Here is a 72,089-nt window from a genome sequence, read left to right as displayed (position 1 = left end):
AAGAACCCCCCAAATCCTATAAATACCTCCCTCTCCCACACCTTTTCACATTCATGAGCCCCACCTTTACTCTCTCTCTCTCTCTCTCTCTCATGGTGGTTCACGAAGGTGAACTTGATGCCCACACCTGACTGGTTTTGGGATGGCAACAACGGCCGTTGGCCACCACCACCACTCTTCTCCTTCTCATTTCTATGACAAACGCCCCAGTCGAACAACCACCAGCGCCAACACCATAATCGGTGCCACCATCAGCAGCCAAACCAAGGCTGCCACCATCTTCATCTTCCTATTTTCTTCCTGTTTTCTGGCAACCCCATAGCACCACCACCCACACTCCTCTCCTCTTCAGCTTTCTTGGCATCCTGCAACAGCCACTGAGGCCGCCCCATTCTCCATTGATTCTGCTTTTTGCAACAAGCTCTAGTTCAACTGGTGATCCACCTAGCTCCTTCTTGACTGCTACCGGTGGTCACCAGCAGCCCTCATCTCCTCATATTCTAGGTAGCAGCGGAAACCACCAGTTGCCACCTTTCTTCCTTGACCCTCTAATTTTCAGCGACCCGAGCCTTGAGGCCTGAGCCCCCTCCTCCTCTTCGATTGTTGCCCTTTTGGTGACACGACAACAACATTGTCGTCGCCTCTCTCCCTTGTTTATGCTTAGCTGACAGAGCCCCCTTGTCACCCTGCCATCGACAATGCCAGCACCTATTGCCCTCTCTCAGTTTCGCTACCACTGAGAAGAAAGTTCGTCGTTCTGGCAACCTTTTTCTTTCTTTTTTTTGGCTTGTTGAACTAGGCTCAGACCGAGCCAAGTGCCCCAGCTTGACATGAAACACGAGGCACTCGCTAGGCCTTGCCCGCTTCCATATCAACGACAACAAGCGTGATCCACATCACATAGTTTGGTAGGAAAATCTTTAGGGGTATTTTTGAGATTTTTCACTTCTTGTAAAAGCTGCATAGATTATGAGGTAAGAAATTTCTACACCTCTATGTAAGAATTTTAATATTAAAATATTCATGTATATTTTTTATGTTAAAAGTATGTATATACCTATTATTATGCATTTATAATGTTAAAAGTACTTATTTATCGAAGGATGTGAAATAAAGCTTGTTTGCATGCTTTTCCAATAAAATTTTAAATCGTATAATTCGCATGCATGCTGTTTTTTGTGTATAATAGTCCTTATGCATACTTATCAATGTTATTTTATGTATAAAAGATCACACACATGCTTTTCAAGGAGAATTTATGTATGACCGTTTGTATACATGAGTGTCCATAATATTTTCGTATAAAATAGTTCGCATGCATGCTTATCCGTGATATTTTTATGTAAAAAAGTTTTCATGCATACTCATCAATCATATTTGACATAAGATAGCTTGTATGCATACCTTTCAATAAAGTTTGCGTAAGATAGTTTACATGCATGATAGTTCGAGGAACTTTACTTGGCAAATGTACCAACATGATCATAAACGTATGTTTACTTGTAGATTTTACATGTATGAAATAATGAATGATGCTACTTTCTGAAAGGATAGATAACATGCGTGAAATGTCTAAGGTCGTGTTAGAGCCTATGATTAAAAGAACCAATTACAAATTATTTATTGAGATATGTGTGATTCGGTGTTGTAAGGCATGCACTGGCATGCATGTATGGGTATCACTCATGAGGAGCAAGGGGCTACTGTTAACTGAGTTGGAGGCGTAAGGCACTCTCATTTATGTAATAAAAATATATACACACAATTAATATTGAGATCGTCTTCACAGACAAGATGCTCGTTCGATTTAAATACCCGAACATAAAGAGCGAGTTATAAAAGTTTTAAGACTTGTTTGTACCCTAGAGAGGTACTTGGGCTAATGGGCCCTAGGATGCCATGGTTTGACATGCATCGATATATGAATGTATAAGCCTTAATTTATCAAAACAAAATAACATATTCAGTGTTGACTTGCCTTGGAGAGGGTAAAGGGTACAACTTCAAGTAACCTGCGTAATTCTTTTCAAGATCAATGGCATCCCTTGGTCTCCAATTACTCACAGGTTAGGAGATTGGAGCCATCAAAAGTGTCATAGGTGATAGATACCCAATTACTACAGCTAGTCCTAGATGCATCATATACTTTACTATACGTCTTAGTAGAGTTTATCTCTCGGTCACTGACTACTCACTTTGGATCTATTTCTTTCAGGCAATAAGATAATATACAACTCATGAGAATAATATAACTCCAAGATGTCACGGTTGTTTATGGAGATCGTTCCCCACATGCCTGGGGTGAATGGTAATAAGTGAAACAAAGACCTCTTTACTCTCACAATTTTGGCACTAAAGATATGCCTTGTTAATTCAACATAATTAATGAGCATGATTTAAATGTTACTTCTAAATATCCATATGTTGCATGAATTGTATAGCATGTTTTACTACTTTCAAATATCTGTATGTTATCATGATAGTTTTAATGTTACTATTTTCGTAAAGTGGTATGTACCTAAAGTCTGACCCTTAAAAGGGATTTTAGGAAACTGTAGACACTGGATGACAAGATGCAGTGACAACATCGGGGACCAGCACTTTTGAGGATCCAGGGTCAGACTTAGGATTTTGTATAGTTTGATCTTAAGCGTTTGTTAAACTTTTTATATGTTATTTTATAAGTAATATGAATAGTTTTTGAGTTTTGTAAATGGATACTCTGATCTTATGTTGATTCATACTTGTAACCCACTCCAAAGTTGTTTAAACTCTCAAATGAAAGATATTGTTTTTCGTTGATTAAAGTTTAAAAGAAATTTTTTAAATTTTGCTAAATTTTTTTGTTTAGATTTTGGGGCGTTACACCTCGACCCTCTCTCTCTCTCTCTATTCTATGTGCCCCTCCCCAGCTCCCCTCAACCCTCTCGACATTCTATATGTCCCTCCTTGACTCTCCTCGATCTTCTTGACTTTCTATGTGCCCCTCCTCGACTCTCCCATCTTGACTTTCTGTGTGCCACAACCCGACTCCCCTCAACCCCACAATCACAAGTTATAGATGACAGACCCAATGGCCATATGCCACCTCACTCAAACTTTTAAAGGGCTTCGCCATTGACCCTAGTATAGAGTCATCCTTCGGTGCACTATGTATGCCGCTGCCACAATGCGATAGGACCGAGTCCTCTCTCTGTCTCTTGTTGATGTTCAAGCCGATGCCCTAGCCCAACCATCTGCCATTCGGTTTCCTCTTTTTTTTTATGCTCTTTTTCAGGATTAGGGGTTTTGATGATTTTTTTAATTAGTATTTAATTAGCTTATGAAATTAAAAATGGTGTTTGCTAAGACTAGGATTTAGGTTTTCTATTTGCTTTCTCTTAAATAATTGCTTTTCAATAACCAGGGTTTAAGGCCTTTATGTTTTTTTTCTCAATTAGCATTTAAGTTTTTAATGAAATAAATATTAATTAGTTATTTTGGTACTTTTTTTAATCAATATTAAACATAATCTACATGCTTGATTTTAGTTAAAAATTTAGAGGTTTTGTTAATTTTTTGTTTCAATTAGCTTATGTATAAAAACTATGACTAATGTTGGCTAGGATTGAGGTTTTCATTTGTTTTTTAAATTACATGAATATTTAATTAGGTTTTATAGTTTTTTGTGTTTTTTGAATAATATATATATTTATATTTTGTTTTTAAATAAGATAAATATTTAATTTAGGTATTTTTGTATTTTTAAACATTAAACATGATTCTATATACTTGATTATCATAAATGCATAATTGATTATATAATAATTAAGGTTTTGATTTGTATTTGTTTAAATGACATGAATTTTAGATTTTGTTTTCAGGGTGTTATGTATTTTTTCTTTTTAATTAACATTAAATATAGAGAATAAATACTTGACTTTGATTAGAACTTAGAATTTTTGGGTTTTTTGTTTCAATTAGCATATATGAGAATTTTAGTTTTTTTTAATTAGCAAGTATTTTTTTAAATATCAATAATCATGATTCCATCTTTAATTTTTGTTATGATTTAATGGTTTTTGTGGGTTTTTTTCTAATTTATTTTAGTATTTGATATATGTATTTCTTTTAGTATTCGATATATGTATATTGTCATAAAAAATATTTTTCTTTTTATTGTGCATTTGTGCCCATATTAGTTTAAATTTCTGGCTCCGGCCCTACCGATGCGCAAGGGGAACTCAAGGGTTTTACCAAATGAAGGCCAACCAATGTACCAAGGGTTGGGGGTTGGTTGCCCTTGAATTATCCAAAAAAATAAAGAACACTTAACACATTGATGGTTGCAAAAATAGTATCTTAAACCCAATCCACATGTTACTTAGCTCAACCAAAATAACATTTGGGTAAGCATTTTTATACTTATACCTGGATATTTGGGTTTGGAAGTACTCAAGGCAAAACCAACCCATTGACAATCCTAGGCACCAAGGTTATCCACTTGGGCCTAGGGATGGGAGTGGATCAAGGGAAGACGGGGCTCCGAAACGAGGAATGGACTGAGGATGAAGGTTAAAATCAAAATCCGTGTAGGGATGGAGGCCAGGATGGACTTACTCTTACCCCTACCCCACTACACCCCTCCCCACCCCATCTTTGATCATCATTACAAAAATTACTATTATACCCTTATACACATTATAAAATCCTCACTCTGTCTTTATATATATATATATATACATTCTTAATCCTAACATAAAATCATTTCTCGAATTTATCTTCTTTTCTTCATCTAACGAGCCGTGCAAGCTCTCATTTCTCTCTTCTCCTTTCTCTAACGAGGAAAGGTAGCAGTGGCGGAAGGACTGGGAAAACGGGGCCTCACCCCGTCTTGCCCCATTTGGATCAGGGGTGAAGGACATAAAACTGAAAATGGACCGAGGATGAAGGTTAAAATCAAAACCTGTGTGAGGATGAAGGCGGGGATACAATGCAAAATTTTGAGACATGATGGGGTGGAGACCTTGTCCCCCACTCCCGCCCCGATCCACTCCCATCCCTACTTGGGCCTAGCTGGAGAACATGACAAGTCCTCCGCTAAGAACAACACTAGTTGAAAATCTAATATCATATTTCATTTAACATATTGACCATTTGGTAGGTTTTCATATATATATATATATATATATATATATATACTCAGGTCAATAAGGATCTATCTGGATCCAATTCATAGTTTGAGTTTTTATCATTTGGATCATTTTACATTTTGATTCATTTGTAATAGATATTGAATTTATGTATTAGATTCAATATCCGGGTTTCATTAGATTATGATATGATTATATTTTAAGAGTGCTTTGTTGAATTATAATTAGTTAAAATCTTTTTTATTTATAGATGAGGGAGCACATTAGATGGATGATTGATTATTATTATGTTGTTATTTTTTTAAAATTTATATAATTTTCATTATCTCCTTGCCTTTTTTTGGTTTTTGAGCGTTGGAGTAGCTTAAAGTAATGTTTTTTGTGAATCGAGGATTTAATTTGCATATACGACCCTCCTTTATATATACACACACGAGCTCACTGAAGCCGAGCTAAGCCGAATACCCTATGTTCGAAGTTGACTGATCTTAACTAAACGAGTTCATCGTGGCTTGGCTTTCCAGTTATATGAAACCAATAATGAATGAGTTGAAAAATAGCCAAGTCGAGTGCAGAGCTAGGGATGGCAGTGGACCGGGGGACAACGGGGCTCCGCCCTGCCTCGCCCCGTTTGGACCGGGGATGAAGGGAATGAAATGGGGATGGAGGCGGGGATGAAGGTTAAAATTCATCCCCCTGCAGGGATGGACTTACACTTTCCCCCACCCCGCCCCATCCTCGCCCCACCCCATCCCCGTCCCATTAATAATATTACTAAAATACCCTAAGTTAAGTAATAAAATTACAAAACAACCATGTTTATATGTACTACTAACTTACTAACCCTAACCCTAAATCTTATTAGACAAAATACTGTATCATCCCTACTCACGGTCGCCGCCCAAAGGAGAGAGAGAAGGTTAATTTTCGTTTTCTTCTTTTATACCATCTTTGAGAAGCTGCATCCAGAAGCCCTTTTTGTTATGTAGAAGTAGAAAATCTAGCCCTGAGTTTTGTACATTTGAAAGGATTACCGTATCTCACTCTTTTTTTGTTTCGCCATTTTCTATTTCTTTGTGCGAGTTTCTTCATTTCGTATGTTAAATCTTTTTTCAATTTGGGGTATTGAATTGGGGAGACGTGATGATGGTTAAACCCAATCAAATTTGTAATAGAGTGATGAATCTATAACATGTACTACCATCTCTCTCTCTCTCTCTCTACGTTAATTTATTTTTGTTGCTTATGTGGGATTTTGAAGGGTCTATCTGGGTGTGCCCATTTTCTTTAAAATTGCATTGGATTAAGATTTCTATTTGTTGGTACGATAAATGTGTGCAATCAATTTTAACCTAAAGTTTTCTTGTCTGATTTTTTATGTTGGTGTAATCAATGATGATATTGAATTTTGTTATTGAGCATGACAATGATTATTCATTAACCATTCACCATCTTTTGGTTGAGGTTGCACATAAAAAATCTTTTTTTTTTGGATCTGATTTTTATCTGTTCTAGGTTCGGATTATGGTGGAACTACTACTGTTTTGCTTTTCCCGTTAATTGCTTCAACCAAATCTGCATAGTTTGTTAGATCATCTTTTTCTTGATATAATTATACAAATTTTCAAGTAATGAAATTCTGGTATTTTGTGGGTTGTTTTCCAGTGAAAATCTTAAAAAGCTTTCATAAAGTCATGATCACATTATTTAAAATTTGTTTTCTACTCTCACTTAGCAAATATTGTAGCATTTGATTAAAAATAAACTCAAATTGTTTGAAAAAATTATATGAGAAAGTTGTGCAGAGTACCGGTGGGCTACCATTAACACTTGAAGTATTAGGCTCATTGTTTTTTGATAAGAACAATATAGAGGAATGTGAAAGCATCTTAAAGACCTTAAAGAATCAACATAAAGATATTCATTAGAGTTTAAAAATAAGTTATGATGGACTTGATCAAACAGATAAGCAAATATTTTTGGACATTGCATATTTTTTTATTAAAAATGACAAGGAAAATGCAATATTCACAGGACGGGGCGGGGATGGGGATTATTATTTTGAGATGGGGCAGGGGTGGAGGTCCAAAGTCTCCCCCGCCACGAGGATGGACCGGGGATGAAGGTTAAATTTTTGAAACAGGGGGTGGAGACCTTGTCCCCCACTCTCCCCGGTCCATTGCCATCCCTATGGAGAGCTGCTTGGTTCATTTAGTAGCCCCGAGTCAGACCGCACTAGCGGAAAGAGGGAGAGTATATATATATATATAAACTCGCCTGCACCAATTACCGAACGATAGGGGAAGGAAACTCTCCCTGATCTGGCCACGTGTCAGATCACCGCCCGGGCGAAAACCTATTTATATTCCCCTCTTTTAAGCCTCTTCTTCCTGTCCTCTCTCTCTCACTCTCTCTGCCATCGCCATGGAACCCTAGAAGAGCAATCTGAGCCTCTTTCGAAACCCTAATTCAGGTCCTTGGATCTGAAAGATTCGGATTCTCTGTCTGATTCTCGCCGAAATTCCTTCGAGCTTTGATCGAGGAGGGGATTCCCATCGGGCTGCAGCAGGAGATCAGCGAGAATGTCGTCGTCGGCGTCTACCGCTTCGGTCTACCTCCACGTCGTGGAGGACGTCGTGAGCAAGATGCGGGATGAGTTCCTCAGTTCTGCCGCTGGCGAGGGCGCCCTCAGCGAATTGCAGGCGGTAATGGGCTCTTCTTTGCATTCTCCTCCATTTTTCGAAGTGTAGATTTTAAGGTTTGTTTTGTTTGCTCAATTTGTTGAGATTGCGTGGTTTATGATGCAATTGGAATGAAGGCCTTGATGCAATTGGCGGGTTTTTCGGTTCACCTAGGGTTTCTCCTTCTTGGATTAAATTTTATTTTCGGAATCACTTGTCAATGATTACGTATTACTGATTTTTTTCTTTGTTTGATTTGTATGTGGATTGAAATTTTGCTTTTCCTTTATTATTAAATTTCTGGAGTTAAAGTGTAAGATCTTGAATCCGTTCTTTTTTTAGTCTTCATTCTAGTGCAACTCACTGTCGTTTTTAGTTTTCTCTTGGTTGTAATTGGATTAGATTTGATTACGAAGAAATGGATGGTGCTAGTTGAGATTGTCATTTAGGTTTTGATTTTTTCTTCCTATTGTTGCAGAATTTGGAGAATTGTATGTGGGAGCTAATATGTATTTCCTGTCCATGTGGATTTGTTTGTCTTGCTTTTGTATGTGCGGGTTGTGATCTTCTTTGGTTTCTCTCTATATAAATACAATTGCTGTTAATGAGCTACTTTTCTTCATTCATTTTGGCTTTTGTGACACTTGGGGATTTTGGTTCTTATTTGTTTTGCTAATTCGTGTGAATGGCCATTGCAACTGTATCATCGTCCGCTGTTTTAAAGAGAATGCTGATATCGTGATTTTAGAATTTCAGTACCGTGTGTTTATGAATACACGATATTACAGCCAATTGTCTTTGGTAAATTATAAATGGTTCAACTCAAGCTGGACTGTCGCAGTTGTATATATTCAGGAAATTTGATTGTCTTGACTGATGTTCTGATAAAAAATTTCAGCTTTGGGAGTTGAAAATGATGCAATGTGAGGTTATGCCTGCTGCGGCAGATAGAACAGCATCTGTTAGAGCGACTGGTCCTATAACTCCTGTTCGTGATCTTAATGTGCCGTATGAAGCAAACGAAGAGTATGAAACCCCGACTGCAGAGATGCTTTTTCCACCAGTAAGTCATTGTCTTTATTATATTAACTAAATTTCATCATGTCTGCATTGATTGAGGCATTTGCATATGTAGGGAGAAATGCTTATGTTTGGATGCACATGCATGCAAAGAGTAGTGTGCTTGCAATTTGGCAACTCCCTTCACTGTCATCTGTAATCAGGATTATGAAGTCTCATAAAATCTCACTTTTCTGTCTGTCCTATTCTCTATTTTCTAAACAACAAATTTTGATTTTTCATCTAATTGAATACTCTCTTTTTTTTTATGTACTATTGTATTTATAGATGCACGCTCTTCATGCTGCCTGGAAAGGGCTGGGTCTATACTTTTTTTGGGAGAAGATTTTTGGATTGTCAATTTTTTATTGGATTGCACCTCAAGTTTCGTTTTCTTTTTCTTTTTTCTCTTTTATCAATAACTTCCATGCGATCTAGTTGAGATAATTAGCAATTGCGGACCGATTCTAATGCCTAAATGGTTCCTTTTCATCTTAAATTGAATTATTAGAAAGTATCCATTTTGTTAATAAGTCATGGTTCTTTCGTCTGCCTATGTTAGTTAGGCATATTGTGGCATAATTGGATGTGCTTTTGCATTCCTTATGCTTTTTTGCCAACCAATCTTATATTTTAACATGTGTTCATCTTTAGTTGCCTTGGTGTAGTCCATAGGACAAGTGAACTTTCCATCTTAAAGCTCATTAGATTTTATTTATTTTCCATCTTATTGTAAGAACTTTAGTTCTTTGCATGTAAATTTGGAGTCCATGTAGTTCGGTAGAATCTTTTTGCTATTGCTTCTTTGGAAATATTTCTCCTGATAATAAAAAATTCTTTTGCTAGTGTTCTCAATAAAAAAGGGAAAAATCTTATGCATTGAGATGCTTAATTTGGTTTACAATATCTTTAATATTTGGTTGCATAATGGTTCGTTTTTGTTCTTTTACCCCTTCCAGACTCCTTTACAGACTCCAATGAGGACTCCACTACCTGGAAATATCGAGCCAACAATGTACCAATATTTTCCTGCAAGCCCTAGTGATTTTGGTCCTGTTCATGAATCTGGGAGCAATGCTGATGCAAATAATGGGAAGCCTAGCCAATATTTGGTATTCTAATAAACTCTGAGATTTTATCATGCTATTTATGAGGACATGATTTTTTTCCTTTTTGATGTGTTTGAGCAACTGGACCTTGCACATAGAGAATAAATAAAGCATAAGATTTTTCCAAGTCTGGTATATGGTTATTGAACTTGGACATAAATGAGCTAGGCACTGGATTGTTGAGGGTATATAAAGAGCTTTCTGAAGTGTTCTTTTGATTTTAAACTGAATAGCTGCATAAGGATTTTACTTTTGTAGCCAAATGTGCTGAATAGGTGTAATTTTTTCACATCTAGCATAAAAAATCATGTGTATTTGATTTTGTGTTAAACATTTTCAGAAGATAAGGGGGATTTCATGTTTTGGCAACTGGAAATAGCCCTGATGCATGAGCAATGTTGCGTTAGATTTTACAACACGATTTGAAGGCTCACCATCGAAGTTGTCTTGAAGACCTTAGTTGGTTTCGGGTTATTTAACTTTGGCTTTTATTGTATTATAAGTTTTCCCCTTCACCTTTCTCCTTGCAGCGGCCACCTTCTCCATGGATGAATCAACGGACTCCCAGTGTAGATGTTAATGTTGGTAAGTCTTGACATTTTACTGAAGTTTGATTTTTTATACCTAGTAATATGTAATTTTATAGTGTAGATTAAGAATATTTGACTGTTAGCATTTGCTAAGTATTTGATTATTAAATGTGTCCATAGCTTATGTTGAAGTGCGGGAGGAGGAGCATGGGATCTCCCATTCGACCATGACAAAGGTTGTTATTTGCTATTTCTTTGATATGATGTTTTTGTTTATATATGCCAATATCATTGCTGCTTTAGGTATGAACCACTAGAGTGGCCATATTCATGCAAGGATAATGCTATACTTGTCACAATATCTCATGTCTCTTTTTTATTTTTATTTACAACCTCAATATTTCATGCTTTTGATATGTGAAACCAATTAATGCATGCTCTTGTAGTGTTTGAGGAGCATTTTAAATGATTGTAATAGAGCAAGAAAAAAATTCAATTTTTTCAATATTGTTTAGTTTCCATGCTTATCAGCCCATTTTCTCAAAAAAGTCCTTGGACTTGTGCTTGTCTTCTGCAGCCTGTGGCTTTGAATGTACAGTGGTACAAGGAAGCATAATGTATATCCACTGTCTTAGAAGGGTTGACTTATCGTTCAAATGAGTTCACCCGAGTCATGCGAAACAGGCTCAAGAATGGTTTAGTTATTATTGGAGCTTATGGGAGGTGTCAGGTGCTTGAATTTGTGAAAGTTTATGTTGTAACAAGTGTGACTAGGCCTCCTCTAGCTGATGTTAGCAGCCTAGGTGATGCTCATTCAGTCATTACAAATTAGATGAGGGCCTTGGTGTCATTGCAAGCTATGCAAGGGCTTAATTGATCTTTTTTTTTCTTTTTTATGTTTATATGCATTGTGATTCTAGGTGATGGGTAAGTGAGCTGGATGTTTAGCCTAGGCAGTCTACGTGTTTCTGAGTGCTTTTGTCTGAATAGGTGGAAACTGGTATTGTCGTCCAAACAGTTAAAGACCAATTATAGCATTAGACAAAAGAGGTGAACAACCACAACTATGGAAACTGTGAATCTCTTAGCCTTGTTTGCGAAGCTTCGCTGCTCCGCACCTATATTTATTTATCTATTTTTTTCAGCAACATATTTGCTGTTTGTCATCTAATCTGATTATATTGAGAAAGTGATGGTGATTTTCTTGCATGTTTTGAGTAGTTTAGAAATGAAATGTTTTCTTTGTTCTAAAAGAAATGCTGATGATGGTTAGACCTTGATTTGTGTGCTTTTATTTGTAGAACTTCTTCATGATGAATGGTGGCAAGCGAAAACGAGAAGATTATGCTCCACAATTTCATCCTGGTGGATATATTCCTCAACAAGATGGAGCTGGTGATGTTGGACCTGATTCCTTTCTTCTGAATGTGCGCCCCCAACCCCTCTTTGTTTCATGATGAACTAATTACCACAGCAGAAATCAGAATGATTTCAAATTGCTGGACATGAGTTGCTGGTTGTGTTGGCCATTTATTTAAACTGATGTGCGACTTTTTATGTTTTAAGTATATGTTGCATTTGGATTTGCATGATGTCCATTTTGGTTTTGATCAGTAATATTAGCTGAATCCTATTGAACTTTTTCTCACCTGCAAAAATGCTGGCAGAGGCTGGATTTTGTCATCTAAAATCTTCATTTGATTTTATGTTTATTCTAGGGTGTAGAGTATATAATTTTGACTATATGATTTTGTGAATGATTTTTTTTTTCATAATTTTTTGTGTTTCTGAAATGTATTGTGGATGATGATGAATCCTTATCCTGGCTGCATGGGGCCAGCAATTTTGAGGCTTCTCCATTTGACTATAGTTCATCCTTACCTAACTCTGTTAGCTAGGTGGTAAATGAATGTCTACAGAATTTGTCATTACTTCAAATGCTCATTGGCTGAAGATGATGCGTTTCATTTCCATTCATGATTGCAAAGTACTTTTCACCATTTAGGTGCGTGATGATCTTAGCTTGTCCTGTCTAAATCTTGGATTTATGTCCTCCAATCAGTTTTTGGTTTCTCTGATTAACCACATCTTTTATTGGCCATGGTAACACCTTTGGTTTGAATCTGTCATGGTGAGTCCATAATTTACTGTCTATGGACTTTGAATGACTTTGGAATTTACACACTTTTGAGTAGCATACACTTTAAGACAATTGTCTATAGAAATGTTAGTTCTGCTTGCCTTTTCTTGGTTAATATGTTTGGTTTCCATCCAAAACGTGAATTATTTCTCACTTCTCAGATGCTGGGCTTTTCAGGCCAGTCAAGGTGCAGCTTCAGTGGCTGATATGCACGAAGGAGTTGCAGAAGCAAGGATTCTACTAATTCAAGATGGGAGGAACGGTATCACTATTCCGCAGCAAGATGGATTGCATGATGGTTATGAAGATGTAAGCACTAACCTAAAGACTGTGCTAGTTGATTTTGGTTATTCTTGCTTGCACCTTGTTAAGCTGTTCTGTTTGCCTTCTGGTGAAGGGCTTTGTCAATGAAGACTACAATACTCCAACAGACCACGGTAAATTCCAAACTAGACTTATAGGTACTTTAAATACATGACTAGTACCTTTGCAAACTCATCTTGCAAATTTTCTTCATGCAGATTTGCATGCTATCCATGGTACCCCCATACCAGGTCCAAGCGGAACTGATGTTGTTGATGATGATGATGATGATGAACCACCTTTAAATGAGGATGATGATGATGACATTGATGAATTTGATCAGGGAGCGGAGAATCCTGACACACATCATTTAGTTCTCTCACAGTTTGAAAAGGTATTTATAGAAGATTCCAAATATCAGATGGGTGACTTGACTCGGTTGCTCAGGACTTCATGCATTCATGTCATGAATGCATTCGGGACTTCATGCATTCATGACATTCACAATTAGTAATGAATGCTGGGGAATATTACCATTCGCTTGGACTTGATCTGAGTTGCTTTGAGTTTTGGATATGAGCTCAGTTGCAATGTCCTCAAAATTGGCAAAATTTCCATCTTCCATTTGTCTGAACTTGAACGACCTGCATGGCTTGGTGTTTGGGCTCTGAGGATGATTTACTTTGCTTGTAGGTGACCCGAACCAAAAACAGATGGAAGTGCATGCTTAAGTGTGGTATAATGCATCTCAACAACAAGGACATCCTTTTCAGCAAGGTTAGTTTTCCTAATTTTTTGAAAACTAGCTATCTGATTGTTGCTTGAAGATATTTTCTGGCAAGGTATTCTATAATAAAGCAAGTTTTGTTTATTTTCACTAAATTTTTATGTGCCATTGCACATAAAATTAGTGTTTGGGCAATCAACTAGCAGTAACTCTTTCCCCTAAAAACCAGGGAAAACATGGATCTCCGCATTGTAGTGTGAGCAACGTTAACATAGTCCCGATGCTTCTTTGTTTTGTTTGCCGGTTTGTTTGTTTGTGGCCTCGCTATTCTTCTTCATCCTCTTTAATGGAACTTTTGTGTAGGCAAGTGGAGAATTTGAGTTCTGAGTTCTAAACAGAGTACATCAGCTGGTTTATTCTTCCATGCTTGCTTGAAGAAATGACTCCGAGGCATGATTTTAAACTAGCAAACTGAACAATTGCCTGCAACCATCCACGTGCACTTCTCCCCATCCCCATCCCCTTTTCCTTTTTCATATACAAATTGATGTTTACAACTTTTCATTACTGTAAATTATTCTCGCTATCAAGAATATAAGAAGCTATTCACAGGAGAGAGAGAGAGAGATTAGTAATCCAGATGCTGGAAATCAAGAGAATGTTGCACTGTTTCCTGGATAGATGGTGCAGAGACTAAACATTCTTTACACCTTTTTAATTTTATAAGAATTGTTTAATTTGACGTAGAGTAGAGCAGTTCCTGTTATAAGAATTGCGGTTCTCTTGATTCTCAAGGTTGTGTATCTCAGACGAGAGCAGATCAGGTGACTTGTCAAATCACTTTGGGAAAATGGTCAGATATCGTGACGATGATCGAGTCACCGATATAACTGTTAATGATGATGTTATCAAATACTTTTTGGTGGGCCCTACAACCTGCACAATAGACCGTGGGATTGCAAAAATGAACGGTGGAAATGTCAGATCACTTTTCACCTGATCTGCCCTCATTACTTGGTCCGTCCTAGTTGAGTTGGTGAAATCATTGTGAAAGAATGCTGTTTGGATGGGATCGACAGGGCCACCTGCAGTTAGGGATGTAAACGGTTGACTAATGGGATGTTAGCTAAACAGATTTAAATTCGGAGAATCGGAGTTGGTGCAAGTAGCGGTGGCAATGGGGTGGGGTTGGCGGGTCAGCATACCTCAACCCGAATCCGACCTGTTTATTAAACGGATAACCCGACCCGCCAACCCGCTTAATAAACTGGTTGGGTTGGGTAAACGGGTTGGCAGGTTGGCGGGTGGGTCGGCGGACGGGTTGGCGGGTTGGCCGGTTGACCCGCCCGCCTAACCCGTTTATTAAACGGGTCAGCCGGGTTGGCATACCCCTAACACGAACCAGACCTGTTTAATAAATGAGTTAGGTGGGTCGACCCGTTTATTAAATGGGTTCATTTTTGCCCAACCCGAACCCGCCTAAGAGGCGGGTTGGTGGGTCGGGTTGGCGGGTCGTGTCAGGTTTTGCCACCCCTAGGTGCAAGATCCTTTTTTTTTTACATATTAACGGATTCAGATATCAGTCAAATTTTGATATTTGGTAGCAAAAACTCAAAACCATATCTACATCCAATTATAATCGGATATGGTTTTCACCTACCAAATGTAACTAAATGGAATTGAATTTGGTTAGATAGTGGATAACATCCCATTCATTGACTTCCCTACCTTATATCGAAAAAGTGGTAGTTGCGCAACCCTTAGGTGCGCAGTTACCAGTGGGATTCTGCTGGCTGTCCACGTGGGCCTTGATGGATGGCCAGTGCCAAAACATGCATGTTTTGGGTGTTCAGAAATCTATCTCTAAAGGCTTCAGCAAAAACTGGGGCTTTTAGTGACAGGTTTTTGACCATCGCTAAAGCCAAAAAATAGAAAACCGTATGCAGGTAGCTGCATACCTGAGGGTTGCACAGCTGCCACATACTTCCTTTATATCTTGCTAAATAAGTCTAGTACTTAATTTTGATGCTGTTCCCAAACACTAACCATAAATTATATTAGACTTACCAGCCAGGGTTCTGCTTGTCTGGCAAGAGCAGTTAGTGCAAGTCACCTTGTATTGGGACGTTGCAAGTTTGAACCCCAAATGGTATGGCTGTATAACTGGTAGGGGTCTGCCTAACCTCAGCTTTCTTTGTTGAAAAAAGAAAAAATTATATTCGCAAATTTTCAATGTAAAATTGATAAAACATATCATTTTACCAGGTAAGTCCAGGTCCGATTCATGTAGTTCTTATCAGACTTATAGTAGACCCGATTAGTCTGAATCCAATACCATACCCGAAAATCTGATTCAAGTCTGGTTCCACTTAGATCCTAACCAAACCCGACCGTTGACAACCCTAGGGCCAGGGGCCTTCTATGTACGCCTTACAGTTTAGTTGTTGATGCTTACAATGATTAGTATCTAGTAGTCACAGCATTACCGTGTTATCATGTCCTTTATTTACTATTTTTAAGATCTTTGTACTTGAATCTCATGTTCAAAAAACATTTGTCAAACATCTCGTGATCTGGGATTTCTCTCGGTGAGAATCTTGGAAATATCGGGATATATAAAATTTGTAAATTTTAGGAAATGCACAGAATTTAAAGTTATAAAAGCTACAAAATTGTGATATGTATGGACAAAAATGAATCCAGACGAAAAGACAAAATAATTTGGTTTGGTAAGTACTGCTAAAACCATGGTTTCCACGAAAGGAAATGAACATGAGAAGCGAAATGTGAAGCGGAAGCAGAGGAGCGAGTGTTAAAAAAGTGGTATAAAGCAGGAAAACTGAATGCAATATGAAAAATGAAATACATAGTCAGCACCCAGGCTGAAGCAAATAAGAAATGCCATGAACACAGTATAAAACCATATAAGACCAACACGTAATCATGTTATAAACAATGTTTTTTATATAAAAAATATAAGAACTGATGAGGAAGCGAGTGGGAAGTGAGAGGAAAACTTACGCAAAAAGGAACTGATTTCGGAAACGCTAAAGAAGCGGGCTTCTTATTAGAGAGAATCACGTTTTTCATATATCAGAAGTGGGTTTCTCAAAGTTTTCCCTTCTTTCAAGGAAGCCTGGAGTTTTTAGCTTCCGAAGCAAGGTTATGCTTATGCTTGTAGCAAGAAGCTTCCGGTAACTATGGTTAAAACTATTTATATAACTTGATACCGAGATTGGTTTTGGGCCAACATTTCCTAAAGCTGGTCAATGAGTCAGGATCAGATGATTGGCTCAAGTTAGAATGAGATTAGTTTCTGTTTTTTTTTTTGCCAATAAGAAAAGATGATCGGCTCAAAGTTAGGCACTATAGCTCATCAAACTCACTGGGGATTTTGCTTAAAGGGGGGCAAACAATTTTTATAATAAAAGAAAATATAAAACTAAAATATAAAAGGGGGCAATATAAATTTTTATATTTTGCTTAAAGAGCGGTAAGAAGGTAGGCGTTGCATCTATTGAAAATAAGATGAGAGAAAATCGTTTACGGTGGTTTGGACATATTCGGCTAAGGCCTAATGATGCTCTAGTTAGAAGGATGGACAAATGGAAAAATATATTAGTCAAAAGAGATCGAGGTAGGCCTAAGAAGACTTGGATGGAGATGATAAGAAAATATATGAATGCTCAGAGGACATGGCATTGGATAGAAATGATTGGAGGAGAAGATTCATGTGGAGGACCCAGAATGACTTTTTTTTTGTTCATATCGCCGACCCCAATTGTTTTGGGATGAAGGCGTAGTTGTTGTTGTTAAAGAGCGGTAAACAATTTTTGTAATAAAATAAAATATAAAACTAAAATATAAAGGGAGGCAATATAATTTTTTATATTTTGCTTAAAGGAGGGTAAACTTTTTTATAAAAAAATAAAAAATAAAACTAAAATATAAACAAGAGGCAATATAAATTTTTATATTTTGCTTAAAGGAGGATAAATTTTTTTTACAATAAAATAAAACGTAAAATTAAAATATAAAAAGGGGCAATATAAATTTTTATATTTTGCTTAAAAAGGGGCAAATTTGTTTATAATATATAGGCTTAAAGGTAGGCTTAATAAAACTAATAATAGATTTTGCTTACATGTAGGCTTAATAAAACTAATATTGCTTACATGTAGGCTTAAATATTTTCAAAACTTTAAGAGGGTCTCAACCCCTCCTCGACCCCGTATCTGCCCCTGTTACAGGCGGCATCATGTGATTTCCTAGAGCACTTAGCCTATCATTTGCGTTACCTCGGCCCCACTTAATGTGATGACCGTTGGCTTATGTCACAAGCAATGAATGCATCGTCAGAAATTCAACACGCTTGAATCGGCTATCTTTTAATAATTAAAAAAATATTAAAATTATTTTTTAATAATATTTTAAATTTATTTTAATGGTTTTAAAACATGTCACACATTATAATATATTTTTAATTCAGTTGAGTATCAGTATAGCTGGATGGGTGGCCTATCGATTCAGCCGATACCGATACTGACAACATTGACAAGGACAGGGACAACTACTCTAAAATAGCAGCATATTAAGTAAAATTTTATTTTGGTTGGTGGATTTAAGCTTCAATTAAAACTGGCAGAGTACTTTTTTTAATGCAAACAGTCTGAGTAAGAAGAGAATGCTCTCCGTTATGACATAACAAAGCCTTTCCTTGAGACGAGTATTCATTGGCATGCAATACTGTCACGGGCTTATTTTTTTAATCGGCCAACTCGTTTGTCAGTCGAAAGCTTGTAATTAAAGTGCAATAGAGGATAGAGGAAGAAGAATTGCAATCACAAGAAGCAATCATGAGGACTCAATGCATTTAGTTCATTCACAATTTCGCTCGAGGGCTATTACAGTTCAAACATACGGTCTGTCCTTTCAGGGTATTGATTCACCTGAACCGAAGCAGCTTACATCAGACTCAACAAAAGCAAAACAGACTCTAAACACAACTTTACAATGTAAGTCACAAGAGAACAAATACAATGATGCTGATATATTTCCTTGAAAAGAAAAAAGCAAGAGCTAGTTTTGACAACATGCCCTAGTTAAGATGAGCATGAATTTCCCCTCACAATAGAAAAACTTTTGCTGTAAAAGAACTCCAACCGAATTGCATCACGTTTTGTACCAGCAGGGCTAGTCATGAATTGCTTCACATTCAACACCCTCCCACTCGAGGAATGATGGCCTCTTCATCCTTTCTCTACCTTCCTTCTCATACGTTGTTGCATTACCTCTTCCTTTTGGTACTCTTGCATTAGTTACCAAGATGAGAAATGGACATGAAAAATGATGCATGAAGTGAAAACAGAGAAACAAGTGTTAAAAGTAGTATGAAACGCGAGGCTTCATTAGTTTTCTTTTTTGAAAGGCAGCTGGGGTTAGGTGGACCCCTATCAGAAAACAGCCGCCCCATGTGGCAAAGGGATTCAATCCTGAGCCTTCAGCTTGACACAGGACTCCGCTTACCACATGGGATACCACCTCGTTGAGGCTTCGTTAGTTTTGGAAGCCTGTGAAAAGTGAAAAGAAAACGAGGAGAAAGTGATTGGAAAACAAAAGTGAATGAGAAAGTGAAAAATATAATATTAACATGAAAAAAAATGAGAGAAGCTAGATAGAAGCAATAAGAATTGAGTGGACTGCAAAAGGAAAGCAAATTGAGAAGCGAGTAGGAACCGTGTTTCTTAAAATATAAGAAATGCACCTTCATCCAATGGAAAGCGAGTTTTCCCATGCTTAGGTATCTGTTCAGTCTTACATCATGCCTACTTTTAAATAATAACTTCAAAAATTCACTAGGCTCTTCGTATCTTCTTTATCTCGATTGAATCATTTGGTAAGGGGAATCATTTAACAATATGGTAATGGGCCAACTTTATTTGGTGACTATTAAGGCTTCATATCCATGTAAGGTCCATATTCAGTTCTACCTAAGGTAGAATCTCTAGAAATATCTCAAGGTAACGTCCTAGCCACCACAATGGAGAAAGATGAAGATAGTAAGAGAATAAGGAAAGATAAGGTCGTTCGGTCTCTGAAAATATCTCAAGGTAATGTCTCAGCCACCACAATGACGAAAGATGAAGATAAAACTAGTAACAAAATAAGAAAAGATAAGGTTGATAACATCAAATGTAAATCTTTAATATAAAAGGAAAGATACCATCCATTGTCTGCCAAAAGACAAAGGTATTATCTGCCAAATTTGCTTCAAACCAAACCATACAGCTTTAAAGTAATACCATCGATTCAATCAGATGTATCAAGCAAGAGATATTCCCCAGTTCTTGGCAGCTATGATAGTCTCGAACAATCAAAACTATGGATGATTCTCAGACATAACTGCGGATCCAGGTAAACTTCATAACCTTGTTCAATAAAAGATTATAATGGGTGAGCAATAACACATATTGGTTGTTCTATTGAGCTTAAAAAAGGAAAGTTAAATCTTGATATTGTTTTGGTCGTTCCAAAAATTAAAAAGGATCTTCTATCAATTAGTCAATTGACTATGAACCAATCACTAATATTCGAGTTTTGTGTTGATCATTTTGTTATAAAGAACAAGAAAACCAAGATGGTGATAGCGTGGGGGCGTAGGAGTGGAGATCTATATGTGCTGGAACCAAAAAATAAAGAAGCCTTCTTTTCTATTCGCTAGAGGACCACTAAGGATGACATTTGGCATCAGCATTTGGGACATTCAAGTTAAAATTATTGAATTTTTGTGAAATAAAAAGTTTATCTCACGTGATCCTAATAAAGTTTAAGAAATTTGTTCAAGTTGTGCCATGGCTAAAGCTTGCAAGTTACCATTTTCTAAGTCTGAATCTATTTGAGATGAATTTTTTTGAAAAAGCCTATTGTGATATATGGGGGCCTGAACAAAAAAACTTTGTCCAAAGTTTTAAATATTATGTCATCCTCATTGATGATTGCACTTGGTTTATAGGGTTTTATCCATTAAAGCGCAAATCTTATTTTGCTAATTGCTTTTATAGTTTCCAAAAAATAGTTACTAATCAATTTTAGAAAAATATCAAAAAATTTCAATCCTATGGTGGAGGTGAATTTATTGGGAAGGAGTTCCAAGAATATTTAAGAAATAATGGTATCCATCATAGCATGTCTTGCCCACGAACGCCCGAGCAAAATGGTAGGGCATAACAAAATCATTGTAGCATTACAGAACTCGGATTATCCATGATATTCAATGCCAGTGTCTCCAAAAAATATTGGGTTGGTGCTTTCAGTACCGCTGCCTGGTTGTTAAACAGGTTGCCAAGTACTGTGTTGGGCATGAAATCTCCTTTCGAAAAGCTTTTCGAGAAGAGGCCTGATTACTCCTGCTTGATGTTTTTGGGTCACAATGTTTTCTTTATCTCCGCGGTCTCACTAAAAATAAATTTGATCTGAATCATAAAGGTTATCGGTGCTTGCATATCAAATCTAGTCGTGTCTGTATATGCAGAAACGTTATTTTTACTGAAGGAAAATTTTCATTTCAAGGTAGTCCTAATGCTAATACTAATGACAACGAGCTCGCCATATTTCTTATTGGATTTCAGGTCAAAGAAAATCTGACATTAAGGAGAGCTCATCCAACTTACCACACCCATTGAAACCCACTTTCGATCACCGAGATCTCACTCAAGTTGATGAGCAATATGAGGACACCAATAGATATTTGATCAATCATAATACTCAAGCTCAACTCGACAGCATTGAGGTCCCTCATGATCAAGCAAATGAAAATCATCATAACACTGCTGCTGGCAGCTTAGAGGCACCTAATGATCAGGTCAATGAAGATCAACACAATGTTTCACATGACTAGCCGAATCATGATCACATGCACAATGGTAACAGTCACTCGATCCAAAGTGGGGATAGTTAAACCTAACCCCAAGTATTTCTTGGTCTGCTTAGACATTGCAAGTGAACCAAAAAATATTAAAAATGCACCAAGTAACCCAGGTTGGTTTTGAGCTATAAAAGAAAAAATGCAAGCTCTATACCAAACTAATACATGAGAATTAGTCCCGAGAGAGCTATGAACATAGTAGGGGTGTAAGTGGATTTTTAAGACTAAATTAAAAGTGGATGAGAGTCTTGATTGACTCAAAGTGGATGGCTTCACTCAAGTCCCAGGGATCAATTTTGTTGAAACTTTCTCTCCGATTATCAAGCCAACAACTATATGTATCGTGTTATCTGTAGCTCTTGCTTTTGGGTCAAATATCAAGCAGCTTGATATGCCTTTTTACAAAGGTTTTAAATTGAGCCCATGTTTATGGATCAATCATACAGATTTAAGATTTTGAATAAGCTCAATCACGTTTGCAAGCTCAAACGAGCTTTATATGGCCTAAACCAGTCATCTCGTACTTGGTTTGATAGATTTAACATCTTCCTTCTGGCAATGGGTTTTTATTGTAGTGTTGTTGACTCTTTCTATGTCTAGATTCTCGTGGGTGCATTTTCTTGCTTTTGTATGTTGATGATATCATCATCACCAGTAGTAATCCAATATTCCTTGATGAAGTTATAAAAACCCTTAACAAAGAGTTTGCCATGAAGGATCTTGGGCAAATACGTCATTTTCTTGGAATCCAAGTTTAAAATTTTGAAGGACCTTTCCTTAATCAGGATCGTTATGCCATTGAGATTTTGGATCGAGCTCAAATGAAGGACTGTCGCCCTATCTCAACTCCCATAGTTTGATGACCTCAACCTTCAGAGCATGATGAACGCTTCAAAGATATCCATCTTTATCAGAGTTTATGTAACACCTCGGATTTCCAAAACAATACTAAGTTTGAAAATTCATGGATTTATTTATTTATTTTCTTTACAACAAAACTTAGAAAATGTTTTAATAGCGAAAATTGATAATAATGAGTCATCGGTTTTAGAAAACATCAGGCAAGTCATAGGTATGTGGCCAAGCATTCATTGACTACCAATGTGTTCTATTTATCAAAATGAGTTGTTTATTACAAACATCACTGCTTGAAAAAGCAATATTTTATGAAGTTGGTTTTATAAAGAAAGCAGTGCAACACTATTTGAAGAAACCTTGGAACTCAATGTCGCCTTGCTCCGCATATGGCATCACAGGTTCAACACCTGTATTCTCCATTAAACGAGGTCAGAACTATTGGTGGTATGGTAAGAAATCATTCAATCGCATCAAGTATCAACTCATGGAAATGCACCGACCACTCAGAGTCATAGTTTGCAACAACGACGATCAAGTTTCCACGATTTAGCATATATCGTGAATACCTCCTCAAGGCTACAATTTGAACATTTTGCTTAAGTTTTCAAGGCTTGGCATATATCGTGTGGGCCTCTTTGGGGCCTTAATTGGAACATCGATCTCAAGTCTCCAAGACTTGGCACACCATATCCCACGAATCTAAGCTCGAGCTTCTCAAGCTTAGCTTAGCCGTGCGGATACAACACGGGTTTTTGCCCTATTGGTCTAATAATATACCGATCTTGACACCTTTCACAAGGTTATGCATAACTTATCAAAACAACGCATTATTTTGATATCAACTGTTCACCCTCTGGTACACGGGAGAAACTTAAACTTCGATATCAATGCGACATTCTGAGGGTTTATTATTCTATATATTTTAGACACCCCAGAGGCTTGTTGACCCTGTTCATGATAAGACGGTAAAACTTATATCGGGATAACCCTATCAGGCCATTTAGGATGCATTCACTACTGCAGTAGTTTGGTTCAATCCTCAGATCTTAAGGATAACTCGACCTCTAAACCTCCTAAGTGACAGGAGGTCTCTTTAATTCTTTGGTTCGTGATAAATATATGTCACTCGTGGTTATACCATCACCACCTTCCATGGTGAGCAATAGTCCTGAAGGGTTTCGGTGGTCTAACCATTACTTATGGGATATTTGAATGACACTTGAGCAAACCAACACATTCCGCACTAAGAAAATATGTACCTCAACCCCATTCAGTATTCTAAAGCATGATCCAACCGTGGTCCAGAAACTATCATTAAGTTTTATTCATATGCATGCCTGACTCCGTTGTCGGCATCTACAACTATCACGAGTACTTCACCTATTTCGGGTGGACAATGAACTCTGAAACTCTACCCATTACGAGTCTAGTTGTACAACAGTATTTCACATAAGCATGCATATGATACGATCTGCTCGGATCGACTGCTCGATGCATATAGCTGTCATGAGCACTTGGCCTAATCAAGGTGTAACAACTACTCTGGCGCTCTGACCCTTACGAGTAGGGTACCCTTACAAGCGAAGGTGAAACAAGTCATTCAAGAAGGGTTTCAACAATAGGGCATCTTTGTGCCATTCAGGCAGATCTTCTGCCAAATATTTTGGTAGCACTTTCTCTGCTTGATGGAGGAAGCGTGATGACCCTTTCTATCCATAGAAATATTTGTCATAATTTTGGCAACACCTCCTCTATATGAGGAAGTAATATGCTACGCTCTTTCTGAGTTTTGTTGAGTTTCTCTAGAAATTTTGACAGTACTTCCTCTTTTTGACAAGAAAGCATGCGTTCTTTTAAGCTCGATGAGCATTTTTTTCTAGAAATTTCAACAACACTTCCTCTCTTTGATGGAGGAATGCTACACTTAACTCGGGTATAGATGCACACCATTGTGCGTACTTCACATTCTTCGAGGTTTGTTGGAACCTTAGGCCTTAACTAGGCCATGCTCAAGTGACTTATATTTTTATGAAAAAGTGGTTTTGCGCAAGAGCAAAGCCTTTCAAATATGAGCTTCTTTCGTCAAGCAAAATCTTGATTGAGCAGCGGCATATGAAATCTTATCAGCAATTTAGAGTTGATCTCCATTTGAATACTCATTTATGCTCAACTATGTATAATATAAGCAGGAGCCTATGCTATATAGTGTGATGGCATAAATGAAAAGCATATTTAATGTTCGACAGAGGAAACCAAACTAAATAATTTGCAGAAAGCAAATACATATATATTTTCAGAAAGTAGGAGTCTTGGCATCGTTTGACGCGATGACAATCTTAAATGCATAAAGTAAAGCAAAAGCCTTGGAATAGTTCGACGTGATGACAATCTTAAAAGCATAAACAAATACATATATATGTAGTATGCAGAAAGCAGGAGCCTTGACATCATTTGACACGACAACAATTTTAAATGCATAAGCAAATACATATATATGCGAGAACAAATATTCAATGACAGTCGCAAGGGTACGCACGTGAACACCAAAGTGTCCTAGAAGGTGTAAACCAAGGACTAGGGTTAGATACTATTTTTAAGAATGCATATACCACATTTTTAATATAAATATCAAACGATAGTCGCAAGGGAACACACATGAACACTGAAGTATCATATAAGGAATAAACCAAAGACTAAGGTCGGATACCCTTTTAGGAATGTATACAACATATACCATACCACAACAGTTAACAAACACTTGATAGAGAGAGATCAGTGAACAAACTTATACTCCAACCAGTGAAAATTGGCTTTGGTTGCGCTTATCCTGCTTTGAACCGAGTTTTGTCTAAACTAGGTTTGAACCTTCTTTCGAGAGGCTAAACTAGGTCAGATGGGTTTGACCAACTTGAGAAAAAGGAAGAGCAGGTCAAGCTGCTAAGACCAAGTAGTTTAAACCAAAATGATTTTGGTCCAAGTCAACTGGGTCAGGTGGGTTCGAACTTAACTCAAGTAAGCTAGGTCTTGGTTAGGTGGATCAAACATGGGTTAAAACCAAAAAGGGGTATGACTTCAGGTCAGGACCAGGTCAGGCAGGCTTAGGGGGATTAGGCTAGGTAGGGGAGGTTTTAAAGAGAGAAGTAGAGAGAAAAGGGGGTCCAGATTACACTGCTGGTGGCATCTAAGAGGCACCTAATGATCAATAAAGATCAGCACAATGTTTCACATGACTGGCCAAATCATGATCACATGCACAATGGTAACAGTCACTCGATCCAAAGTGGGGATAGTTAAACCTAACCCCAAGTATTTCTTGGTCTGCTTAGACATTGCAAGTGAACCAAAAAATATTAAAAATGCACCAAGTAACCCAGGTTGGTTTTGAGCTATAAAAGAAGAAATGCAAGCTCTATACCAAACTAATACATGAGAATTAGTCCCGAGAGAGCTATGATGTAAGTGGGTTTTTAAGACTAAATTAAAAGTGGATGGGAGTCTTGATTGACTCAAAGTGGATGGGTTCACTCAAGTCCCAGGGATCAATTTTGTTGAAACTTTCTCTCCGATTATCAAGCCAACAACTATATGTATCGTGTTATCTGTAGCTCTTGCTTTTGGGTCAAATATCAAGCAGCTTGATATAAAAATGCCTTTTTACAAAGGTTTTTAATTGAGCCCATGTTTATGGATCAATCATACAGATTTAAGATTTTGAATAAGCTCAATCACGTCTGCAAGCTCAAACAAGCTTTATATGGCCTAAACCAGTCATCTCGTACTTGGTTTGATAGATTTAACATCTTCTTTCTGGCAATGGGTTTTTATTGTAGTGTTGTTGACTCTTTCTATGTCTAGATTCTCGTGGGTGCATTTTCTTGCTTTTGTATGTTGATGATATCATCATCACCAGTAGTAATCCAATATTCCTTGATGAAGTTTTAAAAACCCTTAACAAAGAGTTTGCCATGAAGGATCTTGGGCAAATACATCATTTTCTTGGAATCCAAGTTTAAAATTTTGAAGGATGTTTCCTTAATCAGGATCGTTATGCCATTGAGATTTTGGATCGAGCTCAAATGAAGGACTGTCGCCCTATCTCAACTCCCATAGTTTGATGACCTCAACCTTCAGAGTATGATGAACGCTTCAAAGATATCCTTCTTTATCAGAGTTTATGTAACACCTCTGATTTCCAAAACAATACTAAGTTTGAAAATTCATGGATTTATTTATTTATTTATTTATTTATTTATTTTCTTTACAACAAAACTTAGAAAATGTTTTAATAGCGAAAATTGATAATAATGAGTCATCGATTTTAGAAAACATCAGGCGAGTCATAGGTATGTGGCCAAGCACTCATTGACTACCAATGTGTTCTATTTATCAAAATGAGTTGTTTATTACAAACATCACTGCTTGAAAAAGCAATATTTTATTAAGTTGGTTTTATAAAGAAAGCAGTGCAACACTGTTTGAAGAAACCTTGGAACTCGATGTCGCCTTGCTCCGCATATCGCATCACAGGTTCAACACCTGTATTCTCCATTAAACGAGGTCAAAACAATTGGTGGTATGGTAAGAAATCATTCAATCGCATCAAGTATCAACTCATGGAAATGCACCGACCACTCAGAGTCACAGTTTGCAACAACGACGATCAAGTCTCCACTACTTAGCATATATCGTGAAAGCCTCCTCAAGGCTACGATTTGAACATTTCGCTCAAGTCTTCAAGGCTTGGCATATATCGTGTGGGCCTCTTTGGGGCCTTAATTGGAACATCGATCTCAAGTCTCCAAGACTTGGCACACCATATCCCACGAATCTAAGCTCGAGCTCCTCAAGCTTAGCTTAGTCGTGCGGATACAACACGGGTTTTTGCCCTATCGGTCTAATAATATATCGATCTTGACACCTTTCACAAGGTTATGCAGAACTTATCAAAACAACGCATTATTTTGATATCAATTGTTCACCCCCTGGTACACGGGAGAAACTTAAACTTCGATATCAATGCGACATTCTGAGGGTTTATTATTCTATATATTTTAGATACCCCAGAGGCTTGTTGACCCTGTTCATGATAAGGCGGTAAAACTTATATCAGGATAACCCTATCAGGCCATTTAGGATGCATCCACTACTGCAGTAGTTTGGTTCAATCTTCAGATCTTAAGGATAACTCGACCTCTAAACCTCCTAAGTGACAGGAGGTCTCTTGAATTCTTTGGTTCATGATAAATATATGTCACTCGTGGTTATACCATCACCATTTTCCACGGTGAGCAATAGTCCTGAAGGGTTTCAGTGGTCTAACCATTACTTATGGCATATTTGAATGACACTTGGGCAAACCAACACATTCCGCACTAAGAAAATATGTGCCTCAACCCCATTCAGTATTCTAAAGCATGATCCAACCGTGGTCCAGAAACTATCATTAAGTTTTATTCATATGCATGCCTGACTCCGCTGTCGGCATCTACGACTATCACGAGTACTTTACCTATTTCGGGTGGACAATGAACTCCGAAACTCTAGCCCTTACGAGTCTAGTTGTACAACACTGTTTCACATAAGCATGCATATGATACGATCGGCTCGGATTGACTGCTTAATGCATATAGTTGTCATGAGCACTTGGCCTAATCAAGGTGTAACAACTACTCTGGCGCTCTGACCCTTACGAGTAGGGTACCCTTACAAGCGAAGGTGAAACAAGTCATTCAAGAAGGGTTTCAACAATAGGGCATCTTTGTGCCATTCAGGCAGGTCTTCTGCCAAATATTTTGGTAGCACTTTCTCTGCTTGATGGAGGAAGCATGATGACCCTTTCTATCCATAGAAATATTTGTCATAATTTTGGCAACACCTCCTCTATATGACGAAGTAATATGCTACGCTCTTTCTGAGTTTTGTTGAGTTTCTCTAGAAATTTTGACAGTACTTCCTCTTTTTGACAAAAAAACATGTGTTCTTTTAAGCTCGATGAGCATTTTTTTCTAGAAATTTCATCAACACTTCCTCTCTTTGATGGAGGAATGATACACTTAACTTGGTTATAGATGCACACCATTGTGCGTACTTCACATCCTTCGAGGTTTGTTGGAACCTTAGGCCTTAACTAGGCCATGCTCAAGTGACTTATATTTTTATGAAAAAGTGGTTTGCGCAAGAGCAAAGCCTTTCAAATATGAGCTTCTTTCGTCAGGCAGAATCTTGATTGAGCAGCAGCATATGAAATCTTATCAGCAATTTAGAGTTGATCTCCATTTGAATACTCATTTATGCTCAACTATGTGTAATATAAGCAGTAGCCTATGCTATATAGTGTGATGGCATAAATGAAAAGCATATTTTATGTTTGACAGAGGAAACCAAACTAAATAATTTGCAGAAAGCAAATACATATATATTTTCAGAAAGTAGGAGTCTTGGCATCGTTTGACGCGATGACAATCTTAAATGCATAAAGTAAAGCAAAAGCCTTGGAATCGTTTGACGTGATGACAATCTTGAAAGCATAAACAAATACATATATATGTAGTATGCAGAAAGCATGAGCCTTGACATCATTTGACGCGACAACAATTTTAAATGCATAAGCAAATACATATATATGCGAGAAAAAATATTCAATGACAGTTGCAAGGGTACGCACGTGAACACCAAAGTGTCCTAGAAGGTGTAAACCAAGGACTAGGGTTAGATACTATTTTTAAGAATGCATATACCACATTTTCAATATAAATATCAAACGATAGTCGTAAGGGAACGCACATGAACACTGAAGTATCCTATAAGGAATAAACCAAAGACTAAGGTCAGATACCCTTTTAGGAATGTATACAACATATACCATACCACAACAGTTAACAAACACTTGATAGAGAGAGATCAGTGAACAAACTTATACTCCAACCAGTGAAAATTAGCTTTGATTGCGCTTAGCCTGCTTTAAACCGAGTTTTGTCTAAACTAGGTTTGAACCTTCTTTCGAGAGGCTAAACTAGGTCAGATGGGTTTGACCTACTTGAGAAAAAGGAAGAGCAGGTCAAGCTGCTAAGACCAAGTAGTTTAAATCAAAATGATTTTGGTCCAAGTCAACTGGGTCAGGTGGGTTCGAACTTAACTCAAGTAAGCTAGGTCTTGGTTAGGTGGATCAAACCTGGGTTAGAACCAAAAAGGGGTATGACTTCAGGTCAGGACCAGGTCAGGCAGGCTTAGGGGGATTAGGCTAGGTAGGGGAGGTTTTAAAGAGAGAAGTAAGTAGAGAGAAAAGGGGGTCCGAATTTTCAAAAGGGGAAGGGGGGTCCTATTTATAGGCTAAAGAAGCAAGCTTCCTTAGCCTTCTTAAGGATAACCCTTATCCTTTTAAAAGAATAAGGTTTGCCCTTTTTACTATTTTACCCCTAGCTTTAAAAATAAGTCCAAGTGGTTCCTTTTATGTGGGGCCCATTTGAAAATTTTCATGGGATATTTTTTGGGTCCCACAAAATATTTTTTGAGGAATATTTTTGTGGGGCCCGTCAACATTTTTGTGGGTCCCACAAAAATTCAGGGTTTCAACAAATTTTTTCTCAAAACATTCTGAGTATGTCATTCTCTTTATATTGATGAAACTAAGAAAGTTAGCTCATATAAATCTGCTAATTTTACTCAGGAAGAAAGTTATGGCTCCTTGACTATTTAAGCACATATTTGCGAAGATACGTATATCTTAAGTATAACTGATTCGTTGAAATCTATTTGTTTTGCATTTCGAATTCATATGCTATTTTCACATAAAATGCCTCATGAACTTATTCAAATTTTTTACTGAAAAATTATGGGTATTACATCAATACCCCCTTAAAAAGAATTTCGCCCTCAAAATTTCATTAAGAATATTGCGTAAGTAACTCGAGATATTTCTTTTGTATATTGGATTCATAATGATATCAAACAAAAAGGCTAAGTAGACATGACGTTTCTCTCACTAGTATGTCATTCAACTTGTTTGACATCACATTCATTTCTAATCATAACCTCATATCATGATCTATGATCGATGAGAGTATGCTTCTCATATTTGAGTTTAAATTATGTTATAATAATGACAGCTTTGTTAAATCTATGTTCTTCCAACTGGCTATCAAACATAGCTATTTTGTGTAACTATTTCATACACCATAATGATTCTCACAAGGATTTACCATATTGGAACAAATTTTCTGTCATATTACTTAGTATTGGAAACATACTTCCTCATAGGTTCGTCCTTGTCAGACTCACCTGATATTGGGTCAATACACCTTCACATAATTATACTAGCCAAGCTACTAGTTTTGGAACATGTACACCCGCATGGAGTTGTATATCCTCACAGACTCACCTTGGCTAGACTATCTGATCTTGAATATGTAAAACCTCATAGGGCTCTCTTCTTGGAAATAGTTTCTCAATGATTTATGAATTTTATTAATTGACTTTTAGCATTCTAATTATGCAAACTCAATTACTCACTTATAGGGTTGATTGCCATCAATATGAACACAAGTACGTATAAATTCGATTTGACATGTCCAAGATTTCTTTAGGAAACAAATACATATCGATTCAGATGACTATACACAAAGTCATGAGCCACTTGTCTAGGCTCGAGCATTCATTTGATTTTATCTTTTGATTGCCTTTTTACCCAATACAACTCTACCTATCAAGGGTATTTAGATTCCTTGATATGTTCATTATTCGTGATTTGTTCAGTTGACACTGCATAGACACGACCCGCCATGGGTTTTTGCTCTGCCATAGGTAGTGATGACCGTTGGGATGTGGGACGTTGTTGTATTTATTGAGAGGGTCCTCTAGATTCCATATTTCTCTTTTGATAGTCTGAGGCCTTTTTGAGATATTTCCTTATATGATGGTCTTGTTTGTCGTAATATAAGCAACCCTTGTATTGCAGAAACAAGCCACTCTGAGGTGATGTGAGCTACACCTTGGACAACAAAACTTTGACTGTTGGTAGGGCTGAATGAATTTTTCCATCTACAATGACCACTCGACAGGTAGAGCAAAGTTCTTTACTTGAAAATCTCTCTTATGGAAAGGTGCTTGTGATTTCTGCCCACTTGAGAACGTCCGCTTGTTGTTTCTATTACTCGCTACAGGTTTCTTTCCTACAACCTCTTTGGATCGCTCTTAGTCTACGTTAATCTTTGAAGCTACTACCACAATGGCTTGGATTGTCTGAGCCATGATAGTTATAACGTGAGACCGTAGCCCTTCCCATAATCTATTTATATACTTGTCGACTCTCTCCTGGTCAATCTCAAATAACTTAGAGTAGTATCGCCCAAGGTTATGAAACTTGGTAGTATAGTCGATGAGACTCATATCACCCTGCTCTAGTTCTAGAAACTCCATCGTTTTTTTGTTCCATGAGTGTATCAGGAAGTAATTATCTAAGAACACTCTCCGAAAGTCACCCCAAGGGATGACCTCATGCTCTGAGAACTGGATAATTTTAGTAGTATCCTACCACTTTCATGCATTGTCTTTCAACATATACATGTCAGGCACTCCCAATACCAAGAATGCATGTTTTGTTTCCTCGATCCAGTTTTTTGCAAGTTCTGGATTGGCTCTACCGGCGAAGACCGATGGGTCAAGTTTGAAAAACTTCTCATAGGTTATTCCTCTTGCACTTTCATTGCGAGATGAGGTCAGTTCTTGCCTCATTTCATGAATGATGAATGACAAACACTAGGTTCTTGAGAGTCTCTAGTAGAAATCCTTGCATGTGGAACTCCTCACTCAGTGTGGTTCTCCTTGTCGTAGGAGTTGTTTATCTAGTTACATACAAACAATGTGGTTTAGTTTCTCGATATATATCAAAAAGTAAAAATTCTTTACTTGTATATATGCATTGTATCGCAACAAACATACATCGCCTTTAATTACAAGTGTCATGCCATACTGACAGACATTGGTGGCGAAAATCACACACATAAGTTCGTTGACTCAAAATATAACCAGTTCCTAAGAACTAAATTTATTTTTTAACGTGAACAACTTCAGATAGACCCGTGGGTCGCCATATAATTGGCAATGTTGGACTTTGAATGGACACAGTCATTTAGAATTCATAATACGACACCGATAGCAATAGCCTCGTGAATCATAGGTTGCCATCTATAGTTTAACAAGGGTTTATCCGACCAAAAAGTATGAAATTATACTTACAGTGAGATACCGCAAACATGACAGATCTTAAACCAGGTTTCTCAAACACAAGCTATGATACCAATTCTATAACACCCCGAATTTTCAAAACAATACTAAGTTTGCAAATTCATGAATTTTTTTTCTTTTCAATGAAACTTAGAAAAGGTTCTAGCAGCGAAAATGGATAATAATGAGTCATCGATTTTAGAAAACACCGAGCAAGTCACAGTAGGGGCAAATTGTGTTTCTGAAAAGTCTTAATTTTGTAAAAGTAGGGGCAAATTAGGTATTTTTACATTTAATTTCTCAATTTTGGGCATTATTTTCATGATTTAAAAATCTTGATTATATTTTGATCATATCAACATGATCTCCAATCAAGTTCATAAATTTTTGAGCCTCCATGTGAGGCATATTTCAAAATATCTTTCAGAAAACCCTAATTTTAAGGTCATAGTCTTAATTTTAGGGGTATTTTGGTTATTTTGCCCTTAATTTCGAAATTTAGTTTCCAAAATAGATTTATTTTGATAGTCTATCAAATCATGTATTCACCATTTATTTTAATTAGGATTTTGTTTTTATGAAAAGCATGAAAAATATTTATTTCAAGGAAATATCCTTCAATTTTAGGATATTGTTGGATAAATCTAGAAAAGCCTACATTTTTTCACTAACATGTCTGCTAATTTTGCAGAAAAGCTCAAGATGATATTTTTATTTATTTCTTCTTTTATTTTTTTTATTATTCAATTATTCAATATAAATTATAATCAAATATCAGACATAGTAAAAATTCCCTTTTATGCATTATATAGATTGCATTTGCATATAGTTTATTTTCTTAGTATTAACTGCTATGGTTTGTCATACATATTTTTCAAATCCATAATGGTGAAACACGAATGGCACATGCACCTTCTTATAAAAAGTTGATAAACTTAATGGAATCCATATTTGTGTCATAGTCAGAATATAAATGAAATTCAGATTTATTAATTTCTTTAAGTTACAAAAGGCCTATACTCTTAGGCTATTTTCAAAAATCATTGCATATTTCAAAAGGTTTTCAAGATATTTAGAATTTAATAAGATGTATTTAAAACATATTTGTGGCCATAGTGTTGGATATGTGACAAATTCATCTTTATTAAATTTTATAAGGTACAAAATCAATTTCAAAAATAAAGAAAATTTATAAAGGTTTCTTTTCTTAAACCTTTCAAAACTTAATTTTCTCAAAATCATCTGAATTTTCTCTCTTCAAAAATCAATTTTCTCAATCTATCTCCTTTTTCAAAGCAATCTCAAAATAATTTCAATTTCAAAGCAGTCTCAAAATAATTTCCAAATCAATTTTAATTTCAATCTCAAAATAATTTCTAAATCAATTTCAATCTCAAAATAATTTCAAAGCATTTTCAATTTCAAAGCATTTTCAAAACAATTTCAAAGCAATTCCAAAGCATTTTCAAAAATTTGAATTTTCCAAAAGATATTCATTTTCAAGACAATTTCAAAGTAATTCCAAAGCATTTTCAAATTTCCAAAATATCTCTTTTCAAAACAATTTCCAAAACCATTTCAAAGCAATTTCAATTTCATGACAATTTCAAAGCAATATCAAAAACAGCTTCAAAGTCATTTCAAAGCAATTTTTAAAACTATTTCAAATTTCAAAGTAAATCTAAGCATGCATCATGATTTTCCTTAAAAAAAAAAATCAAAGTCACATGTATGTTTTCTTTTCTGCATTTTAGGACTTAGAATAATTACTTAGGCATTTAAGCAAAGCAAGACATATAGTTCAATCCTTGGTTTGATTACCCCTGATAAAGGTGTCAGGAACGGTTGAACCTCGTACCGACAGGCGGATCTCATCTTCTAAATTTTTTCGCAATTTTCAAAACGGAGCCAAGTTTTCAAAAGGTCAGTGGACTTGTAGAAGTAAAATTTTGCAATGATCACAGTGGGGGCCCATGATCACCCTGCTTTATGTGGCCCACCTTTAAAAGTTATTGACACACCCGCCAACAAGGTTTGATCTGATGCCTTCATCTCAGCACCCTCGTAACTACCCAGCTGGCCACACGGGGTTTTGGTGACCTGTCTTAAAAGCAGATTTGATGGTGTCGATTAATTCTCCCCAACCAAACAACTTTTGGTTTTTTTAGGGCCCATCACGCCATCAAAGGTGTGATTCATTCTCACCCATCTTCTGCCATTTTGGGGAGAAAAGATCCTTAAAAAATGAGAGAAATTTTCTGGTGGGGGACGATACAACTTTTTCTCCCCGATAAATTTCTTCATTGCCTTACTTATTCTACCTTTGTCCTAAACTTTTAAGGACCAATACTCAAGAATTAGCATCATTGCTAAATCTATCTTATGTGATGTTTTCCTCATAGCCAAGATGAAATGGGGGATACCAATGAATAAACTAGACATGTAAAGGACGAAAACCTTTTTTACAGATCTCAAAAACCATCTCTAGTTCAGAAGATTTGATCATGGCAAAATGGCTCAAGATCTGAGCAATGCCTGATGATGCAGACAGACATAGTTTTGGTATTTGATCAAAATAAAATATAAAATAACCATAAAAATTTCTAAAAATTGGCAGAAATAAACTAGATTCAATCACAGAAACACCACTTTTTATGGATTGGAGAGATAATCTCCAGTTAGGGAGATATCACTCCAGCAAGTTGGTCCTGATTCTACAAAAATCTTGACGGTGCAGAATAACAGGTTCCAACTCTTGATTTTTGAAAAGGGATTCAATGACCTCAAAATGACATGAATTTTGGTGGGGATCACGAGGACACATGCATAAAATTGTAGTAAAAAATTCAAATCAAAATGACATCTAATTACATGTGAAATCTGACCAGAATTGAAAATGCCATCTAAGCATAGTTGAAGAAAATAAAAGTTAATCAATGCATACATAAATGATCAAAATGAGATCTAACATTCCAGATCATGCATGAACATGTGGATGATGAGAAATCAGAATTAAATGCATTTATAATCAAAGTTAAGGTGTTGGGGCATGAATCAAAATTGATATGGCCAATTGAAAGTGAGATTTAATTTATAGAAGATCAAATCTCCACAATTCTTATAGCTAAAGCAAAATCACATGGATCAAAGATCAAAATACAATGATCAAATGCATAAAATCAAAATGCATGAATTGATCTATGATCCTACCATACAAAAATTGCAAGAATTGAAAGAAAAGAAAAGGAGCGGCAATTGAGAAAATCAAAGAAGAAAGAAAATAAAAGAACTAAAAGAAAGAAAAGAGGGTGAGGAAATTACCTTGGGCTGGAAATGGCTAAAAGAGGGACGGGCTGGAGCTCCAAGGGATTTCTTCTAACTTCTTCCAAATGAGAGGGAGAGTGGATGAGGAGGTCGACCCCCCCCCCCCTCTTGCATCTATTTATAGATTTGAAAGTGGTTTAGGCTTGGTGAAAAAGCTAGGGCTGGGTAGATGACTAGGCTAGGGATGACTAGGATTGGGACCTCTAGAAGGTTCCAATCCACATGCACTAAAGGACAAACAAGGGGGGTCAACCCCCCCCCCCCCCCACACACACACACATATGGGCCTATTTTGAAAAACAAGAAAATAACATGTGGCGCCCCTCCACAAAAAAAAAGATTTTAAAGACAAAAGAGAGAATTTAAAAGTAAGGAAAAAAAATGAGATATTTATAAAATGGAAGGTGGAAAATAAAATGGAAAATCAATTTTAAAATTCATGGATCTTGATTGGATCTAAGATCCATTTTGACGTTTTTTTTTTTAAATCCAAATCAAATTATAAATTGGATCTAGAGTATTTTTCAAAAGATTTTGCAAAAATATTGAATTTGAAATCCAAAGATTTGATTTTGAAAATTGAATAAAAATCGGATTTTGAATCTGGATCTAAACTTTTGAATAAAATGGATCTAGATCTCAATTGAAGATAAAAATGAAGGGAATTGATTTGAAATGATGATCAGACCCTGGATATGAATTTATGAAATGAATTCGGATAAAAAATCTAGGCCCACGAAGAAATTGAATTTGAATCTTGGATTTAATATTGGATCGAGCTCAAAATAGAATTGGATTTTGGATTTAGATAAAGATCCAAAGAATGAAATTAGGTCTCAAATATCAGATAAGGAAATGAATCTGAGTTTGAATTCAAAAATCGATCCAATTATCCTTCTGAATGGATCAGAAGGTGGATTAAGGGGCAAAAGGTAATCTCCGAAATGAATTTGAGAAAATTTGAGGTGTTTACACCCACTCTAGGTTCTCCCCACTTTGACTAGGGTTCCTTGTCATAAAAAAAAATTAGCTAAAACAACAAACAAAAAAGATAGCTAGGTCACCATAATACAAAAAGGTGTGCATATGACACGATGACCAAGAAACAAACCAGATAAGCCCATGATTTTGTTCTGCCACCTTTACAAAGAGCAGGAAATCAATATAAAGCCTTTAAAATGAAAAAGAAACTTTCTTTGAAATCAATACAAAGAAGATTTGGAAAAAGAAGGTTGATGCCTATCACCTATCAAAAGAGTGGATCCTGTCGGGTGAGATTAGCAATCTCAGGATCCTGTCAAACAAACGCCTGGTGAGATCAGCAATCTCACCCAGTGTTTACAACCACAGACCCCCACTCCTGTGTGGGTTCCACTTGTACTGAGGCGGTGGGGTTTGTAGTGGTAAAAGTTTGTTGAGATTGGGACGTTTGACAGGATCCACTCTACCTATCAAACGGCAGCAACTGGGCTTATCTTTTGAACTCAACAACTCAGTTGCAAAATATATGAAAAGGATAAGCATATAGAATAGGACCACGAAAACAAGTTGCGCGATAGTATGACAACTATTTTCCCAAATCATATTTAAGGTTTATAATTTTCAATAAGGTCCACATGGTTAGGGCTGGGAAATGAACCGAGCAGCTCACGGGTCGACTCTATTCGGCTCGCCCGATGCTCATTCATGTTCATCGAATGAGTTTGGCAAGATGAGTTGTGAGGTGTTCGCATAGCCGCAGAGTATGAACAATAGGTGCTCGTCTCCGCTTGACTCATCTAGGCTCATATAAAGGGAAAATAAATTTATTTATTTTTTTAGTTGGTTAAAACAGTTCATGGCCTATCGCTGACCCCAATTGTTTTGGGATGAAGGCGTAGTTGTTGTTGTTTGTTGTTGTAAAACAGTTCATGGCCTCTTGTCATATTTTTTTCAAAAAATTTTGGAATTGAAATTCACTTGTCAAACTTATCTGGAGTGTTGTGTCATATACTTATCTACAAGTAGGGGTGGCAAAACCTGACACGACCCGCCAACCTGCCTCTTAGGCGGGTTCGGGTTGGGCAAAAACGAACCCATTTAATAAACGGGTCAACCTGCCTAACCCGTTTATTAAACTGGTCGGGTTCATGTTAGGGGTATGCCAACCCGCCAACCCGGCTGACCCGTTTAATAAACGGGTTAGGTGGGCGGGTCAACCCACCAACCCGCCCGCCAACCCGCCAACCTGACCCGCTAACCTGCCAACCCGTTTATCCGACCCAACCAGTTTATTAAGCGGGTTGGCGGGTTGTGTCGGGTTACCCGTTTAATAAACGGGTCGGGTTTGGGTTGAGGTATGCTGACCGGCCAACCCGACCCGATTGCCACCCCTATCTACAAGTAGTTTCTTTTTGGAAGGCAAGACCAGTTATACAAAGATACCATTGGGATTTGAACTTGCAATGTTCAACACAAGGTGAGGTGGCCTAGCTGCTGCTACCAGACAAGTGGAGCTTCCGTCGGTTTCTCATTTATTTTGATTTGTGTGAATATAAGGTTTTTGTTTGGACACATGAACAAGGATGCTCATGAGTATAACTATTATTTTAATATTATTATCATAAAAATACAGTTTTAGAATTTTAAAATATCTTTTTTTGTGACAAAGAAAGAAACCCCCTCTAAAAACTGGGTCACTTAATGGTCTCCTTCTTGCAAGTATAACCGGGCTTAAAGAAGTTCACTACTCATAGACCTTCTACCTCCACGCGACATTGTTCCATTAGGCTTTCGCCCATTGCAAAAAAAAACTCCATTGCTGCCTCTCATAAAATTCTCCAGTGTGACTGACTGATCATCATCTCGGATCAGCTACTGATCATCACCTATGACCTCACAAATTAGCTAATCATACACGAGCAGGGGCGTAGCTAGGATTCATGTGATGGGGGGGGTGCAAGGGTGTTCAAAAAAAAATTATTTGTGCGATAGTCGGGGGGGTTCGGGGGCAGCTCTCCCGAAAAAAAAAATTAAGATAAAATAAAAAATGGCTACAATTATTAATAAAAATCTATTTCATATGGACAAATCAAACTATTTGATGCAGTCAGGGCTGGGCTGGGCTAGGACTGGACTACAAAAATGGATAAAAATCTATTTCATATGGAATCAGGGTTGGGCTAGGACTGGGCTTTTAAAAAAAAAAACAAAAAAAATTAACTGTTTCGGGCCCCCTAGCTACGCCCTTGTACGCGAGCCTCAGGTCTATGACCATCTTTGAAGAAATTCTTTTGGATGGTACATACGACCCATTACGCCCACTAATGTGGGTGCACGGTATTGACTGCCTTTGGGAACAGATTTAGAAGGCGGTAGGACGGAGGTGCTCTAAAGAAAAGACTTGATACTGAAAACTCTTCTGCGTGCTAGTGGGATTCAATTAGGGGGTGGCAATAGGGTTGGGTCGGCGGGTCAGAATACCTCAACACGAACACAACCCATTTATTAAATGGGTTTGGTCGACACGACACAACAACCCATTTATTAAACGGGTTGGAGTTAGTGTTAGATAAGTTAACATATATATAAACGGGTTGACGGGTTCGTGTAAACGGTATATATATATATACACACGGGTCGACGGGTTCGTGTAAATGGGTTGACCTACCCTTCAAACCCGTTTATTAAACGGGGCAAACCGTTTAATAAATGGGTTAGGTGGGTCGACCGGTCTATGACACGAACCCGTTTAAGCCAAACCCTAACCCGGCTAAGAAGCAGGTTGGTGTGTCGGGTCAGATTTTGCCACCCCTAGATTCAATCGTGGGCCTTCATCTTGACATAGGACCCGCTGACCGCATGGGTAACCACCACGGAAGTTGATAATATTAAAATATCAAAAAGTAGTTTTTATTGATTAAACATTTAAGCAATTTCCTGTCCTCGTGTCTTATTTGCTTGCGAGTCAAACCCACATCACGCGTCTCGTGTTCGCGTATCTTTGTGACCTAAGAATCCGATGTCCACCCGCTGGAATCGGCTCGACGTTCTTGGCCTTCCAAATTATCATCGAAAAAATCCATCAGTGCTTCATCTTCCTCACGCAGACCCACCGACCACCGTGCGCTCTTCAAACTGTGCCCCACCGAGCTCCATTTCTCCGGAGGATCTTTTTCCTTTCCTTCATTCATTGAAGAAACAAAACATGGCAATTGAAATTCCTAGATACCCACCACGCCATTTTCTCAAGAAAACCGCAGATTGAAGGTAAAATTTTGCATCTGCCAATTCCTAGATACCTATTGTTACAGTCAATAGGTTTCATTTATTTGAATAGATTGAAACCTATCTTATTGGATGATCATGATACTTCTCAAAATTCGATATCATTGATCAATAGCAGAAAAAAAAGAAATTTGATGGAATATTGGGGTTTGTGGGTGTTTCTTCCATCATCTTTTGCAATCAAGAATCACGTCTTTGAAAATATTGGTGTAAATTTCATACTGAATGAGAATCAAATTTTGTTTTAGATTTCAACTATGTTTTTTCTTGATATTTGTTGTTAGTTTCTGTAATGGCCATGCATGAAGCACCGCTCTGTATTGCTGAGATCTCTCCATCTCAAATTCATGAGACATTGATATCCCTATTCATAGTTCCGGAAATTTTGGTTTTGGAAGTGTTGTACTCCATATGGATCGGTTGGTTCTTTTTCAGCAGGTATATACATGCCAGATCATTGTATTCAAGGTTCTGACATTATATATATATATATATATTGTCAAAGGTTACTTATCTGAATAGAGTACCTTGTATTTTGCTGCCCAATTCATCAGGCACAGTATGATTGTTCCTTCTGTAATGACTAATGATTGTTTCAGAGTGTTGAACTTTTGAGCTGCTTCTGATGCTGCCTGTGTCTCAGTGTCTGCTTGTCTGTCAAGGTATGTCCAGGGACGGGCCCAGAAACTTTTATTGTGGGGGTGGCTAGAAGATATTTCATTTTTCTTGGGGCCCATAAAATTTTTTACCCTATGTAGGGAGCAGCCAGGCAAGGGCAACACGAATGACAAAGGGAGTTTTAAATTCTTGGGACGTAGGTCCGTCTCTGGGTATGTCCATAGATATCTCTGCCATTGTTCGTTTTTTGTTGGACACCATTTCTTTCTGAGGTTGAGCCTCATAATGCCACATTTTGCAGGGTCTCTCTCTTTCTCATCCATTCTGTTGGTTTTGCTTTTGGTTAGACCATACTTCAGATTTTTGATGAATACTTTTTCCACTGAGCATGTGGTATTATGATCCAATGACAGATCTGACTAGACCTGGTGCAGGTCTAAATTAGTAATCAGAATCTGAAACTTGTTTTCAAGTTTGTGCTAGTAATTTTATTGTAACATATTCATGATCAAGGTAAGTAACCTCTGACAATGATTCTTTATCATGTTTAAGTGCTCTGCTGTATATTCAGTCACTTATATTCAAAGAAAATGTTTAAGGGGAGATTTTTTATGCACCTCAGCTATTGATGATTGGGATTTCTGTAGCGAAGGTTCATGAACTTGGAAGTCGACCCTATTGATAGGGGCATAAGTGGAGTTGTACGTTTATTTGTTCTTTTGTGGGATTGGATATTGAAAGATTGTCAGTCATTTTATTTTTATGATATCTCTTCAATGTGTTAGAAATCTTGCTCCCATTCTTCCTGTTTCTAGTATGTTCTTCCCCTGTTTAACGATTTCTGGTTCTCATGGTAATCCTGATAACCGTTTCCTTCTTGCTTCTTACTAGTATGTTCTTGAGGCATAACTCCTGAACACTTGCTATTCTGAAACACTTTGTGTTTAGATTCAACTATTTCAACCAGATGATACATAAAAAGACTTAATTGATCAGCTTTCCTATAGTTCTTTTGACTCTCTCTCTCTCTCTCTCTCTCTCTCTCTGAGTTAGTCAAATTGACCAGTTCTACAATAATAATTAGAGTTTAAGCTATTATAGGATGACATCTGCTTTTGCAATCTTTGTGTTCCCTTTTTTCCTCTTCTTGTCATGGTCTCCATACCAAAGGGTCCAGCAATTAATACCATATAAGGTTAGGGCGACAGTCAAGGCAGACTTTGCTGTTATTTTGCTCAAAATATAACCTTTTGAAATCAAGGTTTTTTGGCAAAATAACCCTATCTTATTTCTAGATGTTTGAGAAAGTCTTTTAGAGAAAAAAACTCATTTTATGAAAAATGTTTTGTCCCGTATCTATGTCACATAGGTGCGGGTACGGGTGCGGATGCGGTGATGCAGCACTTTAAAAAAACTTGAGTGTGGGGGTGCGGGGAGTGTGTATATGATGCAGTGAGGGAACCGATAACTCTCGCTAATGGATGTCGACGTCGACACTCGTTGATGCAGTGTGGACATCGAAGTTTCGATCACTGTGATGCAACGTGAAAATCGGATTCGGTGATGCACTTGAGGTGTAGCAAGCAGGGGCACAACTTCCACGATCGTGCGATGTGCCAAAATGAGTAACAAAGATCACCGTAAACTAACGGTGTTGGACTGTTGATTTTTATTTAATAGGCTTTGAAACAAGCAATGGGATATAAAACCAAAGGCAACAAAGGAAGCAATGAAAAGAAACAAAACTGTTGCAAACTGACGTGACATAGAAATAAAGAAATGAAAAGAAAAGTTGCTGAATGAGACAAAAAAGAATAAATGCCCACAGGGAAAAATCTGCAGAAAGACAAAATAATGGAGAAAGGGGAAAACCGACTGGGAAAGAAAATGACTCAGCAAAAAACCAAAAAAAGAACAAAAGGAAAAACCAAACTGACGGCTGCTGCAATTCTGAATTCTCTATGCCCCGCACGCAACCCTAAGTTGGGTTATTTAAAAGGTTTTGGCTGGATTCAGGTCTTGGGTCCGGACCCAAACTCGAAACACGGCTGTGTTGTTGGGTATGAGACGTGCTCTGCATCATTCTCCTCGGGTTGGGAAGAAATCGGCTCCGACGACTAATCTCCTCCACAGTAAGCATATAGTTCAGACACATCGAAGATAGGCGCTTCCATTTAAAATTGTGATCTACTCCTGACTCTGCAAATGTACCAATGACCACCTCAACCCAGAAGTTGCTGCCTTCCTCATCCCAGAAAGTTCTTGATGATGGCTTGATGTAAATTCCGTTCATGGTTGTAACAACAAGGTCAAGGTCATCTTCACCATCAACATTATCTACCAGAACCATGCTGTATGAGGTTTCACCAATAGCAACATTAAGATCAAGTAAAAGAACCTGATTCATAACTCTGCCATGAGTACGATAAGGAAACGGACGAACTTGAGACCCATCTTTTCCACTAAGAACAAAGATGGTCCCTGATACTGTTGGAACCACAACGTCTGTCCTCCCATCTCCATTAACATCAGCTACTGTAGGGCCCGAGGGCGAGGTGGTGGCACGGACGGGCTGACGATGCACCGGCTGGACTGCTTCCACGATGAAAGGGTTCACGCAGGTCGCTGCTGATTCCAGTTGAAGGGGGGGTACTAGATGGGGAGAACTGTCACAACCTGCATCCCTGTGTAGAGTTTTTTCAACAGCTTCACGTTGCGATGTTTGTTGGAGCATCACCGGGGCTCGATTGATGACGATAGTATCAACAGGATGGATCGTGCACGCGCCTAACTGATTCAACGGCACTGCTTGCGCATCCACCTTGGATTCAAGCGCACCCAATCGTGCTTCGACCCCATCCATGCGCTTCGACAGACTGGCTACCTCCTTTTCTAGGCATAGCATATCTTCCTGCATTTCCGTCAACATGTCGAGCATCCGCTTCATGATCTCCTCTCGCATCTTTCCGCTCGTAGGACCGTTCCTCGCTTCTTGCGTCATGCCGTTGACGAAGGAGGAGGGGCTGGGCTCTGATACCATTTTGATGCAGTGAGGGAACCGATAACTCTCGCTAATGGATGTCGACGTCGACACTCGTTGATGCAGTGTGGACATCGAAGTTTCGATCACTGTGATGCAACGTGAAGATCGGATTCGGTGATGCACTTGAGGTGTAGCAAGCAGGGGCACAACTTCCACGATCGTGCGATGTGCCAAAATGAGTAACAAAGATCACCGTAAACTAACGGTGTTGGACTGTTGATTTTTATTTAATATGCTTTAAAGCAAGCAATGGGATACAAAACCAAAGGCAACAAAGGAAGCAATGAAAAGAAACAAAATTGTTGCAAACTGACGTGACAGAGAAATAAAGAAATGAAAAGAAAAGCTGCTGAATGAGACAAAAAGGAATAAATGCCCACAGGGAAAAATCTGCAGAAAGACAAAATAATGGAGAAAGGGGAAAACCGACTGGGAAAGAAAATGACTCAGCAAAAAACCAAAAAAAGAACAAAAGGAAAAACCAAACTGACGGCTGCTGCAATTCTGAATTCTCTATCCCCTGCACGCAACCCTAAGTTGGGTTATTTAAAAGGTTTTCGCTGGATTCGGGTCTTGGGTCCTGACCCAAACTCGAAACACTGTTGTGTGTTGTTGGGTATGGGACGTGCTCTGCACCAGTATATATATATATATATATATATATATATATATATATATATATATAAATTTTAACAGTTTTAAGCTAACACTTCATGTATGTGTGTGCATTTATGCATTTATATATATAATACAAATAAAAATGGACTTGATTAGGGTTAACTGAATCTATTTTTGGATAGAAATGGACCTCAGTGTGGTGGACTTCACCTAACACAAAGGAAGTTGTGTCCAAGTGTCGCACCCATTGAAAGAATGTCAAGTATTACTAGATATGCAGTGGTACATCGATTAGGCTTGCAATGGCTCATCGATCAGCAACGGCTCGTCATTGTGTTTGAGCGAGAGAAGGATCCAAAAAATTGACTAGCTGAGGGATCCAGAAAATTGACTAGCAGCACAGTCGCCCTTCATGTAAATTGTTTTTTTATGTTAGATTAGGGTTGTGATACAAATGACTAAACAACCCTCAATAATATAACTTAATCACACATCATGTTTGGATCTTAGATCCATATTCGATCCAAACCCGAAATCATAAAATAAAAGACTACGACGTCTTAACAGCCTCCCTCAAGATGAGCATGTATTTGAATCATGTTCATCTTGCCTTTAATGAACCGGAATCTCCTTATTGTCAGCCTTTTGGTGAGCAAATCTGCAATTTGATTTTCTATTTCCAATGTACTTCGCTTCTAGTTCTTGGTCTTCAATCTTTTGCCTGATGAAGTGTTGATCTATCTCAATATGTTTTGTTCTTCCATTATGTATAGGATTCACTGAGATCTTTATCGCACTTTGATTGTCACATAATAAAATTGATTTTGGTAAAAATTCTCCTAGCTCAACCAAAGGATGTCTAATCCACGTCAATTCAGATGTGACGGAAGCCATCGCATGATATTTTGCTTCCATGCTTGACCTTGCAATAGCTCTTTGCTTCTTATTACTCCACGAAACTAACTTTCTTCCAAGAAACACACAATAACCAGTCACTGATCTTCTTTCATCGAGATCTCTAGCCCAATCAACATCTGAGTATGCCATCAACATTAGCATGTCCTGATTTTGTCTTCTTTTCTCATACACCAAACCATCTTCTATTATACCCTTCAAATACCGTAAGATCCTCTTGACCGCCTCCATATGCACAGTTCTTAGTTCATGCATAAACTGTGACACTTGATTGACAACATAAACTATATCTGGCCTAGTAAAGGTCATGTATTGAAGCATACCAACTATACTCTAATAGTTGGTTGCATTCTCATATATATCTCCATCGCTATTACCTAACTTCTGGTGAATAGGAGATGGCGTGGCCACTGGTTTGCAGCCTCATTCCACTCTTAACAAGTAAATCAATGGTATATTTATGTTGAGTCATTATTAACATCTCCTTTTGCCTATCAACTTCAATCACAAGGAAATACTTTAACTTTCCAAGATTCTTCATTTGAAATATGTTGCTAAGCATTCTTTTGGTGTTTTGAATATGTTCTTCTGAATTTCCTGTGATTATCATGCCATCTACATATATAAGAAGTATTATGCAGCCTTTTCTTTTATAGATAAACAAGGAATAATTAAGGTATGAATGAATAAATCAATGCCTCTGAATTTCTTGAGAAAAACTTTCAAACCATGAACGTGATTCCTGCTTCAATCCATAAATGGACTTCTGTAATCTACACACATAAGCATTCGGGTCATCTTAAGCGTACCCTTCTGGTTGTTCCATGTACACTTCTTCTTTTAGGCCGTCTTGGAGAAAAGCCTTTTTAACATCTATATGATTGAGTGTCCAACCTTAATCAATAGCCAGTGACATAATAATCCAAATAATACCCATTTTTATCATGAGACTAAATGTTTTATTATAATCCAATCCATGCTCTTGAGTGAATCCTTTTGCCACAAGTCATGCTTTGTATCTCTCCACACTACCGTTGGGTCTATATTTTATTTTATAAACCCATTTGGACCCAACTACATTCTTGTTCAAAGGTCTTTTAACTATTTCCTATATCTGGCATTTGTGCAGAGCTTCCATTTCTTTATTCATTACATAAATCCATCTTTTTCGAATCACCGGATAAAAATGCTTGGGTTCTTCTTGAGACTCTATGGCTACAAGAAAAGCTTGATGATCCGCACTAAAATTTTCATAACTAACCCACTTCTCTATAAGATAACGTATTTGTGTCGACCTTCTCAGAATCACGGAGTTCTCATCTGTGCCCACAGGTCTTTTTTGTCTTGATATTTTGGGCATAAAATAGGATCTAGTACCTCTGGTATAAACCTGACCCTCTTTGAATTTGTTGTGATCCTGCTCCTCTGTCTTGTCTCTATCATCTGTTCCTATCTCATCTAGTTCAACAAAATTTGTATCTTCCTTTTCTGCATGTGGAAATAACTCTGCACTGAGCCAAGGTTGATAATATTAAATTTTTGATTGCCTGTCTTAAAGTATATTTGTATTGTCATCATGATGGAAGCAATTCTCATCAAATACAACATTCTGTGAGATACGAATGGTTCTAGTGGCAACTTCATAACCTCAATACCCTTTTTAACCATCCGCATATCCAACAAATCTATAAATATCAACTTTATTCTCAAATTTGTTTTTTGGGGTCTTATCAATATGAACATAACAAATGCAGCCAAAAGACTTCAAATGTGTATAATCAGGATGTTTGCCATAAAGCATGAAATAGGGAGATTTTTTATCCAATACTTTCATGGGAAGGCGATTTATTATATAAACCGCATAATGAAAAACTTCTATACATATTTCCATTGGTACACCACTGACATGTATCATAGTGAGGGCACTTTCTACAACATGGCAATGTTTTCGCTCTGCAAGGCCTTTGTGTTGAGGGGTGCAAGGACGAGCCACTCTTCGAACAATTCCATTTAATTTTAGAAATTCTACGAAATCATTAGAAATATACTCACCACCTCTATCACTTTGGAAATTAAGAATAGTAAAAAAAAATGATTTTTGATATAGGCATAAAATTTGCGAAAGATGTCAAAAAATTTAGACCTTTGTTTCATGAAAAATATCTACGAATAACAAGAATAATCATCGACGAATATAACATAATATCTACTTTCAGAAAATGAATTTTCTAGAACAGGACTCAAAACATTAGAATGCACAATTTCAAAAGGTTTCAAAGCTCTTTTATTCATAGAATGAAAATGAATTACATGACTATTGCAAACTTAACAACTGGAACACAATATCTTATTTAAGTTATGACTCAAACTTGTCTCTGGTATCAACTTGCTAGAGACAAGGTGTTCAATAAATTTGAGGTTACAATGACCTAACCTACTGTGTCAAAGATTGACATTATTGACAAGACTGACTGTATAAGCAAAAGACTTCATCAGAACTGATGTTGAAGAAGGGGAAGGACACATCTGCAATGGATTTTCTTTGAAGACGTACATGTTCTCACGTCGCTCCCTTCAGCGTTCGTTGTCTTCATGCGAAGATCATTCACATACACAGAAGAATGAGTGAAAATAATGCAGGAATTAGTATCATCAACAAGTTTGGAAACATAAACATGATTTTTCTTGATGTTGGGTGCACAAAGAACATCAAGAAGTTTAATAGATTTAGACTCAGAGAAGGGAAAAAAAACATTTCCAACATATGTGATGGGGTGTTTGGCACCATCTTCTGTGATGACATTGCCCTTCCTAGAATATGTAACTGGTTTAGAAAGTTTACATGCATCTCCAGTGATGTAACTAGTTGATCCAGAGTCAACGTACCAAACTCCTTGATCATTCTGTTTCAGATTTAAGGTATTTATTGCAACAACTAATGCATTTAAATCACCTAAGTTTTTCTCTCCTCCAGCATGTGGCTGATTCATATTTTGTCCAACTGCATGCCCTTTATGATAAGTAAAGTTATCCTCAGTATTATAGGCATGATCATCTTTGTGATAACAATTAGCTTTTACATGGTCAGGTTTTCTGCATATAAAGCAAACTGAAACACGTTTGCCCCCAATGTTAACACTATTTGAATTTAGAGTATTAGGAGAAGGCAAAATACCTCTGCCTCCCTGATTACTCGCTCTTCCTCGGCCACAACCTCTTTGGTAGCCTCCTCTTTCTCTATTTGCCCCATAAACAATACATCATGAGAATCTTGTGACAACCCAGCATTCTCGAGATTCATTTCATACTGAAGTAATCGAGGTCTGAGATCTTCGAACGATGGGAGAATAGGAAAACACTACAATGTAGTAGAAATAACATGATATTCCTGCCCCAAGCCAACTAGAGTCTGTTGGACCTTGTCACGATAGGAAACAGTCTCCCCAACCAACACTAAATGATCAGTGATCTCTTTCACTTTGTTCAAATATTCCAAAATAGTTTAAGAACCCTTCTTGAGACTCTGAAACACTTTCCTTAGATACATAACTCTAGATTCTGATATTTGAGAATATGTCTTGGCTAAACTATTCCATAATTCTTTAGTTGTGCAGTCATTTGGAATTCCAATGAGAACCTCTTGTGAGAGTGTAGATGTTAGATAGGCTACAACTGCTTGATCCCTTTTTACCCATACATACTCAAGATTCCTTATGTAAACTACATTCACTACCCCTTTGTCATCTCTCTGCTCTTGCATAATAAACTCATATGGCATTTTTGAAAGAATGTAGCAATCCTTAACAAGGATTGTTTCTTCAACACTCACAAAGAGGATTTATGAAACAAAGGCATTTACACAAAAGAGCTCACACTCATACACAATATCCAAAAGAGGGTATACATAAAATGAAGAACAAGATTTCATAAACTTGAGAGAGAACTCCCACAAAAAATAAAGAATAAAGAATGCTTTACAAGGGGAAACATACCCATATTTATAGAAGAAGGGGAGAGGAGCCACAAGGGAGTCATTGGACTCCCAACGGCTCTATTAGAGTTGTTGGGAGCCCAACGGCTCCATTGGAGCTTCACCTTTTTGACTTGGTCAAAAAGACCTTTTTGACTAGTTAAAAAGGTGAAGCCTAAAGGTGTCCTAAAAATAGATTTTAAGTGAGTTCTAGTTGGGTTTAAACTAGAACTAAACTAACTAAAAAAAAGAAAAAAACATTACAAGGGATTACATGAGTTGTCTATAAGATTACATATGAGATATGAGTTGTCTATGAGATTGCATATTTTAACACCCCCCTCAAACTTACGGTTGGATAACCGAAAGTTTGCCTAAGAGAAAGTGAAATCTAGGAGCAGCAAGAGGCTTGGTGAAGAAATCGGACAGCTGGTATTCAGAAGCAACATAGGGAAGATTGATGGTGCCGCGCAAGAATTCTTCCTGAACATAATGACAATCCATTTCTATATGCTTGGTACGTTCTTGGAACGTCCGATTACTTGCAATGTAGATAGAGCTCTTGTTGTCATAACACATGTCAGATGCTTCTGAACTTTCAACTCTCATGTCGGAAAGCAGTCGTCGAAGACAGACTACTTCTATAGTTGTAGTAGCCATTGCTCTGTATTCAGCCTCTGTTGATGAAAGAGATACTTTCTATTGCTTCTTACATCTCCATGAGATCAATCATTCCCCCAAGAAGACACAAAAACCTATCGTTGAATGACGATCATTCGGATCACCTCCTCAATCTGCATCAGTATAAGCAAAAAGCTTGAGATTAGAAGAAGCAAACAAAAATAGACCCCGAGATATAGAATTTTTAATGTATCTAATAATTCGCAAAACTGCTCCCATATGGACAGAGGTTGGAGCATGTTGAAATTGACTAATTGTATGGACAACATGTGCAATGTCAAGTCTTGTAATGGAAAGGTATGACAAAGCACCGACGGGTTGTCTATACAGAGTTGGGTTTTCAAGAGGTTCTCCATCATCACTCTTCATCTTGACATTTACAACTTCTGGAGTGTCCATATGCCTTTCATCTGAAATACCTGACCTGACAACAATATCCAAAGCAAACTTAGATTGTGTTAGCAAATATCCTCTAGAAGAATAAGCAACTTCTATACCAAGAAAGTAATTTAAGAAACCCAAATCACTCATTTCAAAGTGAGTTTTGAGAAATTTTTTAATATTGCGCACTCCCTATTTGTTACTGCCAGTGATGATTATATCGTCGATGTAGAGAAGGAGGATAATGATACCTGTATTAGAATTCTTAACAAACAAAGCAGTGTCAGTAAGACAAGATTGAAAACCAAAATCAAGCATCACCCTGTTAAATTTATCATACCAAGCCTTGGGAGCTCGTTTAAGTCCATACAAGGCTTTATTTAGACAAAGAGTTTTTCCTTTAGGAACATCAATTTCTGGTGGTGGATCCATGTATACTTTTAGAAATGCATTCTTAACATCCATTTGATATATGGACCATTGCTTTATAGAGGCAAGGGCAATTAGAATTCTAACTGTGGTCATTCTGGCTAGTGGAGCAAAGGTTTGCTTATAATCTATTTCATATTCTTGAGCATAGTCTTTGGCAACTAATCTAGCCTTAAACCGCTTAAGACTGCCATCGCTTTCAGTCTTTACTTTGTAAACCCATCGACAACCAATAGGTTTTTTGTTAGGCGAAAGTTCTTGTATAGTCCAAGTGTTTGCCTTTTCTAAGGCTTCTAATTCCACTTGCATGGCTTTTACCCATTCTGGTTGGGTTTTGGCTATAGCATAACTGGGAGGTTCTTCATAGGAGTGAATTAAGGCTATAAAGGCTTGAAATTTTGGCGAAAAAGATTTATATGACACAAATTTCTCAGGAATTTTTTAGATCCTAGTAGATTTTCTTGTTGACACCTCGGGTTTTGATTCTATAGAGTACCTCTCAAGGGCACCTGGTTCGTCTAGAATATTGAATGAACTCTTGGTTATCACTAATTGGTTCAAGAGAAGAAATATCACTTTGATCATCTTGCTCAACGTTACATTCTTCATTCTTTGAGACTAAATCAAATAGAAAGGAATACTCATCTGTTTCTGCAGATGCTTTGGTTTCAAATGGACTTTCATTTTCTAAGAACGATACATTTCTTGAGACATATAATCTGTTATTTCTAAAGTCAAAACATAACCCTTTTGATGACTTGCATATCCTAAGAAGACACAAGGAATAGCTCGAGAGGAAAGCTTATCATTTTTATCTGAGAATACAAAACATTTGCACCTGAATACCCTTAACCTGGAGTAATAAGGAATTTGTTTAAGAAGCTTTTCGATTGGAGAAATATTATTTAACGACAAAGACGAAGAGGGCATCCTATTGATGAGATAAACAACAGTTAAGGTTGCTTCAGCCCAGAAAATTTTTGGTACTTGATATGATATGAGGAGGGTTCTTGTTGTCTCAATAATATGCCTATGCTTTCTTTCAGCTAGGCCATTTTGTTGAGGAGTGTAGGGACATGACCTTTGATGTATAACTTCATATTGATTTAAATAATCTTTGAATTCCTTTGATAAGAATTCTCCTCCTGAATCGGTATGAAATATTGAAATATCCTCTTTAAGTTGATTTTTGACCATATTATGAAAGATTTTAAAATGCGAGAAGACTTCGGATTTATGTTTAAGAAAATAAATCCAAGTGTGTTATGTAAAGTCATCTACAAAGATAACATAATAAACAAACCCACCTTTTGATATAATTGGTGCAGGACCCCAGACATCAGAATGAATCAACTCAAGTGGTCTTGTAGAAACAAAAGTTCTTTCCGAAAAAGGTAATCTTTTCATTTTTCCAAGAATACAATTTTCACATGTAAAAGTTTCAAAATTACAAAATGTTTTCATGTTCAAAAAGTGTTGAATCTTGGATATACAAGGATGTCCAAATCTTTTGTGCAAAAGATCCAAATCCAATTTTTGAACATTGCAACACAGTGTACTCTTGGGAAAATCCAAAAAATCCATGTAGTATAAGCCTCCTTCTCTATGGCCTTCCACAATCAGCTTCCCTGACTGGTGATCCTGTACTCGACAATCATGAGAGGAGAAGGAAACATTACACCCATGATCAATTAACTTAGATACAGATAAAAGGTTTAAATTAAGTTTGAGAATATATCTAATTTTTGGAATACGAAATTTGTTTAAGTTTTGAGAAAAATTTTCAAAACATCCTATTCCCTTAATCTCAAGAGGAGTGTCGTCGGCAGTCAAAACGTTTGAACCACTTGAGTTATGATATTGAGACAATAATTCTATGTTAGGGGTCATATGAAAAGATGCACCAGAATCAAGAAGCCAAAGAGGTTTAACTAGATCAGAGATGCTTACTGAAGAGACCGCAGCTCCAGCAGATGGGGAAGCTCCTTTAAAAAGTAGTTAAAGTGCCTCCACTAGCTGAGATAACGACATGCTTCCAATAGATGTTTCTTTTGTCTCTTGCTGGGCTTCAACAGTAGCAACCTTCTTTTCATAAGTCTTCTTTAACTTTGGGCAGTGCGTCTTGACGTGCCCAGGTTCACGACAATAATAGCAAATTACTTCTTTTCTTTCCACCTTACTTTCGTATTTTTCATCATATGTTCTTCCAAAATGTGGAGGTTTATATGCACGAACATGATTCCCTGGTCTTGAAACAGCTAAAACTGAGTCGTCATCATTTTTTGAGATTCTTTTCTTCAGTCGGTTTTCTTCCATACTCAATTCTTTAATTGTGTCCTCAATAGTGGGAACCTTCCCTCGATGAAGAAGAGCGGACTTGGTTGGCTCAAAATTCGGTCTTAAACCATTAATAAATTGAAAAAAATGCTCTGCATTTATTTGATTTTGTCGAAGCTCTATATCTTGTGGATAATGCCACTTTGGTTCAAGGAGAGTCAATTCTTCTCATAGCTCGGACAAGCTATTATAGTATTCTCTAATGCTTTTATCTCCTTGAACCATATTGCGAACCTTTTCTTGAAGATTACATATATGGGCAACATGTTTAAGAGAATACATTCTCTTGAGATAGTCCCAAGCTATGTCATAGGGATTCGTCTAGCAGGGTGTCACACCCGCGTCAACGCGACTCGACACGGGTGCGGGTGCGGATGCGGCACCGGGTGCGGTCAACCCGATCCTGGGTGCGTTGACCGCACCCAGGGTCATTTCGGTCTATTTTTTGGATTTTTTTTTAAATTTTGCCCTATGAAATGGGCTGCGGAATTTAAAAAAAAAATCTGATGACAGTTGCTTGTTGTTGCTGCTCTTGTTTTATAAAGGGGCACTTGTGTCCACAACATCTGACGAGCTTTGTTGGCATCCCATGCTATTCCTGCCTCCAAACAATTAATTCGCAGCGTTGGAAAACATACTGTTAACTTGGAAATGATGATCCTTCTTCGTCAAGGATTTTCTCTCTCCACAATAAATGATAATGGTGGTGGTAGCCTTGGTGGCTATTAGTATTCACTTTTCTCCTGACGAGATGGGTGCTCTAGCCGTAGCCTTGTGTAGACCTCTCTTTTCCACATGTCAAATCCAATAAATTTCTTTTAGTTGTGATCTGTGTGCAACTGTATATAAAATGAAATTTGAAGAACCCTAGGCAGTGGCGTGGCAGTGGAGCCGTAGGCCTCGTGAAGACTCTCTCTCCAACAAACCACATCAAACCTTTTGCTTATATTTTTTTTCGTGAAGACCAGGGAGTTTCAGACATGATTGAATCATGACAGTCAGCAGAACGCAACAGACTGGGTCAATCAGATTGCCAATCCTTTCGGGTCATCAATTTTGTCCCGTTGTGCCAAAGTACACAACAAGCAGAACGTGGGTAACAAGTCTTCAAACAAACACACTAGCAAAAAAAAACTGGACCCCGACCCGCACCGGGGAAACCCCCGAACCCCCTTCTCTCTCTCTCTCTATTTATATATATATATATATATATATATATATATATATATATATATATATATATATACATTTTTGCCCCTGTCGCACCCGGGTTTTTTGGAAGTGCCGAATCCCCGCACCTGCACCTGCACCCGCACCCATGTGTCATAAGTCCCAAGCATCATTAGCGTATTCAAACTTCGCAAGGCTTGAACACTTCTTTATATCCACACTAGAAATGAGCCAAGACATAATCTTGGCGTGACCCATTCTCCATTCTTTCTGGTTTTTCTCATAAGTGGAAACGGCTTTTAACTTTTTCTACCTCCGAAAGAGGTATTTCTTTTCCTTCTTCTTCTTTAGTGAGCATTAGTTTAGGTTCCTCATCGGTTCCATCCACTAATCCCCATAGCCCTTTTCCCCAAATGAGGTGCTTCATGATAGAAGCCCATGTTGCATAGTTAGAATCATTGAGTTTTATGGGCTTAATGGTGACATTATCATTGCCATCCATTTTACAAGTTTAGAAAAGGAAGGAAAGAAAAAGAAATAAGTACACCACCACAAGAAGCAAAAATATCTACTCTTCCAAGCTTCCAAGGCTCCACGCAACTAGCCCTTCAAAGAGGCTTCTTTCCTTTGAGAAAAACATGAACGACATGCTTCCCAATGCACAAGAAGAACTATGAACTGATTGCTTCTATTGACCTTGCTCTGATACCATGAAAGAATGTAGCAATCCCTAACACGGATTGTTTCTTCAACACTCACAAAGAGGATTTATGAAACAAAGGCATTTACACAAAAGAGCACACACTCATACACAATACCCAAAAGAGGGTATACATAAAATGAAGAACAAGATTTCATAAACTTGAGAGAGAACTCCCACAAAAAATAAAGAATAAAGAATGCTTTACAAGGGGAAACATACCCATATTTATAGAAGAAGGGGAGAGGAGCCACAAGGGAGTCATTGGACTCCCAACGGCTCTATTAGAGTTGTTGGGAGCCCAACGGCTCCATTGGAGCTTCACCTTTTTGACTTGGTCAAAAAGACCTTTTTGACTAGTTAAAAAGGTGAAGCCTAAAGGTGTCCTAAAAATAGATTTTAAGTGAGTTCTAGTTGGGTTTAAACTAGAACTAAACTAACTAAAAAAAAGAAAAAAACATTACAAGGGATTACATGAGTTGTCTATAAGATTACATATGAGATATGAGTTGTCTATGAGATTACATATTTTAACAATTTTAACCGAACCATCAAGATGACCAGACAAATCATGACTCCTGATAAAAGGAATAATTTGCCTCTTCCAGGTCAGAAAATTATTTTTGTTCAATTTTTCTGAAACAAGTTGAGTCAAGAACTAGAAGACAACATGGACTGTGAAGTATTGATATCCATTAGAAGGAGATGAAGTTAACAAAGATATATAATAAGCAGGAACTGCGTTCAGCAAAAAATAATCCAAAAGTAGAGATCGACCCAAAAACAAATCATACCACAAGAAGCATTGACAACAAGGATTAACTTGCAAAAAATTTTGGCAGAATTTTAGTTCCAGTCTAGACATACCAGATTACAACGCAAAACAATTTTATGACACCAGAAGATATCGAGGATTCAGATTCACAACATAGAACTAATCACGAAACAATTTCAGTCCAGCCAGACCAGATTCACGATGTAAACAGTTTCACAAAAACAGACGACACGAGAGATTCATATTCTGGACAGAGAGATTGATTATGACAAAAAATCAGATTCACAACAACACAGGAAAAATATAAAAGAGGGAAGGATCTGATTCACGACACGGAAAAAAAATGAGACAACCAAGTAGAAGCACGTTACATATTAAAGAAAAAGGAATAGCCCAATCAAGCACGCCTGATCGCACCCAGTCACGAATCCTGCTCTGATACCATGAAAGAATGTCAAGTATTACAAGATATGCAGTGGTACGTCGATCAAGCTTGCAATGGCTCGTCTATCAGCAGTGGCTCATCATTGTGTTTGAACGAGAGAGGGATCCAGAAATTTAACTAGCTGCACAACCGCCCTTCACGTGAATTGCTCTTTTATGTTACAGTTTGATTAGGGATGTAATACAAATGACTAAATAGCCCTCAATAATATAACTTAATCACATATCATATTTGGATCTTGGATCCATATCCGAAACCATAAAATAAAAGACTATGACGTCTTAACACCTGCCTGGGTGCAGGTCCGACACAGGTGTGGTGCCCTGTTAGAAGAGTCTGTGTGAGATAGTTTTGTATTGATCATTGTTGGAAAACTTTATAAGGTTATAATGAGAAGGGTTGTCTTAGAAGGCAAGGCCCTCAGGGGCATCAGACAATGCATTTGTTATGCGCCTCCAAGCTTCGGTCCTAACGATCTGAGAAGAATTCTTACAAATATCCAACAATTTGAAAGCGACGTGTCTATCTCTATGGCGTCTACTGTGAAGATCGGGAACCAGGAGATTCCCAAACTATCTCAGTTCAATGAGACCAACTTCAAATGCTGGGAGAACAAGGTCATGATCTTCTTGACTATGGCTAAGGTGGGGTACGTGCTCATTGAACCATGTCCTCCTGAACGAGAAGAAGAGACCATTGTTGAGAACAAGAAGCGTTGGAAGTGGATGAAAGATGACTGTGTGCCGAGGGCACATTCCGAATGCGTTGTCTGACCCCCTGTTTGATCTCTACTCTAAAGTAGACTCTCTGGAAAGCTCTTTAGAGCAAATACAATATAGATGATGCAGGTAACCGAAAGTTCCTAGTTACTAAATATATGGATTTTGTGTTTATTGATAACAAACTACTTCTACCCCAAATTGATTAAATGCAATTGTTGGTTCACCAGCTTAGGGTAGAAGGTATGAATCTTGATGAGTCTTTTTAAGTGACTACTATTATTGAAAAATTACTCAATTCATGGAAGGACTATCGTAATATGTTAAAACATAAGAACAAAGCCTTCGCTTTGAAACAACTTCTTTCCTCGTCATAGGGACAAAAATGAGGAAGTAAAAAAAGTTGACACCAAAGTGAATATGGTGGACCGTAAGCCAAGATTCATGCGTGGTTTGAAATCTAAAAACAGAAGACCCAAATATTTTACGAAATCTAAACATGAAGTTATTTTCTGCTATGTATGTGGCAAACTGGAGCACTATGTGAGAGAGTGTCATCATCGCAAGAGACAAGGCCCCAAGGCACAAGCTTCTGAAGAAAACCTAGTGGTTATTGTAAACTTTGTTTTCATAGTTCAAATGGACAGAGGGTGGTATGTGGATTCAGGGTCTACAATTCATACTTGTGATGACCAAAGTATGTTTAAAATATACGATGTCGTGGGGGAAGACTAGAAGACAATCAAGTCTACATGGAAGACTCATCCTGCAAAGATTGAAGGAAAATGAATTATAGAACTAAAATTTACATCCGAGAAATGTCTTATCCTCACGAATGTGTACCATGTACCCACCGTGACTAAGAACCTTGTATCATCCATCATACTGACCACACATGGTTTTAAGCTTGTGTTTGAATCCGACAATATAATATTATCGAAGAACCATATATTTATTGGAAAATATTTGTTTATGATGGATTGTTCAAACTTAATGTGATCAATGATAATATCTTTATTTTTGTTTACTTGCTTGACTCTCTTGATGTATGTCATGCTAGACTTGGTAATGCGCATTTTGGATCCATTAAGAAAAGGGGTAAATTATTACTAATTCATGTTTGCAAGAAGCATGATCATTATAATAAATATGACGTGTGCATTCAAGCAAAGTTCTCTAAGAAACCTTTTCATCGAGTGGAAAGATGCTCTAAAATTCTTGAACTCATGCATAGTGATGTTTGTGATTTGAAAAACACTCCAACTCGTGGGGGTAATATGTATTTCATAACCTTTATAGATGATTTTTTTCAAATTTGTTTATTTTTTATCCTATAAAAAGTAAAGATGAGTCATTCGAGAAATTTAATATTTTTAAGGCCGAAGTTGAAAATTTTTACAACTGTAAAATTGTTTCATTCAGATCAGACAAAGGTGGAGAATGTTTATCTTATGACTTCAAATTTTGTGAAGAACATGGCATACATAAACATAACACTGCACCTTACACTCCCGAGCATAATACAACAACAACAACAACTACGCCTTCATCCCAAAGCAATTGGGGTCGGCGATATGAACCAAAAAAGAAAATCATTCTGGGTCTTCCACATGAATGCTTCTCCTCCAATCATTTCTATCAAATGCCATGTCCTCGGTGAGGTTCAAAGCATTCATATCCTTTTCTATCATCTCCATCCAAGTCTTCTTAGGCCTACCCCGACCTCTTTTAACTAATATATTTTCCCATTTCTCCATCCTTCTAACTGGAGCATCATTAGGCCTACGCCGAATATGTCCAAACCAGAGTAAATGATTCTTTATCATCTTATTTTCAATGGATGCAACGCCTACCTTCTTACGTATCTCCTCGTTTCGAATCTTATCTTTTATTGTATTTCCACACATCCATCTAAGCATACGCATCTCAGCTACACTCATTTTTTGAATATGATGTCTCTTGGCAGCCCAACATTCTGTACCATATAGTAAAGCGGGCCTAATTGTCGTCCTATAAAACTTTCCCTTCAACCGCAATGGCATTCTACGATCGCACAACACTCCAGTTGCACTTTTTCATTTCATCCACCCAACCTTTATCCTATGATTTACATCTCCATCAATTTCTTCATACTTTTGAATGATAGATCCCGAGCACAATGGTGTAGAAAAATGAAAAAACAAAATCTTAATTGATATGGTGAATGCAATGCTTATTAGTTCTAGTCTTAATTTTAGTTTGTGGGGAGAAACTCTACTTAGTGCATGTTATTTATTGAATTGTGTACCTTACTCGAAATTAAAAGTTACTCGTTATGAACTATGAAAAAATAGAAAACCAAATTTAAATTATCTTAAAGTTTGGGGCTGCATTGCTTATGTTAGATTGAATGAACCTAAGCAAACTAAATTGGGACCTAAAACCAACAGATGTGTTTTTATTGGTTATTCTCAAAACAACAAGACATATAGATTTATGGATTTAGAAACTAAAGCAATTTTTTAATCTATACAAGCTGAGTTTAAAGAAGATCTATTTTTCAAAGACTTGCAAAATCTTTCTTCTCTCATTGTTTTTCATGAACCTTTATCCAAAAGACCTGCTTTGGAACCTAACTATACATAACTTAGAAGAAGTAAGAGGATTAAAAAAACAAAGGATTTTAGAAAAGACTTTCATCTCTATATGATGGATAGAGACTCTTTAAGCTTTTTTGAAGCTATGTCATCACCTGATGCTGCATCTTGAAAAGAAGTTATTCAAAGTGAAATTAATTTCATACATGAAAATAAAACCTAGGTCTTAATGGAATTACCACTAAGATTTAAATATTTTGGCTGCAAATGGATTTTCAAAAAAAAATTTAAAGCGGATGGATCAATTGATAAATTTAAAGCAAGATTAGTAGCAAAATGTTTTAAACAAAAATCTGAGATTGATTATTTTGATATGTATGCTCCAGTATTTAGGATAACATCAATTAGAATTCTTATAGTCTTAGCTTCTATTTTCAAACTCAAAATTCATCAAATGAATGTTAAAGTTGTTTCTCTAAATAGCAACTTAGAAGAAGAGATTTACATGGATCAACCTGAAGGTTTTATAGTTCTTGGTCAAATAAATAAAGTTTGTAAATTGTTTAAGTCCTTATACGGATTAAAACAAGCTAAAAAACAATAGCATGCAAAATTTGACCAAGTAATTTTCAGTTTTGGGTGTAACACTATTGATTCTGAGAAATGCATATATGTTAAGTTATATATATATATATATGTATGTATGTTTGTATTGTTATACATATATACATATATATATTCATGTATAAGTATATATATGTTATTTATATTGATGTAATAGGTAATACCCTCTAGGGGTATTTTTGTCTTTTTTTAATAGATGTTCACTATAAATAATTTTGCTTTTTTTGTTTATTTTACTTTATTTTTTTCCTTAATTACATTGTAGGGGCTTTATGGTCATTAGGACCATAGAGTCGTTAAGAGCCCCAACGGTCACATTTATGACCATTGGGAGTTCCCAATCCCAATGACTATGCCTTGGGTCCTTTTGTATATAATGGCATTACGTGTGCCTATTTTTCTCAATGCTTCTCTTAAGCATTTATGCTCAATAAAGATGAATATTTTTATATTTTGTATTTTTTTATTTAGTTTATTAATGTTTTATATGCACTTGGTACTTGTGTTGTTGCCCCTTTTTAACTATTGTTTTGTCCTATAGTGGACTTGTGTTTGTGCACACTATGATTGTGATCTTGTAAGCCCTTAGTGGCATTGCTTTGTGCTTCACATGTTGATATTTAGCAACAATATAGAATGCATAAATGATATTAAACATTTTCTATCACTTAAATTTAACATGAATGATATGGGGCTTGTTGATGAGATTCTAGGAATCAAACTTATGTGACATGAGCATGGATATGGCTTAAATCAATCGTGTTATATTGAGAAAGTGCTTACAAAATTTAATTGTTTTGATTATAAAACGCTTGATACTCTGTTTGATCTCAATGTTAAATCATCTAAATATATTGGAAGAGGTATTTCTCAACTTGAGTATGCTAGTATTATAGAAAGTCTTATATATGCTATAAATGGAACTAGACTAGACATAGCATTTTGCATGAGCAAATTGAGTAGATATACTAGTAATCTAGGGCCTGATCATTGAGATGCTGCTTTCAGGGTCTTGAAGTATCTTAAAGGGACTTTGGATTATGGGTTATTCTATTCTGAGGAACCTGCTAACCTTGAAGGTTATAGTGATGCTAATTAGAACTTCTATAAGGATGACTCTATATCCACAAGTGGATGGGTCTTTACCCTTGGATCTGGGGCTATTTCTTGGGTTTTCAAGAAGCAAACCATTATAACCCAATCCACTATGGTGATTGAGCTCATAGCACTAGCATCTGCTAGTATTAAAGTCGAATGACTAAGGAACCTCTTGATTGATATTCCATTGGGTAGTAAACCCTTGCCTCCTATAGCTATTCATTGTAATAGCCAAGCTGTTACATGTATAGCAGGGAGTAATATATACAATGAAAAATCTAGACATATTAGTTTAAAGCACAACACTGTAAATAATTTACTCAAGCAATGAGTAATTTCAGTAGAATATGTGAAATCTTGCTAAAATTTAATAGATTCACTTACGAAAGGCCTTTCACGTAAAATCATTAAAAATACATCTAAGAGAATGAGATTAAAACCTACTAAAAAGATTACCCGTGATAGAAACTCAACCGAGTGACTTGGGTCACCTAAGTTCTTGGTTCAATGAAAAGAATAAGTCACTGGAGTAATTAGGTGAGCACAAAGGAATATATGAGGATAGAGAGTATCTTCAAGTCCCATTCTGATGTAAGTGCTCGAAAAAACTGTGACATGAGGATGAGTCTCTTGGCTCTTAACGAGATCTGTAGGCGAGATTGACTAAGGTGTTTGAAACAAGTTTTCACCTTTGACAGACTCACTTATATGAGTGTGAAGGTATGAATCGCCTTCTATGAGATGGAGGTTGTCTCAAGAGTTCTCATGAAGTGGGATACTGCATAGGACCCTTAATAAATGCAACCTTTATATATTTGATGACACATATAATTACCCAAAAGAAGTATGTGTGTGAATAGGTCTAAGAAGTTCATATTAGAGACTAAGTTCAAAGCTGCTAGCTACTTAGTTTCTGAGACTATCTAAATTTTGTTCACACTAAGTGTAGGTTTAAACTGAAAAGTACCTTCATTTAAGCATATAACTTTCACGAACAGCTTCGCTCTTTCTTTCTATCCTATGTTTTGACCCACGTGGGGGATTGTTGTCATTTGATTCAAAATATAACCTTTTGAAACCAAGTTTTTTTAGAAAAATAACACTTTCTTATTACTAGTTGTTTGAGAAAGTCTTTTAGAAGAAAAAACCCATTTTATGAAAAATGTTTTGTCCTGTATTGATCATTGTTGGAAAACTTCATAAGGTTATAATGAGAAGGGTTGCCTTAGAGGGCAAGGCCCTCAAGGGCATTAAATCTTGGGCTTGTCAAATGTTTGTCATATGAATTTTAAATATTAAATATTAATGTTAATATTAATATTTGAATTTGGATTTGGACCCGAACCTGGACCTGGTCATGGTCAGTCATAGTCTTGGCTTTAGCCATAACTTTAACCTTTAAAAGTTTTCAAAAGGTCCTTTATGACTTTTCTGGGAGGCGATACCTATCCTTTTGGATAGCCTCTACGTGTAAGTATGTTGAAAGGTTAGTGACATGTGGAGCTCATGCTGTAGCAGTGACAGTGACATGTGATGCCCATGCTTGGACGGTGGCCGCCTATGATGGGATGCTAGTGACACGTGGCATCCATGTTCGGATGGATGATGGTTGCCCATGATGAGACGCTAGGTTTCGTGACGCCCATGTTGGGTCGGTGGCCACCCAGGATGGATGAGTTACCTTGCACCACTTGGTTTGGTATACCCCAACTGCTTTATATAGAAGAAAAAAAAATGAGTTAACTTCTAGTTTTTGCTTCTTCTCGAGTCTCTATTCTTCTCTCTACCTGTGAAGTTGTTTAGGGTAATTGTGTCATGGTAACTAATCTACCCAATGACAGGAGAGGTTAGTATTGCATGAGATGTACAAGCTTGATTGTATTCTGGAAGCAAGGTTGTGTTTAACCATATTGCATTCGGGCTAAGTTTTGGTGGGGCAACTGTCGCTTTCAAGACAGTGCCTTTGTTGCGCACCTCCAAGCTTCTGTCCCAATGATTTGAAAGAATTCTACCAAATATCCAGCAAACTTTTATTTCTGTTGTACATTTTACATGTGGGTTTGGTGACTATCTTCATAGATTTATGGAAAAGTGTAAACCATGAGGCCAAAATATGAAGAATTGTGGATTGTAGAGCATTAAATGCTACAATGTCTCACAATTCGAAATTTTTGTTATCAATAGTGTATTTTCTGCAAAACCTTTTTAGATTTCAGTTGGCTGATGATGCCAAAGATTTTCCTCTTCACACAAGAGGAAGAGGGATCAGTCTTGCTGTTCTTGCTAACTTTGGCTCAAATGCATCAATTATAAGATTCCATACCTCCCCATAATGATAGTCATTCTACTTTTGTTTTCGGATCCTTGTGTTTTTGGATCCCTTTTTGCTGATTTTCTGATCATAAGCGTTTGGAAAGTATATTGATAGCTAAAGATATAGAAAAAGATTTGAATTTGTATAAAATTGGTGATGAAATTTCTGCTCGATTTGAAACCCTCTTGCAGGAGCTTCTAGGGGCCAGCAAGCTGTTTGGGCTTTTTGGAATTAATCTCTGTTTTTTCTTTTATTTGTAATCCTCTGTGGCATAAACAAAGAATCGAGCCTAGAAGAGAAAGTCAAAGATCTTAAGAAAATCATGTACCACTAAGAATTCTTCATCTTGTAAAGTACTGAATTGTACATCTGTAAAATTGGTGATGAAAGGGAAGAAATTTGATGTTTTTGCATGTTTTTTTCTGGTTCTTTGTTTAACAGTGAATTGCAATACCTATTAAATTAACCCTTGTTACAGTTAGTCAGTTGATTCCTTAGAATTACACTGTCCTGGCTGAGGGATTCATGTTTGAATTTCCTCTACACGCTATGCCCCTGCTTCCCAAAGAAAGAGAAAACAAGGTAGAACTTGGGAATCTTTAGAAAGCAGAAAGCAGTTGGATTGTCATGTAGATTTCTTATCTTTCATCCATATTGAAATATGATAGCCCATTCAGCTGACATACTATAACAAAACATGCAAAGTGAGAAAGCACAGAGAAATTACTGAAGAGAGCAGACAGTGCATCCTATATTTGATTATATGTATCATGTACAATCACTTTGCTAACTGGTGAAAAAACTACAAAAGGTGATGATTCATGAGTGTGAGTTAGCCAATTCTTGGAGGTTTGGTTACAAGCCCCGAAGAATCGACATAGATCCGAACACGACTGCGATCGTAATCCATCGTGATGAAGCAATCTGGAGGCATGACCTGCAACCGGATCATGGGCATGTCATTCTGGATCTTACGCAGGGCGTCCGCAGCTGGAACTCCAACCAGTTCAGGCCAAGCTCTCAAGGGAGCTGTGTTGGCTTCAAGGAAGTACCTCTGATAGATTCCTCCCAACATGGCTGCTGTCAAAGAATAGTAAGAACAAATAGCAATGACATCAAGATAAAGAAGAAAACATGGAGACAGATGGCTTGCCCACAGGGGCTCTGTATATATGGCTAGGTGATAGGCTTTTCTTTTCAATTTATAACCCGAAGAAACCGCACCTGGCACAAAGACCTGGTCTCGCTGGCTCAGCCTGCCATACCTACAGTCATCGTGCCGGCAACATAAAACTCCAAGGCTAGGTGATTTGCTTAAGACATTCAAATTGAAGGGCATCACAAGTTTGATACCGAGTGTGTGTCTCTTGCCACAAGGCCAAAGCTGCAGGCTCTCTGGTGGGCAAGGGGGGCAGCCAAGGTTTTACGCTGTCAGGCATGGTTACCATAGTTCGGCAGGATTTTTCCAGTGATAAATGAAAAAAAATGACAGATGACTTACGTGGTCTAAATTCAGTGTGAAGTTGGTGGTGCTGGCCTTTGCTGTGAGCTTGGTGTGCCATCACTGAGTGGATGTAGAGGAGGGAGAGGAGGATGAAGGAGAGCTGCTTCATGATGATTTCTGGTCTATCTTGGAGTCTTGCAGATGAGTATATATGACCATGTAGGACAAGAAGGCAGCAATAATGTGGACATTATTGAGGATCATGTGAATGGGTAATTGGTTGTTGATTAGAGGTGTGAAAACGAGTGGAACTCTTTTTCCAAAAGGGAGAGCTACTGGAACAATGAAGTGGGTCCAGTAATTAATTCTGAGTGCCGTATCAGGTCAGAGCAACCTCTAACGGCGATCCGTCAGATGTCGACATGATGCTGTTCATTCATGCAATGAATGATATCTAAAAACACCATAGCTGAACTCGGCATCTCCTAGATGGGTCTAACGTTTTTTCAGAGCCGTTGATGCCGTAGATGAATGCAAAATAAACGGCTGAAAACTAGGTTCAGCCTTGGTATTTTGGATGCCGTTCATCACGTGGATGAAGGGCATCAGAGGTGACATCGTGAGAGGTAGCACTCACCTGATACACACTCAATTAATAATTCTGCATCTAGAAGCAATTGCAGAAATTACATTGACTTAAAGTAGAAGCTATGTTCTCTTTTCTACGTAAGGACTTTATGGGTAAGATAAGGGTTTGGATCAATGTTGTCAGTATCGGAATCGGACCTGTATCGTTTGGCTAACTATTCAGGTGAATCGGCCTATACCGATTCTCAAGTGAATCATTCTGAATCGGCAAAAAAAATAATTAAAAAATATTATGTGTCAATCAGAACGTGGCACTTGTTAAAGCCATTAAAAAATAATTGTAAGCTATTTTTTATATTTATTAAAAATGGCCTATTCAGATCAGTATCGTATCGATTTTCTAGCAATACGATATGTATTGGCCGATTCAGGCCTATACTGACAACACTGGTTTGGATACTAAATTGATCAAACATTGACAAGGAACATTACTTATCTGTCTGCAAAGAAAATGGGTGGACTCTAGATGTGATTTACAGTTCTTGATTGGTTAGGACTTAGTATATGGTATGCTCATAATTCAATCTAGCTGTAATGCAGGTGGAATCTCGTTTAACTCCCAATTATTTTTAATTCATCTACATTTTATATGATGAGGAACCCTCGCCTAGAACAGGGTCACTTAATGGGCCTGCCACCCTGCGAGGTAAACCCTGGGTAGAGTCACCTATACTCAATCCCTTACAGAGCCCGCACTCACATGCCCTGTGGGAGTCGAACCTGGGAAAAAGGGTCAGCACCTTCTCCCTAAACTTGTTACCACTCAGCGACCACCTGGTGCAACGCATCTACATTTATGTAAAAGAAAAAAGATAAATATGAATACATTGGTAGGTCTAATAGTTAACTGAATCTGTATCCATAATAGGGATGTAAAGGGGTCAGATGTAATCAGTCATTTGATCCAAATCGGAACTCATTTAGTCAGATTCGGTAGCCAATTTTGGATCCAATTAATAACTGGATCAAAATTCATTTTCGAGTTTTGCATCCGAATCCGACTTAGATTTGAATCTGAATGTGTAAATGACACACTTTAAGCTAGCCAAATTGGGTGTCTATTTAGCTGATGACTACGAATCCAACTCCCAGTTGGTCAGGACCAGTTAGGTTGGACTTGGTAATGTCTAGATCTGACCCGAGTCCAAAGCCATTATATTTCTAGTCAGAACTACTTCACTATAAAATGATGTGGATGCGAATAGATCAGCTCCGAGCTGTCCAGTCTCCATATCTATAATTATAGTCGTGCTGCCTTGACTCTTTATTTTCTTGAGTTAATCAGCAAAGTTAGGGCTTAAACCAAGGCTAAGTGGCCAAACAAGAAATAGGAAAAGCGAATTAACAAATTTTTTGATTGTTTTTTACCAGGAACCCTCATCCGGAACCAGGCCACTTAATGGACCCACCCCCAACAAGGCAAAACCCCCGGTGGGCCCTACGACTCTAAAGCTACGGACACACCCATGTGTCAATGGGGTTTGATCCAACGCTTTGATCTCAATGCCTTTACTACCACCCCTCTAGGTGCGTGGGCGACCCAGCAATGGTACAAGTTTTTTTTTTTTATGAACAAGGAAAACCTCTATCGAGAACCAGGTCACTTAATGGGTCTGCCTTCTAGAGAGGTAAAACTTCAGTTTGAGGACACGACCACCCAGCCTTACGTGACCGTGATAAAGCAACGACAGCCCCCATGTGCTAGTGGATAGGGATGGCAATGGATCGAGGGGCCTGCTTCACCCTATTTGGATTGGAGATGAAGGGCATGAAACGGGGACTTATAGCGGGGATAAAATCCATCCCCATGTAAGAATGGAATTACGCTTTTCCCTGCCCCATCTTGATCCCCACCTTGCCCCGCCTCCCCAATCCTTTTAAGGGGCTCCGCCCTGCCTCGCCTCCGTTTGGACCAAGGGCGTAGCTAGGATTCATGTGAGGGGGGGGGGGGGGGGCAAACAGGAGTGTAGCAAAAAAGAAATTGGTGTGATAGTCGGGGGTTCGGGGGCAGCGTCCTCGAAAAAAGAAAATTTGAGATAAAATAAAAAAATGGCTACAATTATTAATAAAAATCTATTTCATATGGACAAATCAAAATATTTGCTGCAGTCAGGGCTGGGCTAAAAAAATTGATAAAAATCTATTTCATATGGAATCAATGCTGGAATAGGATTGGGCTTTTAAAAAAAAAAAAACAAGCTCCGCCTCTGGTTTGGACCAAGGATGGAGGACATGAAAGAGGATAGAGGCGGGGGTGAAGGTTAAAATCCATCCCTGTTCAGGAATAAAGGTTCAGGTTTTGAGACGGGGCAGGAGTGGCGACCTTGTCCCCCACTCCTCCCCGCCCCGGTCCATTGCCATCCCTACTAGTGGATTTGAACCTGAGCCTTCAGTTTGACTACATTAATAACTACCAACTAGAAGCTTTTTAGATTTTTTTTAGACACAAAGACCTGGTCACGTTGGCTCAACCTGCCATACCTACGTTGGTCATACGCCCTCGAGGCATATGCCGAGTGTCGGCTGGAGCAAAGAGGAGACACCCATGAGAATGAAACCTTGACCATCCGTCAAGTCAAGTGGCCAAGGTCCCACTCCACTGCGCCAACCCCCTTGGGGCGAGCTAATGGGAGGGAATCGGTGGAAATGACTTGGAAGAAAATGCAATGGTGAGAGAACGATTCTCATTTGCCCCAATCGTCACGTGCAAGTAAGAAAAATGGTGCAGTGAGATTTGAGGTCATTCTAGAAACTTCTAGTGTGATTTCAAGTCACATCATTCACTCAGCCAATTTGAATCATATGATTTCGAATCACGTAAGATGCAAGCAAACGTGGTAGATGATAAAGGAATTGAGGAATTTGGGGACTCTTTCTTGTTTGGATTCTGAAAGCTCCCAAAGAATTTCCCTTGTGTCAAAAACAATATGCTTCCAAAATCCTTTATTCTAGAAAAAAGCACTTTGACTCTCATTCTTTTCGATTTTAAACTCGAACAATCTTTAGACCCAAGGGGTTTGGCATAGTGGGATGGGTTTAGACTGTTTGACGGGTGGTCAAGGTTCAAATCCCGTGGGCGTATGGCAGGCTGAGCCTGTTTCGCTCGGTCTCTGTTAACTGGGGCAGTTTCTCTGAGTAAAAAAAAAACTCGAACGATCTTTTTATGCTCACTTCCCAAACAGTAGTGGTTGTCAATGGGTCGGATCTGGTTTGGATCCAGGTGAATCTAAACAGGATCTGTTTTTGAGGTGTTGGTACCGAGTCTGGACCCAGGTCCTATCAGGTCTGCTATAATAAAAACCATACCTGGATCCTATAAGAATTACATGAACCACACTCGGTCCATACCCGGTAAAATAATTTTTTGTTAATCTTTTTTATATTGAAAAAACATGGGTCTTAATTGGAACATGGGTGAGAGCCGGGTCTGACATGAAATTTCACAAACCATACCTAGCTCCATATACTAATTGGACCCTTTAATTGGGTTTGACCCGGTTTCTAATTGCACCTCTTTGTTTATCACCAAACCCTGACCCTATGGGGTTTGGTATGGGTTGAGTCTGGGTCCAACCTGACCCACTGACACCCCTACCAGACACTTAAATATGCAAAAACCAGGAGAAGGTAGTCTTATCCCTGTACTAAAGATTCACACATCAATCACCTACAAGGGCACCGTTGCCCCCAATGTCACCAGTTCAAAACCATTAGAGGCGTCCTTTACCACAAGGCCAATCCCTTGGCCTAACCAAAGAAAGAAAGAGATTCACCCACTGATCTTGTTCTCAACATTTTCTCAGCAAGGAAAATCTTGAGCCATCTTAAAAAACAATTTATTTTGAGGAAAATATTATAAATATCTATATAAATGTTAAAAAAATATGAAGAAATACATAAAATAAAATGGAAAAAAATCTTAACTTGATATAAAGTCTTATAATAAAAGCGAGCCATAAGTTGAATTTAGCACACTTCGTGCCATAGTAAATTCAAATTATTGCCACATTTAGGTCATACGGTGGCAAATTTATCAGGATTTATGTTTTGGTGAACTCCTCATGACAAATTCAGATCATTATCTTATTTGTGAATGTGGAGAGGTTTAGGGCTGCCAATGGGTTGGGTTTGTGTCAGATCAGGGTTTACTCAAACCCACCCAATAACAACCAATTGGGTTTGGCTACCTAACTAGGCACTGCAAAAAAACAAAAAACTCTTTTATTGGAGCATCAATAAAAGATGCACCAATAGAAATCCTTTTCACTGGCGCTAAGTAAAATAAAAAATGAGTTATACCAGGACAAGCTCTACTGCACCAATATAAATAGTTTTTCTAGCTTGTGCAAAAAAGAAGCGCAGCAGAAAAAAAGAGTTTTTAAAAATTCAGCATTTAAAAAGAAATGATCTCTTTCTCGCGGGCAGGTTATATGTCCCCCCAAGAACACGCACTGTAGCTACAGTGCATGTTCCTGGGTCCCCACTGAGCGTCGCATGACGCTCAGTGGAGGTGTACGGAGGAGCCATACACCACCATACATCCTGCAGGCTAATGTAAGGCGGTGTACTGTAGCTACAGTTCATGTTCCCGGGGGTGCACACGCAACACCCTCTCCTCTTTCTCTCTATCTCATGCTAGCACTCGCACCCGTAAAAAACAGGCTTTTCTGGCGCATGAATAAAAAGATGCGGATTTTAAAAAATATCATGTTTGGTGCGAGATCTCTGTATTCACCGGCAACTCTCTCTCCCTCTCTTTGCTGCTCACTCTCATAACCCCTTGCACGGCTCCCTCTCTCCCTCTTTGTAACTGCTCACTCCAGAAACCCCCTGCCCGGCACCCTCCCTCACTCTTCCTCGTTGCTCATGTTGGTGACCTCCTCCCTCTTCGCTCTCACTCCGACGACCCACTGCCCTGCTCCCTTCCTCTTCACTACTCACTCCGGCGAAACCCTCCCTGTTCAATCATTCTCTCCTTCTTCACTCTCTGCTCACACTCAAGGTATGGTTATCTGGTCTTGTCTTTAGGTTTCTGTTAACATTTTTTATAATTTATAGGTCATTCTTCTCCTTACTGTTTGTGTGGTTGAGTACATTGTGGATTTCATTTTTAAGGTTCCAATACATTTGATTTGAGTTGAGATTTTTCACACCAATAGTTTGCTTGGAAAATCTCACCTACCAGTCAAATAATTTGAGTTTTTTCACCAATAATATGTTTGGAAAATCTCACCTTTGTAAGGCAGCTGAAAATGGTCGGTCTTGGTTTGCTGACCAAAAATGTGGTCCTGCTGCTCCTGCGCTCCGCAGAATCATGGAGATATTAATTCCTTTGCTTCGATCCTAGGGGTCTAAGTAATTTCTCTCAGTGAATTGTTGATATTTTAGTTATAATATGAACATATGTATCTCTTTGAAAGATTTATTGTCACTTGAAATGCTTAGAAACTTGAAATTCTGCTCATTGATGGTGGCAATACGAAGTCTACAACCTTTATAACAAAAATCGCTTCAATTTAAGAAATAATATCATAAATTCCTAATTACTAACTAACTAACAACCTATACCCTCAACACATCTTTCATATTCAAACTTTGACCTAGTTACCAATTAAACTAATTAAGGTGTTTCCTAAATTAGAATCTTATCATTTTACTGTAGCTTGAGAGTAAGGTATGATCTAGGTCCACTGGATCCATTTAGATCCATTTCTGTATTTAGGTTTTAAAGTTTTATTTGGATATTGCATCTACGTACATGATCTACATTTAGAATTTAGAAGTTTGTTTTAATTAGTTAATCAGAATTAAGCAATTTAAGTTTATGAAAAATAATTTTTCCATCTATAAATGGGTATTTTTATTTTTAACTAGATAATCAACCCGCCCAGATGACCGGGCCCTATAAGATAACTTAAATTGTAAAAGAAGGTTTAAATAATATAAATTGATCAATATTGAAAGGAAAAATAATCAGAATCATAAATATATTGATACATTTAACACATTATAAAATATTTTCATTCTATGGCTATTAAGTGGAGAAATCACCAATCTAGCAACCATCTCATTGCCATTTGAGAATGAATTTTTTTTTTTAATTTGTGGTAATGAAGCCGCAGTTTCTGTTTCATCCATTTGCTTTCTTTCACTTTTTAAAATCCAGGCATCTTTACAAAAGCAATATCACACTGTCTTCTATTGAATGGACTCTCAATCTATAATATCATGCATCATGCATAATAAGTCCCATGTGATTGTGTTTTTTAGGTCAGAAGCACTGTATTCATTGATGTATATATCTGGTTAT

The 72,089-nt window shown here is 37.5% G+C and overlaps 2 protein-coding genes and 1 long non-coding RNA gene across 4 annotated transcripts; 2 read left to right on the top strand and 1 right to left on the bottom strand.

Annotated features, from left to right (window-relative positions):
* The first annotated feature begins 7,512 nt into the window (after positions 1–7,512).
* On the top strand, positions 7,513–14,418 carry LOC149821383 (transcription initiation factor IIA large subunit-like). Its single transcript, XM_089982485.1, has 11 exons — positions 7,513–7,837; positions 8,712–8,876; positions 9,832–9,984; positions 10,512–10,566; positions 10,692–10,747; positions 11,813–11,938; positions 12,829–12,960; positions 13,049–13,088; positions 13,173–13,348; positions 13,648–13,731; positions 14,045–14,418. Exons 1-11 carry the CDS (start codon positions 7,715–7,717, stop codon positions 14,066–14,068), a joined length of 1,134 nt encoding a protein of 377 aa, XP_089838611.1. The 5' UTR covers positions 7,513–7,714; the 3' UTR covers positions 14,069–14,418.
* A 25,668-nt stretch (positions 14,419–40,086) lies between these two features.
* LOC149821382 (uncharacterized) lies at positions 40,087–64,284 on the top strand. Of its 2 annotated transcripts, XR_016426453.1 has the most exons (5): positions 40,087–40,256; positions 40,874–40,936; positions 41,033–41,104; positions 41,194–41,405; positions 63,879–64,284. It is a non-coding gene; the product is annotated as an uncharacterized LOC149821382 (long non-coding RNA). The 2 variants fall into 2 exon arrangements; XR_016426454.1 differs by lacking the exon at positions 63,879–64,284 and having other exon boundaries at positions 41,194–41,472.
* Positions 64,285–64,410: 126 nt separating this feature from the next.
* On the bottom strand, positions 64,411–65,141 carry LOC149821381 (subtilisin inhibitor 1-like). Its single transcript, XM_089982484.1, has 3 exons — positions 65,041–65,141; positions 64,912–64,952; positions 64,411–64,767 (listed from the first exon to the last, which is right to left on the bottom strand). Exons 1-3 carry the CDS (start codon positions 65,133–65,135, stop codon positions 64,520–64,522), a joined length of 384 nt encoding a protein of 127 aa, XP_089838610.1. The 5' UTR covers positions 65,136–65,141; the 3' UTR covers positions 64,411–64,519.
* Between the last annotated feature and the right edge of the window lie 6,948 nt (positions 65,142–72,089).

This window comes from Nuphar pumila, chromosome 12 (genome assembly GCF_984573655.1).
Source record: "Nuphar pumila chromosome 12, dmNupPumi1.hap1.1, whole genome shotgun sequence".
NCBI lineage: Eukaryota > Viridiplantae > Streptophyta > Magnoliopsida > Nymphaeales > Nymphaeaceae > Nuphar > Nuphar pumila.
Note: the sequence above shows the minus strand (reverse complement) of the source record. Positions and strands in the feature narration are given on the sequence as shown.

What these genes read in the sequence shown, in the direction of transcription:
- LOC149821383 (XM_089982485.1), top strand. Translation starts at nt 7,715, where the DNA reads ATGTCGTCGTCGGCGTCTACCGCTTCGGTCTACCTCCACGTCGTGGAG. An exon ending in CAGTGTAGATGTTAATGTTG is followed by an intron (nt 10,567 to 10,691) that starts GTAAGTCTTGAC and finishes ATGTGTCCATAG; the next exon opens with CTTATGTTGAAGTGCGGGAG. An exon ending in CCCATTCGACCATGACAAAG is followed by an intron (nt 10,748 to 11,812) that starts GTTGTTATTTGC and finishes TTTTATTTGTAG; the next exon opens with AACTTCTTCATGATGAATGG.
- LOC149821381 (XM_089982484.1), bottom strand. Translation starts at nt 65,135, where the DNA reads ATGGTAACCATGCCTGACAGCGTAAAACCTTGGCTGCCCCCCTTGCCC. An exon ending in TGGCAAGAGACACACACTCG is followed by an intron (nt 64,953 to 65,040) that starts GTATCAAACTTG and finishes CGATGACTGTAG; the next exon opens with GTATGGCAGGCTGAGCCAGC. An exon ending in AGACCAGGTCTTTGTGCCAG is followed by an intron (nt 64,768 to 64,911) that starts GTGCGGTTTCTT and finishes ATTCTTTGACAG; the next exon opens with CAGCCATGTTGGGAGGAATC.